The sequence below is a fragment of the Triticum urartu genome, chromosome 2A (genome assembly GCF_056163025.1).
Source record: "Triticum urartu cultivar PI428250 chromosome 2A, HENAU_Tu73, whole genome shotgun sequence".
Lineage (NCBI taxonomy): Eukaryota > Viridiplantae > Streptophyta > Magnoliopsida > Poales > Poaceae > Triticum > Triticum urartu.
This window is the reverse complement of record NC_141874.1, coordinates 96,934,820-97,006,908: the sequence shown is the minus strand read 5'-3', so window position 1 is coordinate 97,006,908 and position 72,089 is coordinate 96,934,820. Positions and strand designations below refer to the sequence as shown.

Below are 72,089 nucleotides of genomic sequence, written 5' to 3'. Positions count from 1 at the left end.
GATTTGCATGACTAAATCTTGGTAAAGCCATTTCTGCTGATTTCTAGGGTTTACAAAAGTTGCATTGGCAACTTTCTTAAAATGGACTCAAACTTGGTGGTCAACCTCAATTATGTGTGACACTTGATCCTGTTAATTCTCATGTCAAGTGGAGTTAATTTACTTGCCCAAACCTACAACAAACACCTTCTGCAAAATTTCCAAAACCACCTTTTTGACCACTTCCACTAATCTCCATGACCCTATCTTTTTACCACAACCCCTCCTAGTCTTCTCCTACCTCCAGTAACTCTCCCCTGGCCATTGCTCAATGGTTGAGGGGTAAAATACCCCCATTTACCTCCCTGGACAGCCCCTCTCTCCCTCTTCTTCTACCTCTCTCCTCTCCTAGTGGTTCACCAGGGCATCCAAGGCCACCTCCCCTTTGTTTACTCACCCCACAAAGCCCCAGACACTAGTGGACACGCCCCTAGCACATAAACAATGCCATGGCGTGCAGAGCTCGCGCTCTAGAGCATGCTACAGTGCTCTCCGGCACTGTAGCACGCCCATTCCAAGGCCTCCCGTCGACCTTGGGCGCCGGAATCGTGTCCCCCGAGGCCGCCTCGGCATCCACGACACGCAACACTGTCGGGCCCCTCCTCCCTCGCCCTCCTTATCCCTCCACGAGCTCACCCGAGCACGTCCATGGACGCTGCCCATGGTGCACCGCCTCGGTTGGGTCCCCCTCTCTCCCGTGCACCTCCCAGACATCCTCCTTCTCCCCCCTCCTGCCCTCCAGCACCTTCCATGGCCGGAGTGCCTCCGCCGGCCTCCACTCCGATTCGGGCAAGGGCGGGCTTCTCCCCTGCTCCTCTCCTCACCAGGAAAGCATCCAGGGTCCGGCGACCCTTTTCCCCCCATCTCCCTGACCGCTGGGGCACTGTGCCCCTGCCCATCATCGCCTGGGTGTCCGCCCGCCTTGGCCAGTGCCCGCCGCGCCTCGGCCACCCTCCCTGCCATCCCCAGGGAGCCCTTGATGCGCCGCTCCCTGGCGACCCCTCCGGTGGCCGCGGCTTGGCCAGGGGTGGCCTGTGTCACCGGGGGAAGGCGCCGGCTGGCGCGCAGACAGGGCTCGATCCCCTCCTGTCGCGAGCGCGGGAGGAGGAAGAAGACCCTGCGGGTGGGCCCCGCAGGTTAGTGACCCCGCCGGCCGGCCACGTCATTTAAGTTGAGACGGGCCAGGCGTTCTACGCTTCCCTTCAGCGAAAGCGTCACCGGGGAATACGCCTTAGGCATGGCCTCCCATCGGGTGTCCGCGAGGAGCTGGGCCAGGCCTAGTGCACTGCCCGGCTAAATTACGCTCAGCGCGTGAGATTAGGTATAAAACCCTTTTTCTCATTTTCTTTATCTAGTGAACTTCAAAAATCTCTAAACAAGTCAAACCGTGTCCAAATTTGATGATTCAAATTTCTAGTAGTTTCTAAATTCATTCCCTATCTCATGGTGCTACTTGCGCATTTTTATAGAAATATTTCTTTCACAAATAATTAGCAAATCCTATTTTTCCATTTCTGTGATAAACTTTAGAAAATCACAGAGAGCCCTTTTTTGATCCAAATTCCACGATTCAAAATCCTAGATGTCTATAAGTTCAAAACTTAGTTTTTGAACATTTTTACTAATACTTTGTGTATCACCTCAAATAGTGGTCTATTCCTTCATATATAGCCAACTCTGCAATTCATAGAGAAATCATTTGAACTCCAAATCCAGTGAAACCAACTCCTGGATGCTTCTAAAATAATGCCTTGTTAAATGGGTATCCTTGCTCATTTTTCAAAATAATATTTCTATACACCTCTTGCAAATCCATAAACCCCTTGATTCCATCATATCCAAATGTTTAGAAATATCCACTGACCCAATTCCAATGAAACCACTCTGGTTAATTTTCATATAACCAGAGATGTCCTAGAAAAGTCAAATCAATATTTTTTAGAGCACTTTCATTTCTTGCCTTGTTGTGTTGCTTATTATGGTTGCTTTCGACGATAGTTGACGAAGTAGACGAAATGCTTGGAGTTGGACCAGAGATATTTGAAGACCTCGAAGACTTTGTTAAAACAGGCAAGCAGCCCTTTGACCATATTTATGAAACCCTTTTTATGCATGTCATATAGCACTTTATTAGTGTTGCATCGGAATCATGATGAGATGGTAATCACTTTGATGGGTTGCCTCTGTTACTTCCTCGTTGATACTTGCATTGTGCATGACCCTACGTCCTTATGAGGGTTATGCCGGTGGGAGTAGATAGGATGCTAAGTAGTGCTACGCAAAAGGGATGGGAATATGCATGGTGATGGAGACAAAGTAATTTCAAAAGACTTTTCGAAAACCCCCATCGGGTGCCACTTATGCCCAGGGGAGATAATGAGTTGGGTAACCACTTGATGATGAAGTGGTGTACCGAGGCAAATGTGTGTGTTGTTTTTTTTAAACGGATTGGTTTAAGTTGCGACCGTTATTCCAACCTTACATGCGCAACCACTCTACCCTTGTATGGGAAAGGGCATTATTGATTACCTAGGGCGATACTAGCTTGGAGCCCGCATTACTAGTGACGGGAGAGTTGTTGGTGCGCTCTCTCGGGACGGGGTCGTGCCAGGTAGGGAGGCCATGACTGTTTTCATCGGGCACCGGATACACCGTTGTGTCCCCTCTCGGATGTTACGATCTCGAGTGAGTCTCGTATGATGTACATCGGGAGGATACGGAACAACGAGTGGACTCCTTGTTAGTGTCGTCTAGGGAAAGATAGTGATCGGGTGCTTACCCCGGGTACTTGAGGTACCGCGGGTCGTGGATGAGACGGAAGTTCCCCGGATCTTGTGGGTAAAGTGTGCAACCTCTGCAGAGTGTAAAACTATTTGAATAGCCATGTCCACGGTCAAGGACAGTTGGGTAACCGCTCTTGGGCTACGTCCACTTGTTTACAAACCAGTGTGTGTGGGAAGAACTACTTGGGTCAAGTCAAAGGACTTGACATGGATGAGTTGGGTTGGAGCCCACTCCCTTTGTGTTGATATCTGTAACATGTCCTCTTGGTTACTTGAATTCTCCTGATGCATGTCTTACGAGTTGTTGAACATGTCATTGCACTCAAAAACTAGCTTTCTGCAAAAAAAATTACCTATATCATGCATTGTTGTATCTTGAACCAGAACATGGGTTGCTTGCGAGTACATTCAAAGTACTCATTGGCTTGCCACTGGTTATTTTATTGGCCAGGCATGAAAGAACATGATATGAAGAAGAGTACCTCGGTGACGAACATGCGAGCTAGGACGCTTCCCAGTCAGAATGCCTGTAGGGTTAAGGCAGATGGCATGGGTCCAAGTTATCGATGAAGATTTCCGCTGCGTTGTTATACTCAAGACTTGACCATAATGGTCCTACTTGTGTAATACGGTATGTATGGATGTAAGACTCTTGTTATTCAGCTTCTGTGTGTTCAGTGAGCATTGATCTCTGGAATCACTGTACACGTGCATTCGGTGATCACGACTTATGAGTCGGGGTCCCCACAGCCACCTCCTGAGCTAGCTCCTGCATCAATTACTGAGCCTATTCTTAAACCAACTCCAAAGAAGAGAGGTGTTTTATTCCTCAGTCCCGAGGATATGTAAGAGGCAAAGAAATATATGAAAGAAAAAGGTATTAAAGCTGAAGGTGTTAAGAATTTACCTCCTGTTGAAGAAATACATGGTCTTGATATACCGCCTGTTGAAGAAACATATGATCTCAATATCCCGACACAGGTAGTAAAGGTAAATTCTCTCTATAGATATGATAAAGCTGAAGTTCCTCCTACTAAAATTGCTAGTCAGTGCTTGGATGAGTTTGATAACTTTATGTTTAAGCAAGACGACTTCAATGCTTATTTTGGTAGACAATTAAAAGAAAATGCTTATATGATTAGATGCTTGGGTGATTATATGGCTAATATTAAAGGTGAACTTAAACTTGTTAGCAAACATGCTTCTATGGTTACCACTCAAGTAGAACAAGTACTTAAGGCTCAAAAAGAAGTGCTTGATGAAATGAATAGTAAGAAAAAATGATTATGCTGTTAGAGTGGCTACTAGAACTGGTAGAATGACTCAGGAACCTTTGTATCATGAAGGCCACCCTAAGAGAATCGAGCAAGATTCTCAAAGAAATAATATTGATGTTCCTAGTTCTTTTAAAAAGAAGAAAAAGAAAAATGATAGAACTATGCAAACTTATAGTGAACCTATTGCTGAACCCCCTGATAATCCAAATGATATCTCTATGTCTGATGCTGAAACACAATCTGGTAATGAACATGAACCTAATGAAAATATTAATGATGATGTTCATGATGATGCTCAACCTAGTAATGATAATGATGTAGAAATTGAACCTGATGTTGATCTTGATAACCCACAATCAAAGAATCAACGTTATGATAAAAGAGACTTTGTTGCTAGGAAACATGGTAAAGAAAGGGAACCTTGGGTTCAGAAACCCATGCCCTTTCCTCCAAAACCATCCAAGAAAAAGGATGATGAGGATTTTGAGCGCTTTGCTGAAATGATTAGGCCTATCTTTTTGCGTATGCGATTAACTGATGTGCTCAAAACAAATCCTTATGCTAAATATATGAAGGATATCATTACTAATAAAAGAAAGATACGGGAAGCTGAGATTTCCACCATGCTTGCTAATTATACTTTTAAGGGTTGAATACCAAAGAAACTTGGAGATCCCGGAGTACCTACTATACCTTGCTCCATTAAAAGAAATTATATTAAAACTGCTTTATGTGATCTTGGAGCCGGTGTTAGTGTTATGCCTCTCTCTTTATATCGTAGACTTGACTTGAATAAGCTGACACCTACTGAAATATCTTTGCAAATGGCTGATAAATCAACTGCTATACCTATCGGTATCTGTGAGGATGTGCCTGTTGTGGTTGCAAACGTTACTATTTTAACGGACTTTGCTATTCTTGATATTCCCGAGGATGATAGTATGTCTATTATTCTTGGAAGTCCTTTTCTTAATACTGCAGGGGCTGTTATTGATTGCAACAAAGGCAATGTCACTTTTCATGTTAATGGTAATGAGCATATGGTACACTTCCCAAGGAAACAACCTCAAGTTCATAGTATCAACTCCATTAGAAAAATTCCATAGATTATAATTGGAGGTTTTGAATTTCCTCTTCCTACTGTCAAAAAGAAATATGATATACTTATTATTGGGGATGTGCATATCCCCGTTGAGGTAACTTAGTGTTATTCGAAATTTCTCTGGTTTCATGATTATCGGAATGAGTTTGTTAACAAGACTTGATCAACCTTGTTAGTGGATTCTTTTTGATGAGCATGAGATGGATGAAACTAGAAGCACAACCTTCTGTACCCTATCTATATTTTCTGTTAATTAGTAGAAATAAAGTAAAAATAGTATTTTTCTGTCTGTTTCCTAACTTATCCGTGCAATATAAAATATTTCGGAAAATAAAAGTCCTCATAATGCCATGCCAATTTAATATGATTTTTTCGGGAATATTTGAGGATTTACTGTGCAAAAATTATCGCGGGAGGAGCTGCCACCTGGCCACGAGGGTGGTGGGTGCCCCCCCTCTAGGGCGCGCCCCTTGCCTCGTGGGCCCATGGTGGCCCTCCTCCACTTATCCCAGCACCCATCTTCTTCCTCTGTCTCACACAAACCCGAAAAACCAACTCAAGCACGAGTTCCAGCCACTTTTTGCTGTGATTTTCGATCTCCTTGCTCAAAGCACCTCTCGCAAAACTGCTTGGGGAGATTTTTCCTTGGTATGTGACTCCTCCATTGGTCCAATTAGTTTTTGTTCTAGTGCTTTATTCTTTGCAAATTTGTGCTGCATAAGTGACCATGTTCTTGAGCTTGCATGTCAAATTTATATGGTTCCAAGAAGTTCTAATGCTTGATATAGGTTCTAGGCACTTGTAGGAGTAGTTGTTATCAGTTTTATTAAAGTTGGTTCACTTTTGTTTGAAGTTACTAAGAATTTTAGATTATTTCAGAAAAATAATGAGGAGATTTTTGAGGGGCTCATCGAGCCAAAGCTCGAAGGAAAAGGCACCGAAGCCTAAGTATAATTTGCCGTGCACCGCGGAGATTCGGGCGTGTGAATGGCCTTCTGATGATTTCTTGAGAGCAGCCGGTATCTATGAAGATTTTCATGAATTGGCTCACAATGCAGGCCTCACCGCTTTCCTCCACGACCTATGCGATCAGTATCTCTTACTCACAAATACTTTTGTGCAAAACTTTCATTTTCATTCTAGGAACTCACCACCTATGGTGGAGTTTCATTTATATGATGAGCATAAGGAGATGTCACTTTATAATTTTTGTCGGATTTGTTTAGTCCCTTTTGAGGGCAAGACAGAAGAACCACATCATGATGATGTGGTTGGGTTTATTGATATTATCACTGTAGGAGAAACTAGGAAGGTTTCCGATGCACGAATCACTAGCATACATTTTCCTGTTTTACGTTACTTTGCATTATTTGCTAGTCGTTGTTTAATTGGACGCAGAAACTATGGAAACCTTAGTATCCCTGATATAATTATTCTGCTCCACGGTTTATACAGTGATAACACTTTTAGTATGGGCTTTATTATTGCTAGATGGTTAAGTATGAACCGTACCAAAGGCCCCATCTTTGGAGGCATCTATGCTACACGCCTAGCCATACATTTTAACATACCTATTAGGCATGCTGAGAAGGAAGAAAAGGTGCTACCACGTGTTTATCTAGATCATAAAAGTATGGTGGCACATGATTTTATTGTTAAGAATAGGGCAGGAGAGCTTAAATATCAATTGTTCTTTAACAAACATCATCCTGAGACTATTATCCTGCCTACTCCTTCTTTGTTTGATTTGACTGTAGGCACGTACCTTGTTCCATTAACGGCTATTCACGCCTACCGGAACCCTGCACCAGCCGAGGAGCCAGAACCGGAACCATAATTTGATCCTTCACAGCAGTCTAACTATCAGTGGGATCCGGAGATGATTGCCAGCCAGTGGCAATCGGAGTCTTCTTCTTCCTTATCACAGTACGACCCCAACAACTATTATGATGGATATCAGCCAGGCCAGCCGTGGCAATAGACCAACTTAGGCCAAAAGCCTAAGCTTGGGGGAGTACGTATTTCTCACCGACATTACATTTATGTTCACACACACTCATTACTAGATGTCGATGCTCATACTCTTTCACTGTAATATCCATGCTAGTTTATTTTCTTTTTCCTGCTTTCTTCTTGTGTGTTTGTTAAACCTTAAGAAAAACCAAAAAAATTAGTGGTAGTTTATTTTTTCTGCTGTAGTAGTAATAATTAAAAAGAAAACCCAAAAATATTTCCCATTCTTCTTTTTGCTTGTTGGGAGCTTTCTCGTGTAAATAGTTTTATTTCTTTTCTTTGGGGTCAGTAGGAGAAGACCTTAATTAAATTGTTGAAGTGGCTCTTATATGCATTATTGTTGATTTAACCAAGAGCCCATATTGCCTTGTCTTCTCCTGTTTATTGAATGCTCGCAGATTCCAGCTTAGTCCAATGCACGTACACTCTTATTATTATTCACACCGCTCGGTCGTGCAAGTGAAAGGCAATTATGATGATATATGATGGACTGACTGAGATGAGAAAAGCTGGTATGGACTCGACCTCTTTTGTTTTTGTAAATATGATGAGTCCCGCGTTCTTGATTCAGCTTATTATGAATAAACATGTTTGCAATGACAATTAGAGATCATAGTTACTTGTGCCATGCTTGATTAGCTATGAGTTATAATGATTTACCTTGTGTGCCAACATGCTATTGAGATGGTTATGATGTGGTATGATGGGGTGGTATCCTCCTTTGAATGATTTAAGTGACTTTGGCACATGTTCACGCATGTAGTTGAAACAAATCAACATAGCCTTCACGATATTTATGTTCATGGTGGATTATATCCTACTCATGCTTGCATCCAATGTTTATTAATTTTAATGCATGTACATGGCTATTGTCGCTCTCTAGTTGGTCTCTTCCCAGTATTTTGCTAGCCTTCACCTATACTAAGCGGGAATACTGCTTGTGCATCCAATCCCTTAAACCCCAAAGTTATTCCAGATGAGTCCACTATACCTTCCTATATGCGGTATCTACCTGCCGTTCCAAGTAAATTTGTATGTGCCAAACTCTAAACCTTCAAATAAACATTATGTTTTGTATGCTCGAATAGCTCATGTATCAACCAAGGTTGTCCTTATCTTCCGTGTTAGGCGGGTTATTCTCAAGAGGAGTGGACTCCGCTCCTCACTCACGAGAAAATGGCTGGTCACCGGAATGCCCAGTCCCATGCTTTATGCAAACTAAATCAAAATTAATTGCAAACAAAACTCCCCCTGGGACCTGATGTATGTTGGAGGCACTCGTTGTTTCGAGCAAGCCATGGATTGATTCTTGTTGGTGGAGGGGGAGTATAAACTTTACCATTCTGTTTGGGAACCGCCTATAATGTGTTTAGCATGGAAGATACCGCCATCTCTTAGTTGTTACGTTGACAATGAAAGTATACCACTCAAAATACAATTTATCTCTATTGCAAAATCGAGCTCTGGCACCTCTACAAATCCCTGCTTCCCTCTGCGAAGGGCCTATCCATTTACTTTTATGTTGAGTCATCACCCTCTTATTAAAAAGCACTAGCTGGAGAGCACAGCTGTCATTTGCATTCATCACTGTTAATTTATATTGGGTATGACTATGATTGGATCTCTTTTACCATGAATTACAATGTCTAGTCAGTCCTTGATCTTTAAGGGTGCTCTGCATTTATGTTTTGCGGTCTCAGAAAGGGCTAGCGAGATACCTTCTAGTTATATCATATTATGATTGTTTTGAGAAAGTGTTGTCATCCGAGATTTATTATTATGACTTGCTAGTTGATTATGCTATTGATATGAGTAATTATGAGATCTGAGAATTATTGCAAATGTGGTTAGTTATGATCTATGCTGAAAACTTGAATACTGGCTTGACATAGTTACAACAATAAGAGCAAACAGAGTTTGTAAAAGTTTTTCCTTCTTTCTTTCAGTTTGTCAACTGAATTGCTTGAGGACAAGCAAGGGTTTAAGCTTGGGGGAGTTGATACGTCTCGGTCGTATCTACTTTTCCAAACACTTTTACCCTTGTTTTGGACTCTAACTTGTATGATTTGAATGGAACTAACCCGGACTGACGTTGTTTTCAGCAGAATTGCCATGATGTTGTTTTATGTGCAGAAAAAAATATTCTCGGAATGACCTGAAACTCCACGGAACATCTTAGAAAAAATAATAAAAAATCCTCGCCAAAGATGAAGACCAGGGGGCCCACACCCTGTTCACGAGGGTGGGGGGCGCCCCCCCTAGGGCACGCCCCCTACCTCGTGGGCCCCCCCGGATGCCCTCTGACGCCAACTCCAACTCTATATATTTGCTTTCGGAGAGAGAAAAATAGAGGAGAAGAAATCATCGCGTTTTACGATACGGAGCCGCCGCCAAGCCCTAAAACCTCTCGGGAGGGCTGATCTGGAGTCCGTTCGGGGCTCCGGAGAGGGGGATTCGTCGCCGTCGTCATCATCAATCATCCTCCATCACCAATTTCATGATGCTCACCACCGTGCGTGAGTAATTCCATCGTAGGCTTGCTGGACGGTGATGGGTTGGATGAGATTTATCATGTAATCGAGTTAGTTTTGTTAGGGTTTGATCCCTAGTATCCATTATGTTCTGATATTGCTGTTGCTATGACTTTGCTATGCTTAATGCTTGTCACTAGGGCCCGAGTGCCATGATTTCAGATCTGAACCTATTATGTTTTCATGAATATATGTGAGTTCTTGATCCTATCTTGCAAGCCGGCAACCCCAAAGTGACAATAATCGGGACCACTCCCGGTGATGACCATAATTTGAGTTCATGTATTCACTATGTGCTAATGCTTTGTTCCGGTTCTCTATTAAAAGGAGGCCTTAATATCCCTTAGTTTCCAATAGGACCCCGTTGCCACGGGAGGGTAGGACAAAAGATGTCATGCAAGTTCTTTTCCATAAGCACGTATGACTATATACGGAATACATGCCTACATTACATTGATGAATTGGAGCTAGTTCTGTGTCACCCTATGTTATGACTGTTACATGATGAACCGCATCCGGCATAATTATCCATCACTGATCCAGTGCCTACGAGTTTTCCATATACTGGTTTACGCTTATTTACTTTCCCGCTGCTACTGTTACAATCACTACAAAATACCAAAAACATTACTTTTGCTGTCTTTACTTTTGTTGCCGCTACCACCACTATCATATTACTTTGCTACTAAACACTTTGCTGCAGATACTAAGTTTCCAGGTGTGGTTGAATTGATAACTCAGCTGCTAATACTTGAGAATATTCTTTGGCTTCCCTTGTGTCGAATCAATAAATTTGGGTTGAATACTCTACCCTCGAAAGCTGTTGCGATCCCCTATACTTGTGGGTTATCAGCAACCAGATATGTGGATTCCTTTCTTTGTAACCGACCTTGTGTAACCCTAGATCCTCCCGGTGTCTATATAAACCGGAGGACTTAGTCCGGAGGGAGATCCATTATCATAGCCATACCAGCTAGACCTCTAGGGTTTAGCCATTAAAATCTCGAGGTAGATCAACTCTTGTAATACTCGTATTCATCAATATCAATCAAGCAGGACGTAGCATATTACCTCCATGGAGAGGGCCCGAACCTGGGTAAACATCGTGTCCCCTTTCTCTTGTTACCATCGACCTTAGACGCACAGTTCGGGACCCCCTACCCAAGATCCGCCAGTTTTGACACCGACACTATGGTTGCTAAACGGTTGAGTTTAAATTGTATGAAGGATCCTATCTTTGGAGGTATTGATAACCCACAAGTATAGGGGATCACAACAGTTTTCGAGGGTAGAGTATTCAACCCAAATTGATAGATTCGACACAAGGGAAGCCAAAGAATATTTGAAAGTATTAGCAGCTGAGTTGTCAATTCAACCACACCTGGAGATTCTGCAGCAAGTAATTAGTAGCAAAGTAGTTTGATAGTTTTGATAATAGTAACGGGGGCAATGGTAACGGTAATAGTAATTTGTAGCAAGTGCAACAATGATGATAGCAGTAGTAACTTAGCAGAAACAATATAAGATAAATTCGTAGGCATTAGATCGGTGACTTGTTGGATGATATTAATCATGAGACAGTGAGGGAGCCCACGTGGGGACCACAACCCACCAAGGCACGCCTGGGGGTCCTGGCGCGCCCAGGTGGGTTGTGCCCACCTGGTGCACCTCCCTCTCATATTATTTGCACCAGAAATTCAGAAAAAAAATCGTATTAAATTTTCAGAGCATTCTAAGAACTTTTATTTTTGGGTCATTTTTTATTGCACGAGAAATTCAGAAAACTGACAAAACATGGCATTTTATTTTATTTTTAACTAATAAAAATAGAAAATAAAAAGTAAGGACAGAAGGCAGTGCTTACTAAATTCATCAGCTTCATACCGCTGAAAAATCGTTAGTAAGGTTGATCAAGTCTTATTAACAACCACTTTCAATTAGCATGAAACCGAAGAACTTCCGTAAATCACTAAGTTACCCCAATGGGGATATGAATGTCCCCAACAATAAGCATTTCATATTTCTTTTTGACAGTAGGTAGAGGTATTTGAAAACTTCCAATAGTGATTGTCGAAGATTTTTCAATAACATTAATACCATTCACTTGGAATTGTTTGTTCAGAAAGTGCACTGTATGCTCATTACCATTGAAATGAAAAGTGACCTTGCTTTTATTGCAATCAATAACAGCTCCTGAAGTATTCAAGAAGGGTCTACCAAGGATAATCGACATGTTGTCGTCCTCATGCATCTCAAGTATAACAAAGTCAGTCAAAATAGTAACATTAGCAACAACAACAGGCACATCCTCACAGATACCGATAGGTATGGCAGTTGATTTATCAGCCATTTGCAAAGATATTTCAGTAGGTGTGAGTTTATTCAAATCAAGTCTTTATATAAAGATAAAGTCATAACACTAACACTAGCTCCTAAATCACACAAAGCAGTTTTCACATAATTCTTTTTGATAGATCAAGGTATAGTTGGTATTCCCGGATCTCCAAGTTTTTTAGGTACTCCAACTTTAAAAGTATAATTAGCAAGCATAGTGGAGATTTCAGCTTCCGGTATTTTCCTCTTATTTGTGATGATATCTTTCATATACTTTGCATAAGGAGGCATTTTCAAGATATCAGTCAAGCGAGTACAAAAAAGACTGGCCTCAGCATTTCAGTAAAGTGTTCAAATTCTTCATCATCTCTCTTTTTAGTTGGCTTGGGTGGAAAAGGCATAGGTTTTTGAACCCACTGTTCTCTTTCTTTACCGTGTTTTCTAGAAATGAAGTCTCTTTTATCATACCTTTTATTCTTAGGTTGTGGGTTATCAAGATCAATAGGTGGTTCTATCTCAACATCATTATCTGGTTCTTTATTATTTATTTGAGCATATTCATGAACTTCATCATTTTCTTTTTCATTATCACTAGGTGAGTGTTCATTGCCAGATTGAGTTTCAGCATCTGAGATAGAAGTTTCATTTTCATTATCAGGAGGTTTCTCTATTTCAGGTTCACTAGAAGTGTGCAAAGTCCTATATTTTTTCTTTTTCTTTCTAGAAGGACTAGGTGCATCAGTGTTAACTCTTTGTGAATCTTGTACAATTCTTTTAGGGTGTCCCTCAGGATAAAGTGGTTCTGAGTCATTTTACCTCCTCTAGTTGCAACTCTAATAGCAAAGTCATGCATATTATTATTATTCATTTGATCAAGCAATTCTCTTTGAGATTTAGCAACTTGTTCTAACCGAGTTTGTACCATAGAAGCATGTTTTCCAACACCTCTAACATCATTTGATATTCTAAATAACAAGTCACTCAAGCAAGCAATCATAACAGAATTATATTTCAATTGTTCCATAACATTTGCATTTCAAACTCATAAAGGCATTGACTAGGATGCATATTGTGAGGATTGTCATTATCTTTGAACTTCATTAGAGAATTTACCTCTACCACCTTAGGCATTGGTGGTGTGTTAAGCCTGTGTATTTCTTCAATAGGAGGTAAATTTTTAACATCCTCAGCTTTAATACCTTTTTCCTTCATAGATTTCTTTGCCTCTTGCATATCTTCAGGACTGAGATATAATATACCCCTCTTCTTCGGAATGAGTTTAGCCGGTGGTTCAGGAAGATTCCAATCATAATAATTTTTCAATATGCTATTCAATAATTCTTCAGCTTGTCCAACAGTTCGCTCCCTGAAAACACAACCAGCACAACTATCTAGGAAGTCCCTAGATGCATCGGCTAGTCCATTATAGAATATATCAAGTATTTCATTTTTCTTAAGATGATGATCAGGCAAAGCATTAAGTAACTGGCAAAGCCTCCCCCAAGCTTGTGGGAGACTCTCTTCTTTAGTTTGCACAAAGTTAAATATTTCTTGTAAGGCAGCTTGTTTCTTATGAGCGGGGAAATATTTTTCAGAGAAGTAATTAATCATATCCTGGGGACTACGCACACAACCAGGAGCAAAATTACTGTACCAAGCTTTAGCATCACCCTTTAATGAGAACGGAAATAATTTGAGAATAAAGTAATAGCGAGTCTTCTCATCATGAGTAAAAACGGTGGCTATGTCATTCAACTTAGTAAGATGTGCCACAACAGTTTCAGTTTCATAACCATGGAAAGGATTAGATTCAACCAAAGTAATTAACTCTGGGATGATAGAGAATTCATAATCCTTATCATCAATAAAGATAGGTGAAGTAGCAAACTTAGGATCACATTTCATTCTAGCATTCAGAGATTTTTCTTTATACTTGCATAGTAATTTCTCTAGATCATCGCTATCCTTACAAGCAATAATATCTCTAGTTGTCTCTTCATTCATAACATAACCTTCCGGTACCTTAGGCAATTCATATCTAGGAAGGCTAGTTCTAGCAGGTGTTTCAGGAGTTTCAGTTTCAAGCTCATCATCAGATTCAACAACACCATGTTGTATTACTCTAGCAATTTGTGCATCAAGAAAATCACCAAGTGGCACATCATCATTATCAAGAAAGGTACTAGCATCATCATAAGCATCATTCAGAGTAGAAGTAGCATCATCAATAACTTGAGACATATTAGAAATGATAGCATGTGGTGGTGTTGCAAGTTTACTTATAACAGAAGGTGAATTGATGACCCACAAGTATAGGGGATATATCGTAGTCCTTTTGATAAGTAAGAGTGTCGAACCCAACGAGGAGCAGAAGGAAATGATAAGCGGTTTTCAGCAAGGTATTCTCTGCAAGTACTGAAATAAGTGGTAGCAGATAGTTTTGTGATATGATATATTGTAACGAGCAACAAGTAAAAAAAGTAAATAAAGTGCAGCAAGGTGTCCCAATCCTTTTGTAGCAAAGGACAAGCCGGAACAAACTCTTATAATAGTAAAAGCGCTCCCGAGGACACATGGGAATATCGTCAAGCTAGTTTTCATCACGTTCATATGATTCACATTCAATACTTTGATAATTTGATATGTGGGTGGACCGGTGCTTGGGTGCTGTTCTTACTTGAACAAGCATCCCACTTATGATTAACCTCTATTGCAAGCATCTGCAACTACAACAAAAGTATTAAGGTAAACCTAACCATAGCATGAAACATATGGATCCAAATCAGCCCCTTACGAAGCAATGCATAAACTAGGGTTTAAGCTTCTGTCAATCTAGCAACCCATCATCTACTTATTACTTCCCAATGCCTTCCTGTAGGCCCAAATAATGGTGAAGTGTTATGTAGTCGACGTTCACATAACACCACTAGAGGCTAGACAACATACATCTTATCAAAATATCAAACGAATACCAAATTCACATGACTACTCATAGCAAGACTTCTCCCTTGTCCTCAGGAATGAACGTAATTACTCACAAAGAATATTCATGTTCATAATCAGAGGGGTAATAATATGCATATAGGATCTGAACATATGATCTTCCACCAAATAAACCAACTAGCATCAACTACAAGGAGTAATCAACACTACTAGCAACCTACTAGCACCAATCCTGGACTTTGAGACAAGAATTGGATACAAGAGATGAACTAGGGTTTGGAGATGAGATGGTGCTAGTGAAGATGTTGATGGAGATTGCCCTCTCCCGATGAGAGGAGCGTTGGTGATGACGATGGTGATGATTTCCCCTCCGGGAGGGAAGTATCCCCGGCAGAACAGCTCTGCCGGAGCTCTAGATTGGATCCGCCAAGGTTCCGCCTCGTGGCGGCGGAGTCTCGTCTCGAAAAGTTCCTTCTTACATTTTTCTCATCGAAAGACCTCATATAGGAGAAGATGGGCGTCGGAGAGCCACCAAGGGGCCCATGAGGTAGGGGGCGCGCCCCCCACCCTCGTGAGCAGGGTGTGGGCCCCCTGGCCTTCATCTTTGGCGTGGATTTTTCTTTATTTCTTCTAAGACGTTCCGTGGAGTTTCAGGACTTTTGGAGTTGCGCAGAATAGGTCTCTAATATTTGCTCCTTATCCAGACCAGAATTCCAGCTGCCGGCATTCTCCCTCTTTATGTAAACCTTGTAAAATAAGAGAGAATAGCCATAAGTATTGTGACATAAAGTGAAATAACAGTCCATAATGCAATAAATATCGATATAAAAGCATGATGCAAAATGGACGTATCATGAATCTAAAGCAGAACTGGATGGCAGTTCCTTACCTCCCCTCATCTTTGAGGGGAAATATCTTAGTCTTAGCATCCTTCTTATTCTTCATAGTGATAAATTGATAATAATCCCAAGTGACTCAAAAAATATAACTATGCTCCCCGACAACGGCGCCAGAAAAAGGTCTTGATAACACACAAGTATAGGGGATCGCAACAGTTTTCGAGGGTAGAGTATTCAACCAAAATTTATAGATTCAACACAAGGGGAGCCAAAGAATATTTGAAGGTATTACCAGCTGAGTTATCAATTCAACCACACCTGGAGATTAATTATCTGCAGCAAGTAATCAGTAGCAAACTAGTTTGATAGTTTTGATAATAGTAACAGTGGCAATGGTAACGGAAACAGTGATAGCAGTAATTTGTAGCAAGTGCAACAGTGATGATAGCAGTAGTAACTTAGCAGAAACAATATAAGATAAATTCGTAGGTATTGGATCGGTGACTTGTTGGATGATATTCATCATGAGACAGTTATAACCTAGGGCGATGCGGCACTAGCTCCAGTTCATCGATATCATGTAGGCATGTATTCCGTAAATAGTCATACGTGCTTATGGAAAGAACTTGCATGCCATCTTTTGTCCTACCCTCCCGTGGCAGCGGGGTCCATATTGGAAACTAATGGATATTAAGGCATCCTTTTAATAGAGAACCGGAACAAAGCATTAACACATAGTGAATACATGAATTCCTCAAACTACGGTCATCACCGAGAGTGGTCCCGACTATTGTCACTCCGGGGTTGCCGGATCAAAACACGTAGTAGGTGACTATAACTTGCAAGATTGGATCTAGAACATGGATATAATGATAATAACATAAACGGTTCATATCTGAGTTCATGGCACCTGGGCCCAAAGTGACAAGCATTAAGCATAACAAAGTCATAGCAACATCAATCTAAGAACATAGTGGATACTAGGGATCAAGCCCTAACAAAACTAACTCGATTACATGATGAATGTCATCCAACTCCTCACCGACCAGCGAGCCTATGAAGGAATTACTCACTCCCGGTGGGGAGCATCATGGAACTGGCGGTGGAGAAGGGTTGGTGATGATGAAGAACGAAGACCCCCCCCCCTCTCCGGAGCACCAAACAAACTCCAGATCTAGCCTCGCGATGAAGAACTGGAGGTGACGGCGGCTCCGTCTCGTGGATCACAATAATTATTTCTCCCTAATTTTTTTCTGGAAAAATAGGATTTTATAGCGTTGGTTTCCGGGTCTGCGGGGCTACCAGGTGGGAACAACCCACCTGGGCACGCCAGGAGAGGGGGTGTGCCCTGGTGGGTTGTGCCCACCCAGGTGCCCCTCTCCAGCAGGTCTTGGCTCCAGAAATTCTTATTTATTATATAAAAATTCCTCACGAAGTTTCGTTCCATTCCGAGAACTTTTATTTCTGCACAAAAACAACACCATGGTAGTTCTGCTGAAAACAGCGTTAGTCCGGGGTTAGTTTCATTCAAATCATGTAAATTAGAGTCCAAAACAAGATGAAAAGCGTTAGGAAAAGTAGATACGTTGGAGACGTATCAGGCATCTATGCTTCCTGCCTTGCTAAACACTTTGAGATACCTATTAGGCACGATGAGAAGTAGGAGATGATACTACCCACTATTTACCTAGACTATAACCGTGTGGTAGCACATGATTTTAGTCGCTATGATAAGGAAAAAAAGACTCATCTATCACCTGGTATTTAGCGAAAAGACTTGTCAGATTATTACCTTGCCTGCACCTTCCTTGTTCAATATTCATTCAGGCACATACCTCATCATGCCCGAGGACATTTATGCATACTGGGAGTGGACGTGATCCCCAGTTCATGAGCCAGAGCCATCACCTGACCCATATCAGGAGCCAATTTATCAGTGGGTGCCGCAGGAGCTCGCTAACCAGTGGAACCCCTAGGATCCTCCTCAGTACACTAGAGAGGGCTACTTTGATCCATGGGCATAGACCAACTTAGGCCAAAAGCCTAAGCTTGGGGGAGTACGTATTTCTCACCGACATTACATTCATGTTCACACACTAATTCCAGTTGTCAGTGTTCATACGTTTTCATTGTATTATCCATGATAGTTTATTTTCTTTTTCCCGCTTTCTTCTTGTGTGTTTAAAAAACCTTAAGAAAAACCAAAAAAAATAGTTGTAGCTTAGTGTACTTTCCATGCTTAGTAGTAATATTAAAAGAAAACCCAAAAAGATTTCTCGTTCTTCTTTTGCTTGTTGAGAGCTTTCCCATGTAAATAGTTTTTCTCGTTCTTGTTTTACTTCCTTCAGAAAAACAAAAACTCAAAAATATATTTCAGTGTGTTTCTTTGAAATTCTTTTCTTTTCTTTGGGGGTCGAGAGGAGAAGACCACGATGAAAATGTTGAGTGGCTCTCATATGCATAATTTTTGATCTAACAAAGAGCCCACGTTACCTTGTCTTCTCCTTTGAATAAATGTTTGCAGATTCCAGCTTAGTCCAATGCACGTGCACGATGCAGCTTCAAGCGACGTCGGTATTTCCCCAAAGAGGAAGGGATGATGCAGCACAGCAACGGTAGGTATTTCCCTAGTGATGAGACCAAGGTTAACGAACTAGTAGGAGAACCAAGCAACACTACGTAAACATCACATGCACACAAATAACAAATACTCGCAACCCGAAGTGTTAAAGGGGTTGTCAATCCCTTTCGGGCAACAGCGCCAGAAATTGGCAAACAGACATGAGAGAATTGTAAATATTGATAGATCAAACGCCAAATAAAATAAATTGCAGCAAAGTATTTTTGTATTTTTGGTTTAATAAATCTGAAAATGAAAGCAAAGGAAAATAGATCGCAAAGGCAAATATAATAAAGAAGAGACCCGGGGGCCATAGGATTCACTAATGGCTTCTCTCGAGAAAAATAGCAAATGGTGGGTGAACAAATTACTGTTGGGGAATTGATAGAACTTCAAATAATCATGACGATATCCATGCAATGATCATTATATAGGCATCACGTCCAATATTAGTAGACCAACTCCTGCCCGCATCTACTACTATTACTCCACACATCGACCGCTATCCAGCATGCCTATAGTGTATTAAGTTCATGGAGAAACAGAGTAATGCAATAAGAATGATGACATGATGTAGACAAAATATATTTATGTAGAAATAGACCCCATTGTTTTATCCTTAGTAGCAATGATACATACGTGTCGGTTCCCCTTCTGTCACTGGGATCAAGCACCGTAAGATCGAACCCACTACAGAGCACCTCTTCCCATTGCAAGATAAATAGACCAAGTTGGCCAAACAAAACCCAAATGTCGAAGAAGAAATACGAGGCTATAAGTAATCATGTATATAAGAGATCAAAGAAGACTCAAATAACTTTCGTGGATAAAAAGATAGATCTGATCATAAACTCAAAGTTCATCGGATCCCAACAAACACACCACAAAAAGAGTTACATCGTATGGATCTCCAAGAGACCATTGTATTGAGAATCAAACGAGAGAGAGGAAGCCATCTAGCTACTAACTACGGACCCATAGGTCTACAAAGAACTACTCATGCATCATCGGAGAGGCACCAATGGGCATGATGAACCCCTCCGTGATGGTGTCTAGATTGGATCTGGTGGTTCTGGAACTTGCGGCAGCTGGAATTGATTTTCGTCGACTCCCCTAGGGTTTCTGGAATGTTGGGGTATTTATAGAGCAAAGAGGCGGTTCAGGGGGTACCGGAGGTGGGCACAACCCACGCGGGCGCGCCTGGGCCTCCAGGCGCGCCCTGGTGGGTTGTGCTCCCCTCAAAGCACCCCCAGGTGCTTCTCCGGCCCACTGGATATCTTCTGGTCCAAAAAAATCCACAAAAAGTTTTGCTGCGTTTGGACTCCGTTTGGTATTGATTTCCTGCGATGTATAAAACATGCAGAAAACAGCAACTGGCACTTGGCACTATGTCAATAGGTTAGTACCAAAAATGATATAAAATTATTATAAAACATCCAAGAATAATAATATAACAGCATGAAACAATCTAAAATTATAGACACATTGGAGACATATCAGTGCACTATTATTATTATCCACACCGTTCGGTTGTGCAAGAGAAAGGCAATAATAACAATATTTGATGAAATGATTGAGATGAGGAAAAGCTGGTATGAACTCGACCTATCTTGTTTTTGTAAATATGATTAGTTCATCGTTCTTGATTCAGCCCATCATGAATGAAACATGTTTGCAAAGACAATTAGAGATTATCGTTACTCATGCCATGCTTAATTAGCTAAGAGTTTATAATGGTTTACCTGGCGTGCCAACATGCAAATTAAATGGCTGTGATGTAGTATGATAGGATGGTATCCTCCTTTGAACGATTCGAGTGGCTTGACTTGGCACATGTTCGCACATGTAGTTGAAACAAAATCAACATAGCCTCCACGATATTTATATTCATGGTGATTTATATCCTACTCATTCTTGCACTCAATGTTGGTTAATCCTAATGCATGTTTATGACCGTTGTCGCTCTCTAGTTGGTCGCTCCCTAGTCTTTTCTAGCCTTCACTTGTACTAAGCAGGAATACTGCTTGTGCACCCCCTTCCATAAACCAAAGTTGTTCCATATGAGTCCACCATACCTACCTATATGCGGTATTTACCTGCTGTGCCAAGTAAATTTGCATGTGCCAAACTCTAAACCTTCAAATGATAATCTATTTTGTATGCCTGAATCGCTCATGTGGCGACTGGGGGCTGTCAGTATCTTCCATGCTAGGTGGGTTATTCTCACGATGAGTGGACTCCGCTCATCATTCACGAGAAAATGGCTGGTAACCGGGATGCCCAGTCCCATGCTCAAATCAAATCAAAATTTAATTGCAAGCAAAACTCCCCCAGGACTGTTGTTAGTTGGATGGTACCCGTTGTTTCGGACCAGCCGTGGAGTGTGCTTGTTGGTGGTGGGGGAGTATAAACTTTACCATTCTGTTTGGGAACCGCCTATATTATATGTAGCATGGAAGATACTGAGATCTCTTGGTTGTTATATTGACAATGAAAGCATACTGCTAAAATTATTATTTATCTCTGTTTCAAAAACTCAAACTCTGGCACCTCTGCAAATCCCTACTTCCGTCTGCGAAGGGCCTATCTATTTACTTTTATTGCCGAGTCATCATCCTCTTATAAAAAGCACCAGTTAGAGAGCACCATTGTCATTTGTATGCATTGTTATTAATTGATATTGAGTATGACTGGATCTCTTTTACCATGAATTACAATGTCTAATCAGTCCTTGATCTTCAGGGGTGCTCTACATTTATGTTTTGCGATCTCAGAAAGGGCTAGCGAGATATCTTTTGTTATATCATATCATGATTGTTTTGCACAAGTGTTGTCATCCGAGATTTATTAGTATTTCTCGTTAGTTCATTATGTCATTTATTTGAGTAAATGTGAGACCTAAATGTTACTGTGAATATGGTTAGTTCATAATCTTTGCTGAAAACCTGAATGCTGGCTATACATATTTACAACCACAAGATCAAACGGAGTTTGTAAAAGTTTTTCTTTTATCACTTTAAGTTTGTCAACTGAATTGCTTGAGGACAAGCAATGGGTTAAGCTTGGGGGAGTTGATACGTCTCCATTGTATCTACTTTTCCAAACTCTTTTGCCCTTGTTTTGGACTCTAATTTGCATAATTTGGATGGAACTAACCCAGACTGACGCTGTTTTCAGCAGAATTTCCATGCTGTTATTTTTGTGCCGAAATAAAAGTTCTCGGAATGACCTGAAACTTCACGGAGATTATTTATAGAATTAATAAAAAATTGGCGAAAGAATCAACAGAGGGGGACCCACCAGCTGTCCATAAGGGTAGAGGGCGCGCCCCATATCTTGTGGGTCCCACGAAGCTTGACCGACCTCAACTCCAACTCCATATATTCACGTTCGGGGAGAATAAAATCAGAGAGAAGGATTCATCGTATTTTATAATACGGAGCCGCCACCACCTCGTGCTCTTCCTCGGGAGGGCAGATCTGGAGTCCATTTTAGGCTCCGGAGAGGGAAAACCGTTGCCATCGTCATCATCAACCATCCTCCATCACCAATTTCATGATGCTCACCACCGTGCGTGAGTAATCCCATCATAGGTGTTGGATTTCGGGTTCCGGCAGACCCTTGAGGTTCGAACACTGCGGTGCGCGCGGAGATTTCGCCTCCTACCTACCTGCACCCCTCCGCCACGCTAGGATCAAAGCTATGGGAAGAACAGCACAAGAGACACAGGGTTTATACTGGTCCGGGCCACCGTTGTGGTGTAATACCCTACTCCAGTGTGTGGTGTGTGGATTGCCTCTTAGGCTGATGATGATGAACAGTACAGGGAAGAACAGCCTCACGAGGGTCTGTTCTTGGCTGGGGCGGTGAACTGCTGGGAGGAGTTCGGCCACCTTTCTCTCTCTCTCTCTCTCTCTCTCTCTCTCTCTGCTTCTAACCTCTCTAACGAGCCTCTTTCTTCCTACCACCCAACCCCCTTGCTCTGTGGGTGGCTGGTCCTATTTATAGAGGCCCTGGTCCTCTTCCCAAATATTGAGCAGGAAGGGAGCCAACAATGGCGGGCTAATTTGAAGGGGAACAGCAAGTATCAGCTATCCTGACAAAAGTAGTCTTTGCCTGCGCAAAGCTCTGGTAATGACGCTGTCTTGGGCTCCACGGTGACCTCCGTCTCGTAGTCCTCCTGGTCTTGGTCTCGTTGCACCGAAATGGAAACCTTTACCTGACGCCTCGGTACTCCGCGGTTGCGCTTGCCTCCTTTGTACCAAAGAGGAAAGGAGAATGTTGCGCGGGCTGGCACCCGCCTGGCGCCCTGGGTCGTCATGGCTTGCGTCACGGGCACCTCACGAGGTACCCCGCCTTGATCTCTCCGCCTCCTCGCGAGCCAGCCTGACGAGGTCGTGCCTGAGGAAGCTCTGTGTCGTCCGCCCCGCGAGGCTTGGCCCCTCACGAGGGTCTTGAGTTTGTATTGGTGAAGATGGGCCGTGCTGGGCCCCCCTTTGAGCCACGCCGTAGGCCGCAGGTAGGCAAGTCTGGGGACCCCCGTTCCCAGAACGCCGACAGTAGCCCTCGGGCCCAAGGCGCGCCCGGACTTGGCCGTGCAGGGAGGCGGAAGGGCAAGAGCGAAGCACCGCGGGCCCTAACAGCCTGCGGCCTTGGGTGCCGCGTGGCGGTTGACTGGACGTGGGCGCCTCCACTTCCCCACGGCGCCTCGGCAACTGCACGGATTGGACAAGTCCCTGCATGCAAAACAGGTCATGATTACCTGCGATCGTGGAGGTCGGCGATTGGCCTCCGCCAGTTATAAGTACGGAATGTCGTGCGCCCTTCCAGTCCATCCCTCCTTGCTTCTCCTTCTTCCCGATTCTTGCTCCGTCTTGCCATGATGGCTCCGATCCGCCGGTTCTCGACGGCAGAGAAGGGAAAGGCTCCCCGAGAGGGACCAGACCCACTTCCGCCGAAGAAACGGCATGTCCACCGTGGCCCGGACGAGGGGGGCCTTCAGGCGGTGTCGGGGCCTTGGGGCGAGCGGGCGCCGCCGGGGTTCCTGCTTCCATTGTACGCCCACGTCGAGGGCCCCGAAGGAGCTGATGCCGACCGCCACGGGTGGCGCCGACGGGTCACGAAGGTGTGGGTCGTCCCCCTTGGGGCCCACACCGAGGGCTCCTCCCAAGAGTTCGTGCTCCACGTCACCATTCCTCTTCAGTCTTGGATCCGCCTTCCTCCCTTCTTCGCCTCCGTCATCCCGCAGGGGGAGCCCCTGGAGCTCTGGCTACAGCACGCCGGCTGTAGCACCCTCGCGACCGAGGCAGAGGTCGCGGTCGTCGCCCCGGGCGAGGTCTACATGACCCAGGGCTGGAGAGAGATTGCCCGGGTTTGCAGGACAAGGGGCGTCTTCGCAATCCATTTGGACTACGACGGTGCTTCGGTGATGCTCCTCAAGGTCTTTGACGCGAACGGGCGCCGGGTGGAGTGCTGCCCCGGTGAAGGCGGCCAGGGCCCTACTGCGACGAGGACTGGGCTCGTCAATCGCTCCCTTGGCGGCTCCTCGGGCGGTGGAGACGTCGGAGGCTCCAGCGACTCCGGCGAGCCCTTCGCGACTCCGGAGACGAGCGACGACAGCTACGAGCCCCCGAGCCGGCGCCGCTCCCGGAGCAGGGCAGGCTCGTCAGGCCGCCGCCGACTCTGATCTGGATGGGGTTGGCGTCGGTGCTTGACGACCCACTGTTGATGATGGCGTCTTTTGTAGCGATGCGCGTATTTTGCGTCTCTTTAGGAGCTGTTCCCTGCGAGGAACCAAAAACACGCCCCGTGGGGGCTTGTAAGGTGCCTGCGATCCTGTTTTGTTAATATAACCCTTGTCGTAGATTTGCGCGAGTTGCTCATCCCGTCTTAGCTCGGTCCTCCCTTTCGAACCTCACGAGGGCTTGGTGCTCTGCGCCGACAGGTCCCAGTCCCAAGGCGGCTTCAGTCGTCGCTGGTATGCCAGGTCGCGATGTCGTGGTCAAGGCCAGGAGGTGAGCGACCCAGAGTTCGGTAAGAGCCCCTGAGTCGTGATGCTCAGGAGGTCCCCTTTGGCGCCCAAGCAGCCGTCGTTCGCTAACATGGGATAGCATTAGGTGCAGGGATGGTGCCACGGTAGCTGGCGCTTCCGGGCGATAACTTATCTCAAGGATCAGGGGCCGCTCTCTGGTGTGTGGCCGGGTCCGTGCATCGACAGGCGCGAGGTTGCTCGGCGAGGTCCTCGTGTGTCTCTCCCCTCTCGCTTTTGCTCCCCTTTCTGCTCTACGTCCTCGGGTCCTGGCCCTCGAGCGAGTCTCAGCCGTCGCTGGTATGCCAGGTCGCGATGCCATGGTCAAGGCTAGAGGGTGAGGGCTGGAGAGCCAGTAGGAGCCCTGAGTCGCGATGCTCAGGCACCTCCCCCCTTTAACGTGCAAGCGGTTCGCGCGGACGAGAGCGAAGGAGACACAGCAAGAGCCTCGCCTGACGCAGCTCCTTCAGGAGGTCCTGCAGGTCCATCATAAGAGCAAGGAGTTGCCATAACAATTGACGGTCAGCCGTTGGTTGCTTCCGAAGGGTAGTGAGGCACTGAAGGCTTGACGAGGTGATGCTATGCAGGGCTGCCACGGCCAGAGCTCAGCCATCCAGGTTTGTCGGTGTTGCAGGGACGGACCCATGCGCAAGCATCGTGCCGTTTGGGAGCAGCTCCGTTAGTTGGCGTCAGCTGAGCAGGCAACTAGGTAAAGCACATTAGCCGCGAAGGAGTGGATTCGTTCAAATAGATGCGGATATCATTGGGTCAGGCCCGAGCGACTTGGGGGTCATGCTGCCCGAGGGGCGCCCCCAACAAGGTAAGCCAACAACATGGAATGAAAAGGGATACACGCCGTAGGGACGGACCCACGCGGCCTGGGAATAATGCCGCCCTGGGGGCGCTCCCAGCCGGAAGTGAAACTTGAAAGATGTCACCTGATGACGCTGAAGATGAAGGGGTGTTGGTGTAGCCGGCTCGGTGGGCTACGGAAGCCGATCCTCATGAGCCCCCAGGCCCAGGGGCCTCGGGAGGCTCCGGAGGCGCTGGCGGTTCCTCGCGGGCCATCTCCATCTCCGCCAGGGCTGCGGAGCGCCTGGCCTCTTGAGCCTCCGTGGTGCCCCTCATGAGGCGCTGGTGTGTGTCAGCCGCGCTCGGCAAGCCGTAAGGCATGCGAACGTAGCTGTGGGGTGGACCTCCGCAGCGCCCCACTCGCGAGGGCCAGAGGCGCTCCAGGGAGGCGACTTGGTTGAGCCCTGGTACGTCGACGCAGACGCGCAGCTCGCCATCCTCGCCTGGATGGGGAGCCACTGCTGGTAGGCGGCGGGCGCCTCTCATGACTCTTGACTCCTGTAACTCCTGAATGGCCTTGCTGACGAACTCCTGTGGGTCTTGATCTCCTTGCCTTGCTCCTTCTTGAGGGAAACGTGCTTCGAAACATGCCTCCATGTGGTGTCCAAGCGCCTCCCTCATGACCCTAGCTAGGTCGGTGGCCCTCCAGGGGGGAGCCCCCGAGCCCTGCCTGAGGAGGGCGTCGGGCACGCTTTCCTATGCGATGGAAGGAGGTTCCCCCTGGGCAGGCATGGGCCCAGAGGGGCCTGCCTCCTGAGGGGCCAGGCCGGACAATGTCTTCTTCTTCTTGGGGGCGGCCTCGGGAAGCCTCCTGCTTCCGCGATCCGGGTCTTCCAGTGATGCGGCCTGAAAGGCTCGCTCCAGGGAACACACCGCGTCCTTCTCTTCACAGGGCACCGTGATGACTCCGCCGCTTCCTGGCATCTTGAGGACGTTGTAGCTGTGGTGAGTCACGGCCATGAACTTGGCCAGCGCCGGGTACCCGAGGATGGCGTTGTACGGCAGGCGGATGTGAGCGACGTCGAAGTCGATGAGCTCGGTGCGGTAGTTGTCGCATGCCCCGAAGGTGACAGGGAGGCGGACCTGCCCGATCGGGACCATGGAGCCGTCGGTGATGCCAGAGAAAGGCTTGGTTGGCTGGAGTTGGTTGTAGGGCACTTGGAGGTTGTTGAATGTCTCTACGGACAGGACGTTGAGCCCTGCCCCACCATCAATGAGGGTCTTGGTGACCACCACGTTGCTGATGATTGGGGAGCAAAGTATCGGGAGGACTCCGGCTGTAGCTGCGCACTTGAGTTGGTCCGCTGAGCTAAACGTGATGGCGCATGCCGACCACCTGAGAGGGCGCGTGGCTTCGAGCCTGGGGAGGGCTGCATTCACTTTACGGGCGAACTGCTTGAAGATGCGTTGAGAGGCTGGGGCTTGAGCTCCGCCCAGGATGCAGGCGATCGCGCGCGGCTCCTGGAAGCCCCTAGCCTCCTCGTCCTGGTGGCGGTCCTCGTTTCTCCTTGGCTGTGGCGGCAGCGGCGGGAGGCCTGTGTTGCCCTGCGGGCGATCCTCGCGAGGCTGATCCCTCCAGCCTCCCTCGCGAGGTGGGTCTTGCCAGCGATCCTCGCGAGGTTGGTCGCGCCACCCCTGGCGCGGGCCACGGTCTTCCCAGCGCCCTGCGTTCCTTCCTCCTCCTCGGCCGTAGCCCCGGTCACCGCGGTCAGGGCGACGGCCGATCCTTCCTTCTCGCACGGCTCGGAGTTCTTGGCATTCGTTGGTGTTGTGGGTGTGGAGGTCGTGGTACACGCAGTACCGGCTGCCCTTGGAAGGTTTGGGCTGATCTCTGCCCCGCTTGGTGTCCGGTTCTGCCGCGAGCATGGCAGCCCCTTGCGCTTCACTTCCTTGGCCTTGAGCTTCTTCTCTTCTGGGTCTGCGGCAGGCAGATCGAGGAGGGAGAGACGCCCTTCCTCAGCCCTGGCGCACTTGTTCGCCAAGTTGAACAGCTCCAAGGAAGTGCACGGGTCTTCATGCATCGCCAGCTCCTCCTTCATCTTGACGTCGCGCACGCCGTCGGAGAAGGCTGAGATGATGGCCTCTTCAGTCACCTTGGGAATCTTGAGGCGTGCATTGTTGAAGCGCTGGATATACTTCTGCAGGGTCTCCCCGGGTTGTTGCTTGATGCGGCGCAAGTCGCTCACGGCGGGTGGCCGGTCGCGAGTACCTTGGAAGTTGGTGATGAAGCGGGTGCGCATCTCTTCCCAGGAGGAGATTGTGCCTGGAGCCAAGTTCAGGAGCCAGGTGCGGGCCCCATCCTTGAGCGCCATGGGAAACCAGTTCGCCATGACCTTCTCGTCTCCGTTGGCAGCTTCAATGCCCAGCTCGTAGAGCTGGAGGAACTCCGCAGGGTCGGCCGTGCCGTCGTAGCGAGGAGGCAGGTCTGGCTTGAACTTGCCTGGCCATGCGACGCTGCGCAGTTCGGTGATGTAGGCGCGGCAGCCTGCTGTGGCCACGGGAGGCCTTGGGTGATGGAGAGCCTGGTCTTGCATGTCCCCACGCGCCGGAGCAGGAGGATGGTCGCGACGTGCTGGAGCAGGGAGCGCCCGGGCAGCTTCTGGCGGGCGAGGGACTTCTTGGCAGCTCTACTCTTGCTGCGCGGGCACCTGACGGAGCGGGTTCCGCCCAGGGGCCACGCGCCTTGGTGCCATGGCGTCTTCTTGGGGAGGAGGCGGCCGGGGCGCCGCCGGAGCCTCGTCGCCCGCACGGGGCGGGGTGCGGTGCAGCGGAACGAACGGCGCGGAGGAACCCCCTGCAGCACGGACGAGCTCGGCGACGCGGCCGAGCCATTCTTCATAGACGTCATCGACGGGACGGTAGTGCAGGAGCTTGTTCGCCGCGATGAGTGCAGCCCGAGCCTCCATGGGCGCGCGGAGCGCGCGGGACGAAGATCCAGCTGGGGCGAGCGAGGGAGTTGCGGTGCGGCCGTCTTGGCGCACGGATGGATGCTGAGACGATGTCTGCTGCTCGTCCCCCGCCGGGCCGGTGGCGGCGTTGACGGCAGGTGACGGGGAACGGCGAGGACGCCCGCCGACAGGGGCTGTCTGGGCGACGCGGGAAGCGAGGGCGGCCTGGCGCTCCGTGCGGGCCCGACGTGCGTCAGACATGAACGCGATGGTCGGAGGAGAACGGGGCGGTGGAAGACGAATTCCGGCGCACCCCTACCTGGCGCGCCAAATGTCGGATTTCGGGTTCCGGAAGACCCTTGAGGTTCGAACACTGGGGTGCGCGTGGAGATTTCGCCTCCTACCTACCTGCACCCCTCCGCCACGCTAGGATCAAAGCTATGGGAAGAACAGCACAAGAGACACAGGGTTTATACTGGTTCGGGCCACCGTTGTGGTGTAATACCCTACTCCAGTGTGTGGTGTGTGGATTGCCTCTTGGGATGATGATGATGATGAACAGTACAGGGAAGAACAGCCTCGTGAGGGTCTGTTCTTGGCTGGGGCGGTGAACTGCTGGGAGGAGTTCAGCCACCTTTCTCTCTCTCTCTCTCTCTGCTTCTAACCTCTCTAACGAGCCTCTTTCTTCCTACCACCCAACCCCCTTGCTCTGTGGGTGGCTGGTCCTATTTATAGAGGTTCTGGTCCTCTTCCCAAATATTGAGCGGGAAGGGAGCCAACAATGGCGGGCTAATTTGAAGGGGGACAGCAAGTATCAGCTATCCTGACAAAAGTAGTCTTCGCCTGCGCAAAGCTCTGGTGATGACGCCGTCTTGGGCTCCACGGTGACCTCCGTCTCGTAGTCCTCCTGGTCTTGGTCTCGTTGCACCGAAATGGCAACCTTTGCCTGACGCCTCGGTACTCCGCGGCTACGCTTGCCTCCTTTGCACAAAGAGGAAAGGAGGACGCTGCGCGGGCTGGCCCCGCCTAGCGCCCTGGGTCGTCATGGCTTGCGTCACGGGCACCTCGCGAGGTACCCCGCCTTGATCTATCCGCCTCCTCGCGACCCAGCCTGACGAGGCCATGCCTGAGGAAGCTCCGTGTCGTCCGCCCCGCGAGGCTTGGCCCCTTGCGAGGGTCTTGAGTTTGTATTGGTGAAGATGGGCCGTGCTGGGCCCCCCTTTGAGCCACGCCGCAGGCCGCAGGCAGGCAAGTCTGGGGACCCCCGTTCCCAGAACACCGACAATAGGCTTGCTGGACAGTGATGGGTTGGATGAGATTTACGATGTAATTGTTAGTTTTGTCAGTGTTTAATCCCTAGTATCCACTATGTTCTAAGATTGATGTTGCTATGACTTTGCTATGTTTAATGCTTGTCACTAGGGCCCGAGTGTCATGATTTCAGATCTGAACCTATTATGTTTTCATGAATATATTTGTGTTCTTGATCCTATCTTGCAAGTTATAGTCACCTACTACGTGTTATGATCCGACAACCCCGAAGTGACAATAGTCGGGACACTTCCCGGTGATGACCGTAGTTTGAAGAGTTCATGTATTCATTAAGTGCTAATGCTTTGGTCCACTTCTCTATTAAAAGGAGACCTTAATATCCCTTAGTTTCCATTAGGACCCCGCTGCCACGGGAGGGTAGGACAAAAGATGTCATGCAAGTTCTTTTCCACAAACACGTATGACTATTCGGAATACATGCCTACATTATATTGATGAATTAGAACTAGTTCTGTGTCACCCTATGTTATAACTGTTGCATGATGAATGACATCCGACATAATTATCCATCATTGATCTATTGCCTACGAGTTCGTTTCATATTGATCTTTACTAAGTTACTTTTCCGTTGCCACTGTTACGATTGCTACAAAACTGCTACTGTTACTTTTGCCACCGTTACCGTTACTTCCATACTACTTTGCTACTAAATACTTTGCTACTAAATACTTTGCTGCAGATATTAAGTCTTTCAGGTGTGGTTGAATTGGCAACTCAGCTGCTAATACTTGAGAATATTCTTTGGCTCTCCTTGTGTCGAATCAATAAATTTGGGTTGAATACTCTACCCTCAAAAACTGTTGTGATCCCCTATACTTGTGGGTTATCACGGGTAGCTCGTGGTACTGCTCCTGGAGGCCCTCTTCGACGGTTGGTTGTAGTCGGTTTGGAGCCCCACGTTGATGGGCAGTAAGCTGGGTTTGGCCTCACACGGATCTAGGCTGGGAGCATCGTGGTGGGGCGTCACATCGGGTGGCATGTGGGGAGGTATGCAAGAGGGATGGGTGGTGCTGACTTGGTCGGACCACCCGTCGCCGGCGCACAAATGCGTTGGTGCGCCGGTTGTCGACGTGGTCCACTCCTTCTCCTCCCCCTTCCCCAGGCTGGTGGCTCTTGGCGCTATGTTGACTTTGGTCTTGGCAAACAATTCCGGCTCCGTCGATGGTTGGGGATTGCCGATTGGTGCAAGGCCCGTGCCCTTGGATGGGATCTAGGGTGCCTGGTGGCAGGGTGGTCGCCTTGATGGCGGGAGCTGATGTGCTCGCGGCTCGGGTGCTGGTCCCGACCAGGGGGGCCGGGCCGAGGACCCCCATGGCGGTTCATTAACTGGCTACTTGGAGTGGCCCATGACGCATACAAGGAAGATTGCAAAAGCCTCGACGTACAAGACAAGGACTCCTTGTCCGTGGAGGACTCCTCTCCACCGACGTGGCCGACTAGGACTAATGTTATCCTAGGCCTCCAGTACATTATATAAGGCAAGGCTAGACTAGTCGATAGATGATTACAATCTCATACACACACGATCTCATGATAGATCATCGTGTAACTTGTACTCCCTCTAAATCAATACAATCAAGCAGGACGTAGGGTATTATCTCTTCGAGAGAGCCCGAATCTGGGTAAACCCATATGTCTCCTGTTACTATCGCACCAAGGCTACCAGCTCAGGACCCCTATCCGAGATCTGCTGGATTTAATTGCATCATTGGTAGCCATATGGTGAATCTCGTTAACAAATCTCGGTGTCGTATTCATGTGATTGTTTGGTCCTCGTTAAATCAACTACGTGCCTCGGATTAATTCTAACAAGATATTTTCTAGTTTTGCGGTATACCAGTTAATTGAGCTAATCAGTAGTTGGATGTTGTTGTAAGAAAATTCCTTCTATCAGATTGGAACCGTTGGAAAGTTAGCAATTCACCGAACACCTTTTGAGAAGTGTGATCAAGAGGAAAATTGCAGAAACACCACCACAACTTGAAGAGGAACAGAAGTACTAACATTTCGCTACAGATGCAAGTTTTATTCAGCTGGCTGAAAAGTTTAGCCTGTCCATTACCATTGCACGGTCACATCTCGCAGGACACCCATAGGAACGTCGCCAACATCGACGCTCGACGCAAAGACTGCGGATGCTTGCTGTTTCCTACGACTTCGTAGGCCGATGCTCGTCGACGAACAGCTTGATGTCCTCCACGAGCTTGCCGGAGTCGGCGATCTCCGGGAACGCGTGGAAGCCGTGGATGGCATCGGGGTACTCGACCACCCTAACCGGCTTCCCCTTGCCGCGCAACGCCTCCACGTACCGCGTCTGCCAGCCCTTGAGCAGGTCCAACCCACCGACCACCACCATGGCCGGCGGGAACGCCTCGGCGAGCTCGACGCGCTCGCCGCAGACGCGAGCGGCGGGGTGGTCCCGGGTGGCGCCCTCCGGCAGGAACTCCCTCCAGTAGGCGTCCGTCACCACCATCGACAGCGCGGGCCCCACCTTGTCGAGCGTCACCTCCGCCTCCGTCCGCTCCTCGCCACCGAAGAACGGCTGGATCAGGACGACGCCGGCGAGGCGTAGGGATGATGGTGACGCCGTGGTCGTCATGGCCGACCAGCGCTGCGCCACGTGGTGCGTGATGTTGCCGCCGGCGCTGTCGCCTGCGAGGAAGCATCTGGAGAGATCCACGGGGACGGCAAGGTCGGCGGGGAGGCCGTTCGTGTCGAGGTAGCGGAGCACGTCCACGGCATCGTCGTACGCTGCCGGGAACCGGTGCTTGGGGGCGAGGCGGTAGTTCACCGAGACGACGACGGCGCCTAGCCCGTGGCAGAGGCGGCGGCAGAACGCGTCGTAGGGGCGGGACGCCGCGGAGAAGAGCACGAAGCCGCCGCCGTGGAAGTAGACGACGACGGGGACCGGCGCATCGGCTGCCGACGAGGGGGAGAAGACGCGCGCCCAGAGGCCGCGGGAGGCGTCGACGGTGACGTCGGCGGAGCGGACCCCCGACGCGTCCGGGCGTGGCCTTGCCGCCGCGTGGAGGTCACCCAGGGAGAAGAGGAGGCGCCGGACGCTGCCGTCCGGCCGGTGCGCGAGCGACAGTGCAGCAAACTGGAGGCGTACCGTCCACGGAAGGGCCGGCGGCCGGCGCGCGTCCTCAGTGCCGGCCATTGCTTGCGCCGCAGAGCAAGCAGATCCGCGAGAGAGTGGTTTGAACTGAGTGGTTTGAACTTTGAAGTAGCTAAGCGTGGAGGGGACAACGGGGTGTAAAATACTTGGTCTTCGATGCGATCGATGGACGATGTTCGAGGACAAATATGACAACCTGGTTCAGGTTGATTCTTAATGTGACATTTTAGCGTGATGCATGACGAGAATGAACAGTAAAAAATCATCCTAAACAGAGACACTTTCAACAAGAGCGGTGTTAGACTAGTCACAATGAAGAGTAACATACAATAGTAACATACATATATCTCTAGATTATGCTAGTACCTTCATATTAAGTATTAACATAAGTGTGATAACATGCAAAGCTTTATTTATTAGGTTATAGACTCATATTGCATTGGGACATGTGATGTTACAGTAACTAGCTAAGTTACTTAAACTATCTCTCTACACGCGGCACCTCGGTCGCGTTGGGCTAACTGGATTTGGAGCGGTGCTGATGGTCGCTCCTTCCTTGCGCGTGGCGAGCTGGCTCTCGGGGAACACAGATGCTTGGTTGCAAAACTGCTCCCGCTCTACCGTGTGATCACCAAGGTGGAGGTCGAGGACGAGCAAGCCTGCTTGTTCTGGTGGGATTGCTGGCTCCCATGCGGTCCGGTGGCGGTGTCCTTCCCCGCCCTCTTCTCGCACGCCACGGACGTCGAGGTGACCATTTGGCAGGTGCGTGGATGTGGCCTGGCCAACTGCTCGAGGTGACCGTTTGGCAGGTGAGCGGATGTCTCAGCTCTCCTGGAGGCGTCGCCCTTAGGTGCTGGGGCGGACGAGAGGCGGCTCGGCCATGCAGCCACCCCACGTGGTGCCCTGTTGTCCAGTGCTGCCTATAAACTATTGTGGTTTGGCGGGGCGCGGGCTGGCTTTGCGGACATGATCTGAGGGCGCGGGTCCCCTCGCGTGTGCAGTTTTTCTGCTGGCTGCTGGTTCAGAGACGTATCCACACCAGAGATGTCTTGCTTCGCAAGTGCATTGTCGCCGTGGAGGAGGCCGGCCGTCCACTGTGCTCGGCGTCCCTGGAAACAGCTGACTATATGCTCTTCGTCTGCCCGTTCGCGAGTGCTTTCTGGAACAAGATGGGTGTCGACGCCAGCGATGTCACGGTGTGCAGGCTGTCTGGCCTTGTAACCGCGGTGGCTGAGTCAGCGGTGGAGTTTGCCTTAATGTGCTGCTGGCAAATCTGAAAACACCGGAACACTCTGGTCTTTCAGCGACAACAGGTGTCTCTTGCTCGTGTGCTTAGGTGCCGCCGAGAGGACGCAGCCCTATGGCGTGGACGGCTCCCTGAGAACCGTAGGGGACATGTTGAATCCTGGTTGTATGCCCTCTCCCTCTAGTGTGTGCGATTTTTGTGGTCTTGCTACACCCTCCTTGCTCTGTAAACTGAACCATCAGTAATCTTCTGGGGTTTTAGCCCCGCTGATCAATATATTCAGGTGGGGGAAACTCCTCCCCCTCCCCCCCCCCCCCCACCTCGAATATTCAAAAATAAATTATCATATAAGCAAATTTGTTGAGTTGAACTCGATGTTACCGATGAAGTTACTTCCATTGTGGCTAGTCTTACGCTAGCCATAGTAGGAGTAACTTAGCTAGTAACATAACGCATCCCAAGACAAATGTGTTTATGTGGCAAAGAGTTAATGAGGAGAGAGGTGCTTGTGGTAACATAATATGTTACTGTAACATAACGCACCCCAATGCAAAATGTGTTTACAACCTAATAAATGAAGTCTTACATGGCACTAAACTTATGTTACTACCTACTATGAAGGTAATAATATAGACTAGTAACATATGTATGTTACTACTCTAAGTTACTTCCCACTATGACTAGCCTTATGCCGGACGAGCTCGCCTGCTCCTGGTATGAGAGCGAATGGAACAAGGTCACGTGGCAGGTGGCAGTTATGACTTATGGAAATACAGATTCGTATTAGGGCAATAAATGGCGGATATACCGTAGTGGCACCGTATACTCGGGCTTGACGGAACGATGCATTGCCGTGAAGGAATTCCACCATAATGCACGGGTGGACTGGTGGTATAGATCCTACAGAACGAGGTGTCCAAACAAGTGGTGGGGCTATTTCAAAAAAAAAAAGTGGTGGGGCCATTTAATACGATACTTACCTCAGGTTGACTGCACTTTTTTCTGTATACCCTTCCTCTGATGCTTATTGAAGAATCAACTATTCCCTCCGTTCCTAAATACTAGTCTTTCTAGGCATTTCAACAAGTGACTACATACGGAGCAAAATGAGTGAATCTACACTCTAAAATATGTCTACATACATCCGTATATAGTAGTCATTTGAAATGTCTAAAAAGACAAATATTTAGGAACGGAGGTAGTACATTTTTTATGGCTTGCCTCCTGGTAGTTAATTACATTCGGTGTACTTCATACATAAATTTTGAGAAAATGATACGAGCCGGTCTTACAGTTTCTATTCTGGGTACGTTTGATTACATTTTCAGTGTTTTCGTTAACTCTATGTTAATTCAGCTGGCACATGCTCAATACCTACGTGTGAGTCTCACCTGTCAGTAGCAAGGAAAGAAAGGAAAACCATTATACAAAAATAAAGTGATAGCCGAAAGACGGTACTTATACTCTTTAGAAGAATAATTGATTTGGAACCAAAATACACGTTGCATCAAGGTTTGAACAAGGGTTTTTTCTTCTTGATTTTGGTATTTTTCATTAGATTGAAAAAATTTAAGTGATATTTTATTTTGGATTCGAACTCAAGAGTGTCGCACCTCGCACGTGTCCGGCAGTAGCCACTGCAACACACACACACACACACACACACACACACACACACACACACACACATATATATAGGACTCCTCTTCTGTACTCCTGTGAGTATGTACCTCCATTCTCAATATACCTCATATACGCATTAATTATACCTCTTTATTATTCTTAATATACTTCATTAAATATTCTAAGATACTTCAATACGAGTTTTGTTGAAAAAATATCATCTGCGATGTACTTTTTGTAATATACCTTTTTCACGTACAAACACATCAGTATATACGTAAACATTTAAAAATATGTAGACTCACATGAATTTTTTCATGGAACTCATTTTGGGGTATCTAATAATTACTAATGAAGTATATTAAAAATAATAAAGTGGTATAAAAGATTCATCTATGTGATATATGAGAAGCGGGAGTACGTACTTCCAGGAGTACACAATCATTTTTCTATATATATAATCCGGAATGCGTTGTACAGGTTTACTGTGTGAATGCGTCTCTAATCACCATTTTTCCTGCTCGATCGGTTAATGAAAAATTCTATGAGTCCATTTTTGATACAAAAATAAATTATTTCTTAGAAGATGCTCATATGCAGATGTTTTCACATAACAACTTTTGTCCAAGTGATAGGGTGTGAACCATAACGGCTCATATGCAAAAAGTATTGACGGAGAGTTAACGACAACGACATAAATGTACTCAAAAGTATCTGAAACACAAGTTGTAGGATCGATTTATGTCAGTTTCAAGTTTATGTATATATGTGTACATCCAGTGCAAGTTTATGTGTTAAAAGTGTCTTAGGTAGAAATTCACTTTGGCACATGGGAGTATATGCTCCTGCCATCAAAAAAAATATTTCAAAATTTCAAAAAATTCCGAACACAAATTTGAAACACACATCTCAACATTGTATGTGTGCACGCCAAGTTTCATGAAAAACTGACATTTTATACGCCTTGTATAAAAAAGACAAAAAAAAGTCTCATGAAAAGCCTTTTTTAACACTAAATTTTGTCTTTTTTACATGTGACACAAAAATTGTCTGTTTTCTACGAAACAAGTTTGTATGCGTGTAGAATGTCAAGATGTACGCGAGGATCATTTTGTCCGAATTTTATGACATTTCAAAATATGTTTAAACACATTTTAAAATCCAGGAGCATATGCTCCCATGTGCCAAAACGCCACTCTCGCGTTACTAACTCCTTATTGAACAAAAGGTGAAAACAACAATGTAAAAAGGTGTAAGGGTTGTTTGGTTCCTTGTCACACTTTGCACACCTCACCTTAGACAAGTTTGACTAAATTAGATGGGTGTTTGGTTCTAGCCACACCTAAGGCAAAAAAAATTATGAGTAGTAAGCCCTCCATGTCGTAGACATAAAGATGTCGCAACATTCGCTAAGGCAAGCCAAAATGTGGCTATGAATTTGAGCAACTTAAGTAAGACAAGTGTGCCAAAAATAATATGGCAATATGTGACAAAGATAGTCACAATCAAAACAGGCCAGTAATGTTTCTAGTTATTCTGCGCGGATATGTTTTTCTTGAAAATATGTTGGCGAAGACTGATATACATGCAACAGTGGGGGAGTATGCATTCTTATGCGACGCATGGTCAGCCACAAGTGCGGGGTTTGTAACCATGAAAAATATGGCATGATATTTTGGCAACATGTGCATTTTTGGTTTCATGAGTACAAGCATTACACGTCCGATAATTTGGATGTGGTCCATGATCGCAATGAGAAGTCGCTGCTACATCGATGGTACACTATTTTGAAATTCCCCATGAAGTTTTCCAACACGATTTCACAAGTGGAAGAAGGTGGCTACTGGTCGCGATGTATTATGGGATAGAGAGCAAACCCTTCACATTTATTCACTGTTGGACAAAACTCAAAACCAGCCCATCTAAGAGAGCATGTGGTGATGAAGAAGGTCATACTCAAGAAGGTAAAGTTTGAGATAAAGGTCACTTACGAGGACCAAGGAGTATGTTTGAATTTGAGATTGATGAATATAAAAAACTTGTAGAACATCTAATGTTTTTATTTGTGATTTAAATGTATGATTAAACTGCTATTGCTCAATGACCACATGCCGGACATTTGAATAGTTGTATTCTTCTTATTTTTTAAAAAGAGGCGGACATTTGGAAGCGGTATATTGGCTCTCGGGTGTATCTGCACACATGGGTGAACAGTAGAATAGTTAAAATAGTTTTTAAAATCCAATTTTTTTTGTGATGCAATATGCTCATATGAAGTCCGTGCCAAATTTTGTAGAGTTTAGACATTTCAGTAGCTCTCAGTAAAAAAGACAAATTTCAGGCCTATGAAAAACTTTGGAAAACAACACTTTTCGGATCTCATTTTTTTCATGAGCTCCCCAAATGTCATTTAGCCACAAAAATTTTCATGCACCCGACCCACTGAATCATCCTGGATCCAAATTTTGCTCAGTTTTTTTTGAATTATTTTTCTTTTTTTCCATTTTATTATTCACTAGGTGCAGATGAGCCAGCGTAGGGAGCTCCAGTTATCTGCAGAAAGTTCATAAGCCGGTTTGCATCTAGATTTTCGGGATTTGAACTTGTTCTCCAAGCGCTTTGAAATCATTGGTTTGGGCATCCGGATCATCTCACCAACAACATCTGCGGCAGTACCAAGTGCAAGCATCCTCAGAGCAGTCGTGCATTTCTGCTTAGCAGAGAAAGTTGGCCGCAACAATCCCTTGTGAGCAGGGCCGGCCCTGACATTCGAGAGGCCCTTGTGCGAACTGAGAAAATGGGCCCTTAACACTACTATCTAATAGACAAAAAAAACTTCCAAACCTATCTATCATGTACAACGAAAATTCATATAAAAGTAAAATTCACTAGCACATATGGTCTTAATACACCACGGTCCACGGATATATCAGATGATTATAGGATTATTAGGATACACGCTCCAACAACCTAGAAGTCTTGTCTTAATTCTTAACTAAATATATATGTGACATTGTTCTCAAATTCTTGATCCAATTCGATAGAAGCTACAATTCCAACTCTACCAGTCCAACCACAAACGTGCATCAGCAAATATCAGGACCACCTGACAAATACACAAAAAAGAAGTGAATGGCATACTCAAGAAAAACGACACCTTCGAGTATTTCTGGATGGAAAATCACTAATAATAGTGTCAAGATCAATGTTATCCGACATATCTTTCTCAATAAAGCACCATGGCCAAGCCATTCAATCTCTCTAGTGACATGGTTGATCTCAAATAGTTCTTTAGTGATTTAAGTTTTGAAAAAGGAACAGTTAAAAGGAGAGAGAACACCTGAATTCTTGTCTTCACGAATCCTGTTCTTGGTCTCTTGGAGCAAATAGAAGAAATCCAACGCTGCTCCACACTGCTCGCATCAATTCATCATAAGCAGAAAATAGACAAGGGAAAAAATTGAGATGCAAAAAATTACAAGGAGTTGCCTGGACTCCACGTCTCCGCTCTCCACTGCCGGACAGGCGGACCACAGCCCCAACTATCGATGGCCGTCTGCCGGCTGCTACTCTCCATGTTCCTGCCAGGGCACAGGGTGTGTCGTCGCTGGCCGGCTCGCCTCTCTGGATCCGTTCGCCGGGGCCCTTGGGGTATTTGTAGGATGCAAAGAAATACATTGAAGTGTGATACTAATGGACAATTCATTGATTAGCTTGGGGAGTTGGGGTTCTGGCCTCATAGGAACTCGGGGCAATCAATTGGATTTGGGGAAGAGGATGAGAACGAGAGGGAGACGATGAGTTGGCGGCTGGCGGCGTGTTTCTAGGACTGGGAGCGAACGGGATTGTTGGCTTCGTTCGTGCGTTGCTGCTCGCTTCTTCATGGGCTGGGCTGTTTGTCCTGCGTATAATTTTTCTTTCTATGAATATATTGTGTATTGTATGCACGCATAGGGTATGGGCCCCTGCTCGTGCTGGGCCCTAGGCCGTCGCACTCGCCGCCATGGCCCAATGCCGGCCCTGCTTGTGAGCTTGAAGTAGTCATCATGTACCTTCACAATGCGCAAAAACAATGATCAAAGATATGGGACTCGAGATATTTGAAAGTGTTTCGGGAGTTAAGGTCGACATCATTAAAACCATCCGAAAAGTTGTACATGATCTCACTCCATGGGCACCTCGACTAAAGGATGCCACTCTCATTAGTCACGCCGGATTATGGCGTCATAACCTATTCTCCAAGTTTTTTAAACATATATACCAAAAAAAATAAAGTATATTTAAGCCGGGAGCCCCCCCCCCCCCCCCACACACACACACATAGGTGTGCTGTCAACTAAACAATTAATTTTACAAAGTGAAATTAAAAAAAATCAGGCTGAAACAGCAAATCGGAACTTCTCGAAGCATTTCATTGCTTGCTACGCCCTTCCTCCTCTCTAGGTGCCATCCTTTCTTGTGCATTTTTGTGCACGTAGGCATGACTCTAATCGTTTTCCATGCTTAGCAAATGTTGCAATGAGAGTGTTGAATGTATACGGACTTGGGAGTATGTGTATGTGTGACTCGGCTAGCAGAACGCCCTGCTTGTGCAGAAAAAGAAATCCACGCGCCACTTCAATTTTCATGGAAGTTCTTTCTCAACCGCTGAAGAAATGACCCATCATTAGTTTTTAAGAGCAACTCTAGTAGACCCTGCATCCGTCCCTAACCCGTAAAATAATCGTCAAAATACGGGTAGGGACGAAAAAACCTACCCGGTCAGACCCCGCATCCTGTCCCGGTCCACAAAAAATTTTGAGGGGCGCGGTAAAATCCCGACCCCAACTCGGGAATACGCGGGTTTTCCCCTCGCGGCTGCGGTGTCCTGCGTCACAGAGAAGCAGTTGGCAAGGAGGGACATTTCAGCCCGCACGCTTTCCCCCTCCTTCCGCCGCCGACCGTCCTTACTTCCGCCCACCCGCCGTCGCCGGTTTTCGACCAAATCTACGGGCGGAATCGGTTCGCGGGGCCGCCCACGCCCTCCCGCCCCGAGACGCTGCACCCCCCCCCCCCCGATCCGGCGAGAAGAGCCGCCCTCGTCGCTGCCGCCGCCGGGGATCGACCACCGTCGGGCCCGCCTCCTCGTCGCCGCCCGGGATCACCCGCCGCGTCCACCACCGGTTAGTGCGTTTTGTTGTGATTTTTGTAATCTAGGTTTAGTTAATTTGACACGCCGGTGCGCATGTAGATGGAGTTGAGCCCGTGCGAGAAGTTCTTGCTCTTCGATTCATTCGATTCGGACGACTCGGATGTTGAGACCATGCTTGCGAATTTTCGGCAGCAAACGTTCATGGCACTTGCTGTGAAGGAGCACGAAGACGAGAACCGGAAGAGGAGGCGAGGATCGACCGTCGGGCGTCTTTGCATTCCTCGGAATCGTCATCTTGGGAACGAGATGTTGATGCAAGATTACTTCACGGAGAATCCAACGTATCCACCGCACCTCTTCCGGAGAAGGTACCGAATGCGTCGATCCCTCTTTGTCAAAATTGTTCAAGCTTGTGAGGCAAATTGTCGGTATTTTACTCAAAGAAGAAATGTTGCGGGCTTAAAGGAATTTAGCGCATATCAAAAAATCTCCGCGGCAATGCGGGTGATTGCATATAGTGTTCCGACTGACTATGCCGATGAGTACCTTCGCATGGGTGAAGATACTACAATTGAGTCTGTGCATAGATTTGCAAAGGTGATCATCCATGTCTTTGGTCCTGAGTATCTTCGGGCACCCAACGAAGATGACACAAAGAAATTGATGGCAAATAATGAGAGGAGAGGTTGGCCTGGCATGCTTGCTAGCACTGATTGTATGTATTGGACTTGGGAAAAATTGCCCCAAGGCATGGCAAGGAATGTATTGTGGCAAGTCTCGTGACGTAACAATTGTGCTAGAGGTCGTAGCATCCGAGGATTTATAGATTTGGCATTGCTTTTTTGGTATGCCGAGCACTCTCAATGATATCAATGTGTTGCAACGGTCTCATTTATTTGCTAGGTTTGCTAGTGGTGATGATCCTGCTTGCAACTACACTATCAATGGGCATGAATACACAAAGGGGTACTATCTTGCAGATGGTATATACCCTCCTTGGTGCACATTTGTCAAAAGCATCAAAGAACCCAAAACTAAAAAGCAATGTGAATTTGCAAGGGTGCAAGAGGCAGCCCGAAAAGACATTGAAAGAGCATTCGGTGTTTTGCAATCTAGGTTTGCCATTGTCCGTGGTTGATGTAGACCGAACCTCGTTACGAGATCTGATCTGTTGTTGCAGCCCGATCTTTCACGACACATCACCACCAGCAGTAGTAACCTCTCGCCCGCGCACGCGATGTACACGAAGTAGAGGGTTTGAACCTTGCGGCTCAGCACGAGAGAAACAATCTGAACGACGGCACCTCACACGCAAAATAATTTCCTTGCAAAAATCGCAACAAAGAGGTCTTCTAAAGTTACCTTAAAAACTTGATACGGGTTTCTACCCTCGAAAACACATCTCTATCTCATATAAAAATACGAAATATGTATTTGGCAACCCTGTGCCCAATTGCAAAATCGCCACACCACCTGGATGCCGCTCGATCTACATCTCGTCCGTTCATGAGCGTTCAAACTCCTACGCCGGAGCGCCGAGCCATGGCCCCGTGAGCACGCCATCACCAGCTTCAATCGGCCCTGTCATTCCCTTTCACCCCCTCAAGCACTAGCGCCTCCTCAAGTCGCCACCATAGCCCGCTGCTCCGACGAGCAGCTCCTCCACGGCCAACACCCGCCGCAGTAGGAGCTTCATCACCATCTACATGTGATTCCTATCTCCCCTGCAGCGCATACAAAGCCACGTCCTCCACACACCTCGGCCATATCAGCCGCTGATGCCTCTTCCCGAGCTTCGGCCCCGCAGCCATAGGCTCCGGCTGGCGCTGACGTCAAGATAGGACACTTGCATCGATCTCCTTCATCTTTGAACAATAAGTTGTGTGCTCAACTGAAATGGATTCGTAATGAAGAGATCTACAAAATTCATGTTGAAGTCAATGTGATTCGTAGCCTAAATCACCAAGTATAATGGGTAACAATTGAGAGTTCTTTTGTGTTTTCAGTTTTCAGTTTTCAGAACATGTTCGCTGGTTGGAGGTTGAAGACAGCATCTTCGGTGGGCTTTAGAGTGAGAAAGGAGAGTTGGGCTGGGCCCATTGGTAGGTAGATGCCTAGTTAGGAAGAGTTAATATTTGGCTCAAAAACAAAGGAAAAGTCAATGTTTTTCTTGTTTTTTGCTTCTCTGGTGCATCATTTGTACTACTGCCTTCATCTCAAAATAAGTGTCTCAACTTTTTACTAGCTCTAGTACAAAGTTATACTAAGTTTGAGACAGTTTTTTTTGATAGAAAAGTTTGAGACAGTTATTTTAAGACGGAAGGGTACATTTTAATATCTAATGACTTGCGCATAAAACACCATTCTATCTTTTACCTAACAAAATTGATGTAGAAATATACCCTCGGTAATTTCTATGTAAATATCAATATAATTTATACACCACAGATCTGATAACTTTTATTCAAACACCATGGTAAATTTGACCCATGATACTATTGCTGAAAAATAATCCCGTTAATTTCTATGTAAATAACACGGTAATAAACGCACTATAGACATGATAACTTATGCAAAAACACCGCGTGAACTTTGACCTAGGAGAAACATACACTCGGTAAATTCTGTGTAAATATCATGGTAATATATGGACCGCAGATCTGATAAATTACACGCAAACACCATGGTAATTTTTATTGGATTTTTTTTGTTAAGATGCATAACCCCGTTAACTTATGTGTAAATAGGATAATAATTTACGCTCCGCGGGCTTGATAACGTATGTACAAACATCACGATAACTTTGATCCCGAGGGGTTGGCTATAAAAAACGTGTCCTAGTAATTTTTGTATAAATAACGTGGTAATATAAGCACCACATAACCGACAATTTACATACAAAACATCATGCTAACTTTTTAACCCGGAAAAAAAGTTGTTGAAAAACATACTCTCACTAACTTATGTGTAAATGGTATGGCAATATTGTTGGGGAACGTAGTAATTTCAAAAAAATTCCTACGCACACGCAAGATCATGGTGATGCATAACAACGAGAGGGGAGAGTGTGATCTACGTACCGTTGTAGATCGACAACGGAAGCGTTTGGTTGATGTAGCCGTACGTCTCCACGGTCCGACCGATCAAGCACCGAAACTACGGCACCTCCGAGTTCTAGCACACATTCAGCTTGATGACGATCCCCGGACTCCGATCCAGCAAAGTGTCGGGGAAGAGTTCCATCAGCACGACGGCGTGGTGACGATCTTGATGCACTACTGTCACAGGGCTTCGCCTAAGCACCGCTACAATATTATCGAGGACTATGGTGGCAGGGGGCGCCGCACACGGCTAAGAATATGATCACGTGGATCAACTTGTGTGTCTCTGGGGTGCCCCTGCCTCCGTATATAAAGGCTCAAGGAGGGAGGCCGGCCGGCCATCATAGGCGTGCCAGGAGGAGTCCTACTCCCTCCAGGAGTAGGATTCCCCCCCCAATCCTAGTTGGAATAGGATTCGCGGAGGGGGGAAAAGAGGAAGGGGGGACGGCCCCCTCTCCTTGTCCTATTCGGACCAAGGGAGGGGAGGGGCGCGCGGCCCATCTCCGGCTGCCTCTTCTCTTTTCCACTAAGGCCCATATACCTCCCGGGGGGTTCCGGTAACCTCCCGGTACTCCGGTAAAATCCCGATTTCACTCGGAACACTTCCGATATCCAAACATAGGCTTCCAATATATCAATCTTTATGTCTCGACCATTTCGAGACTCCTCGTCATGTCCGTGATCACATCCGGGACTCCGAACAACCTTCGATACATCAAAACGTATAAACTCATAATATAACTGTCATCGAAACCTTAAGCGTGCGGACCCTACGGGTTCGAGAACAATGTAGACATGACCGAGACATGTCTCTGGTCAATAACCAATAGCGGGACCTGGATGCCCATATTGGCTCCTACATATTCTACGAAGATCTTTATCGGTCAGACCGCATAACAACATACGTTGTTCCCTTTGTCATCGTTATGTTACTTGCCCGAGATTTGATCGTCGGTATCCAATACCTAGTTCAATCTCGTTGCTGGCAAGTCTCTTTACTCGTTCCGTAATACATCATCTCGCAACTAACTCATTAGCTGCAATGCTTGCAAGGCTTAAGTGATGTGCATTACCGAGAGGGCCCAGAGATACCTCTCCGACGATCGGAGTGACAAATCCTAATCTCGAAATACGGCAACCCAACATGTACCTTTGGAGACACCTGTAGAGCACCTTTATAATCACCCAGTTACGTTGTGACGTTTGGTAGCACACAAAGTGTTCCTCCGGCACACGGGAGTTACATAATCTCATAGTCATAGGAACATGTATAAGTCATGAAGAAAGCAATAGCAACATACTAAACGATCGGGTGCTAAGCTAATGGAATGGGTCATGTCAATCAGATCATTCAACTAATGATGTGATCCAGTTAATCAAATGACAACTCTTTGTCCATGGTTAGGAAACATAACCATCTTTGATTAACGAGCTAGTCAAGTAGAGGCATACTAGTGACACTTTGTTTGTCTATATATTCACACATGTATTATGTTTCCGGTTAATACAATTCTAGCATGAATAATAAACCTTTATCATGATATAAGGAAATAAATAATAACTTTATTATTGCCTCTAGGGCATATTTCCTTCAAATATACGTCCCGCATACCCGATAACTGACGTACAAAACACCGTAGTAACATTGATCAAGGGAGGAAATTTGTTCAAAAACATACCCCGATAATTTATGTGAAAATAGCACGGTAATATACAAACCGCATACACGATAACTTACGTACAAACACCGCGGTAACATTTTTTATGAAAGGGAGAAGTTATTGAAAAACATACACACGGTAACGTGTGTGAATATCATGATAATATACAAAGTGCAGATCTGATAACATGTGTATAAACACCTCAGTAACATTGACCAAAGATGAAAAAGTGGTTGAAAAACATACCCTCGGTAACTGCAAATAGCATGGTAATATATGAACCGAAGACCTAATAACTTATGTAAAAACACCGGGTAACTTTTGACCTTGGGAGAAAAATTTGGAGGAAAAAATTATGCCGGTAACTTATGTGTAAATGGAATGGTAATACACAAACATAAGACTTTGGTAATTTTGCACAAACACCGCGGTAACTTTTGATCTAGGGAGGAGAAAAGTTGTTGAAAAAATTACCCCGGCAACTTTATTATGTGTAAATAGTATGGTAATATGCGAACCGAAAACTTGATAAGTATATGTAAACACCATGGTAATTTTTGAAATATGGGATCTAGTATGTCGAAACTTCATGTTTTTGTCACCCGCTTTTTGTATGCCACCAACCTTCCTCTCAAAAGCATACTCCTAATAACCTACGCTCGAAACATCATGATAACTTTCATCCGGGAAGGGGAGTTGTTCAAACATACCCCCCTCCCCCGGGTTAAACTTTGTGCAAAGTTACCATGCTACACATGCTATACTTATCGTGCTTCTGACGCTATAGTTACCGACCTTCTCATGATATATTTACCAGCTTTATCATGTCAATTTTTTGGTTACCAGGGTGTTAATATTAAAGTAACCATGATGCACATGTCATAGTTATCATGCCGCCCATGCCAAAGTTATCAAGGCTAGAATTAACCTTTTTGTGTACATGGTAGAAAGAAGAAGGATTCAAGTTCCATTTTTTACGTATTGTAGATAATTAGTAGACCTGAGTTCAAGTCTCCTTGTCAGCGCTTTATTTCTTTTTCGTTTCCACCTACACTAACTGGCATAAAACCGGGAAAGATAAGAAAACCGATCTGAAAATAAAAATCAGAAGAAAAAAATCGATGACAGCATTCACAACTCAATCAAAGGGGAGCGGTCGAGCCAACTGGCCTCAACCCTCGAGCGGGCTACCGACCAAAGGAGAGCGATCGAACAAGCGGGTTGCCTTCTAATAGTGGTGCGGTAATTTTCCTAAGAGGCACACATGTGCCAGTTATCAATGTCCATAAAAATAACCTGATTTTTACATCGGCCCCACGCATGACTTTTATACCCGAATAAACTATCTAGCTTGACTTGGCCCTCAAGTTGGTCGTACCCTTATCTGTTCTGTTAAACAAACGAGAACTCTCCTTTCAAAACAAAAAAATAAACGAGAACTCTAATTTGGACTCTAATCTAATCTTACCTTTTACATCTCGGCAAGATCTCAACTTAATAATTGAACTAAACAAAACCGACTCTACGTACTCTAATTTTTCCTTTTAATTTGGAGCGCCGCTGGATATGTGTAGACAACAGGAGGCCCCCAACCACTAGCGCACAAACACAACAACTCTCATGGTAGCAACTTCATGACCTTTGATCTGTTTCCTGGTGGACGTGCAAACATAAAAAAAATGGACTTTAATTCCTTGTGAACTAGCACATGTACGGACTTGTAGCATATCAACTCTTCCCTTGTGTACATGTATATGTGCTCTTTGAAGTGCTTGCATGTTTACTAGGCCCAAGGAAAACAAATCTGTTTCAAAATTATCATAATCTGGTACTCCAACTGCTCTCAATTCTACTCCCTCCGTTTCCTAAATATAAATCTTTTTAAAGATTCCAATATGGACTACATACGAAGAAAAATAAGTGAATCTACACTCTAAAATATATCTATATACATCCATATGTAGTTTATAGTGAAATCTTTAAAAAGACTTACATTTAGGAACGGATGGAGTAGCACATTAGCATGCATGCATGTCACGCTAGTTAGCTTCTCCTCAAACTCATGTTTCTCATCAAAGCTACGTACACACCTCTGGCCTTCAAACCATCAACTTGCGGAAAAGTTTGGCTAACATTGGAAACACTGACATTAGCCCTGGCTGTATCAGTGGTCTGCTCGTTTTTGGGATAAGAAAACCTTGAAAAATATTATGACATGTTGTATTATCCTGCACAATATGATTTTTGAAAATGAGAGAGGAATGAACTTGGAATTTTTCTATGACAATGTGGGTAGTCGTGTCAAAACAGCTAGAGACTCTAACCGCATTAGAGCTTTTCTTCAAACATACAAGGAGATTGAAAATGCAAACACCCACTTTCAACTTCAGTAGGATCTCATTGAGCATCATTGGCAAAGGGCTGGACAGTGATTTATTTTTGTATTCATTTGTATTTGTATTCATGACAAGTTTTGTATTGCATTATTTAAGTTTGCTATGGTGATTTAAATAATTATTTGTAACTAGTAGAATGCCCGTGCGTTGCTACGGGCTACAATGCATATAAATAAATCAAAGAAATAATTAAGGCCGTCTTCACGGTTGAAGCTCATTTTTCCCTCGTACGTCCGGGCTTGTTCGGACATCAAATGGGCACCGAGTAGGCTCCCCAAAATTCAACTGTTTGGACAGTCCGAGGTCCCCAAATTAAGCCCATATGTGAGGGAGAAATGTGGTTGTCTGAACTATCCGTCGTGTTATCACCCACACACAGTCCCAATACAAAAACCCCACCCCATGACGCACCCTTCCGTTTTCCTGCGGAACCCTTCCCTTCCCGCTCGATTTCATGCCATAGTGGGACATTTCTCACTGAAGTCTTCTCCTTTAAAACCGGATGACGCCCACCTCACCTTGACCACAATGCCTTGTCTCCTTGCACCATACTTCCTCACTGATCTAAAAGAGTGATAAGTATGTACGTAAAACTCAAAGGAGTTGATAGAAAAACTTAAATAAATGATGCTATCGGGCCGAAGCTCCGCGTCGGTCCCAGGTTGGTCGTTGGGTCTGACTTGATCCAATAGACCACGCGTCCTCTGCTGGTCCATGGGACATGGTGAAGGAAATATGCCCTAGAGGCAATAATAAAGTTATTATTTATTTCCTTATAATCATGATAAATGTTTATTATTCATGCTAGAATTGTAGTAACCGGAAACATAATACATGTGTGAATACATAGACAAACAAAGTGTCACTAGTATGCCTCTACTTGACTAGCTCGTTAATCAAAGATGGTTATGTTTCCTAACCATGAACAATGAGTTGTTATTTGATTAACGGGATCACATCATTAAGAGAATGATCTGATTGACATGACCCATTCCATTAGCTTAGCACCCGATCGTTTAGTATGTTGCTATTGCTTTCTTCATGACTTATACATGTTCCTATAACTATGAGATTATGCAACTCCCGTTTACCAGAGGAACACTTTGGGTACTACCAAACGTCACAACGTAACTGGGTGATTATAAAGGAGTACTACAGGTGTCTCCAAAGGTACATGTTGGGTTGGCGTATTTCGAGATTAGGTTTTGTCACTCCGATTGTCGGAGAGGTATCTCTGGGCCCTCTCGGTAATACACATCACATAAGCCTTGCAAGCATTGCAACTAATGAGTTAGTTGCGAGATGATGTATTACAGAACGAGTAAAGAGACTTGCCGGTAACGAGATTGAACTAGGTATTGGATACCGACGATCGAATCTCGGGCAAGTAACATACCGATGACAAAGGGAACAACGTATGTTGTTATGTGGTCTGACCGATAAAGATCTTCGTAGAAAATGTAGGAGCCAATATGGGCATCCAGGTCCCGCTATTGGTTATTGACCGGAGACGTGTCTCGGTCATGTCTACATTGTTCTCGAACCCGTAGGGTCCGCACGCTTAAGGTTACGATGACAGTTATATTATGAGTTTATGCATTTTGATGTACCGAAGGTTGTTCAGAGTCCTGGATGTGATCACGGACATGACGAGGAGTCTCGAAATGGTCGAGACGTAAAGATTGATATATTGGAAGCCTATGTTTGGATATCGAAAGTGTTCCGGGTGAAATCGGGATTTTACCGGAGTACCGGGAAGGTTACCGGAACCCCCCGAGAGCTAAATGGGCCATGATGGGCCTTAGTGGAAAAGAGAAGAGGCAGCCCTACATGGGCTGCGCGCCTCCCCCTTCCCCTAGTCCTATTAGGACTAGGAGAGGTGGCCGGCCCCCTCTCTCTCTTTTTCCCCTCCGCGAATCCTATTCCAACTAGGATTGGGGGGGGGGGGGAATCCTACTCCCAGAGGGAGTAGGACTCTCCTGGCGCGCCACACCTTGGCCGGCCAGCCTCCCCCCTCTAGTCCTTTATATACTGAGGCAGAGGCACCCTAGAACACACAAGTTGATCCACGTGATCTATTCCTTAGCCGTGTGCGGTGCCCCCAGCCACCATATTCCTCGATAATACTGTAGCGGAGTTTAGGCGAAGCCCTGCTGCTATAGTACATCAAGATCGTCACCACACCATCGTGCTGACGGAACTCTTCCCCGACACTTTGCTGGATCGGAGTCCGGGGATCGTCATCGAGCTGAACGTGTGCTCGAACTCGGAGGTGCCGTAGTTTCGATGCTTGATCGGTTGGATCGTGAAGACGTACGACTACTTCCTCTACGTTGTGTCAACGCTTCCGCAGTCGGTCTGCGTGGGTACGTAGACAACACTCTCCCCTCTCGTTGCTATGCATCACCATGATCTTGTGTGTGCGTAGGAAATTTTTTGAAATTACTACGAAACCCAACACATGGGACCCGCACACCGGTTATCCCCGTTCCTCCTTATCTTCTTCCTCGATGCGGATCCTCTTGTATCCATTGTTTTTCTCATTATCATGGTTGAGGTCATCCCTTCAGCATCGATATCCTTAAATCCCCCATGACTTCCTCTCATGAATAGGCCGACGACCTCCCTCATCCTTTCTCTATCACTCGCTAATCCCATGGCAACATCTCCTTTACCACGCCAGGGACCTCCCGCATGCATCTCTCGCAAATCCCCATGGCCCCCTCAGGTGGAGGACCTGTGCTGCAAAAAGCCGTGGAAAAGTTGCGTCCGGCACCTTCGGAACCTACACCAACACCTGTAGAAGCTGCAATGCGTGGAGGTGAGGTCCTGGCGAAACCGGTGAGATGTTGAAACCGACCGTCGACAAGATTCAACAGCTGTTAAGTTTGGCTGGAACATGTGCTCATGTTTGTTGTGTAGGTAGACCACGTGACGTAGATGCTACAGCCGATGACGTTATTTGTTGGAACCATTGGCAAGTTTTGCTGGACCTGATGCTTGGCAGACCCCGCAACGTGAATGCTATAACCGGCAAAGCAATTTGCTAGAATCAGCGGCAAAAATTGGTAGACGGGTAATTTGGGCAACTGCGACGACATGAGGGTCCCCGGCGAGCCGTCAGAGTCAAATGCCCCTCAGTGTGCCATGGTCAACATTTTTCTTCCTCGAACCAGCTCTGCGGCAGGAGCTGCACCCGGGGGTGATGGCAAGCTGCAACATGGTGACACCGTGCTACAAGCCAGGAGAGATCGACGGCGACCACCAGGGGTGGTTCAATGATGTCGACATGATGCTCCAAGGTAGCCGATGGTGTTGCAAGGGGAAAGAGCTATGGTGCGATGTGTCGATTCCCGTCCCTCCACGAATCGCCCATGGTGAGCTGCAATGAGCGGACCAGTGCTTCATGTAGGGGCAGAAGAAAAACTTAAATCGAATGGCTATTAGCATCCAGATCAAACGGTAGTGCGTAAATCGGATGACCCGGCAACTGCAGCGCCGCGAATTTGGGCTAGTCGACCGACGCCTAGCTGCCACCAAACCTGAAGTTCGTAAATGTGCTATCACATCTTGATTAAACATTAACTGAGTTTTTGGTATAAAAAGGTGAAAGTTTGTTCATCATTTTAGCCAAATATAGTAGTATTTATATAGTATGGTAACCCATTTCTTGGGATCGATTGTAGTCAATGGCCCATCCTGTTGATCTACGCCTCTACTGATGAAGCTTCGATAATACACTTTTTTCTCAAAGTTCTAGGGAGCAGAAGCATTTCCATGTTTGCTTCCCTTTAGTGAAGCTGAAGGTAATGGCCTGTCGTTCAATATTCAAACACCTGAAGTTTTTCATGCCCACAAATACCCGATGATATTCTTATTTTCATACAAAAGGATTTAAAATTTAGACCAAATTTACACCATTTTCTAATTGTTGTCACATTTGAGACAAACCAAACTAATACTGAAAACACATATGATATTATTATTTTAAACAACACATATGAAATTATGAACTGATTTAGACCATTTTTTATAAGCAAATGTAAAATAGAGCCATATGCTATCATATTGTTGAAAGAACACTTTCTGGAAATCAAAATGAAATGAAATAATCATACATTAGTCTCCACGAGTCTCACATATATAGACCATCTCATATATCCCAATATCGGTCAAATAATGAGATCATCGTCAAGATACATCTTCCTGATTACAGTGCAAAGTAATGCTATACCACAAATGGTTGTAAATCAACAGTAATTATGTATAAGCATGCATGAGATCAATACTCAGGTTGTAGTAGAAATTAGTGATAAACCAATAAATAAAATATGTATACGCATGTAAGAAATTTAGAAGTGCATCTAAGCATAACATGTGCAGGTCACATACCAATAATATAGACATAGTTAGCGTCGGAGGAACCCACGAGATCTTTAACCAACAGAAAGAAGCTACCCTCATCCTCTAGCCGGCTGTCATCCTATAACCAGCACTCCATCATGAATATCAATGCTTCCTTTCATATCCTTCCCAAACCTTACTCTTTCACATTTTCTTGTAATGATTCCTTCGAACAAATATCTAACCACACATGCTTTTGCCAGTACTGCTCGCATCATGTTCTCCTGGAATCCATTTATGTAGGTCAAAATGTTCCATTACCAAAAAAACTGGACACTGAAGATTTGCAATACCAGTGTCATACTAATTACTGACATTCATGTGGGATTGGAAGAAAATTCAAATTGCCTTTATTTTTTAGACAAGGGTAATTCAAATTACCTAAATAGTCCCAGTAGACGCAGTGACCACAGTTCACGATGTAGCGTATATGTGTATTGGGCCTTTGGTGCACGAGTGCGTCGGTTGGGGCCTCACATGCTGCCCAGCACAGTCCTGCACTAACGAACTTTTGATGTTTCCCTCCTCCAAGGTTGTGAACATGAGTCCAAGTTTTTTGTTCTTCGACCACCAATCAAGTTTAGAGCTGGTCCAACAATTTCATGTTGAGATCTGAATAGAAAAAGACATGATGCCATATGAGAAATATCATGGCCACCAAAGTGTAGCGCTTATGAGTTCATGAAACCACTTTGGTGAAGGAAAAGAAGAAGAAGAATACTGCGTATACATAAGAATAATGCTTATGAGTACATGAAGTAGCAAACATAATTCAAACAACTACAGTCATGCTTAGAATTAGGGAGCCAAGATGACTTCAAGAATAAAAGCAACAATTAACTGAACAGTGCTCACATTAGTGGTGTTGTCCTGTGTTATGGATGAGCTGTGGAAAGGGATAGGTGTTGCAAGCGTCAGCTAGAGGCGGACGTAAGTGAAGGGCACCATGGCAGCAAAACATGGGCTGAGAGGACGAGCGCATGCCACTGCCTCATCGCTGATCTCAGGCATCCCTAATTTCTCCATTACACAACCAGGGATAAGTTATGTCAAATTACATATCACTTTGGCTGGGAGTTGGTGTCACCATGGCTTGTCCAAATCAAGCGCTTACTTCTTTTGGATTGGAAAGACAACAAACTGAAGAATTAGTGCAGCATCACCCTACAAATCAAACATGTTTCTTGTTTCTTCGTGCAACATCAGCTCTGCAAATCAAACATGTCAGCAGTAGATAATCTATCAGGATGGAGGCCCCTCGTCATTGGTGACATTGTCCCAGCCACAAAACTTCTCCAACAAAACAGCTCCATCTGACAGCAGCAATTGGGTTCACAAAACCAACATAAAAAATCAGTTCTGAATTGATAAAGTAAATGATAGCTAAAATTTATACCGGGTCATAGGAGAATTCACACAGTTTGGCAAATATACAGGCTATAGTACATACACAAAATAACAGCTCTAGGCATAATAAACTTGCAACTTCTGTTGAACACCAAGAACAAGAAAGAAGCATACAACTTCATCCATTCACCATTGCATCCAGTTGTTCCCTTCAAACCTCCAAGAGTGATGGCGGCACCGGCATGAACACACCTGCACCAGTTCACCGAACCAATGAACCAAATCAATTGTTCACACTGTGTTATGATGAACAAATTCTAAGACATCACATCACTGTAGCAGTCCAAATAAATCGATACATTAGCTTTGAACAAATATTGACATAGATCGAGTTTCTAGTTCAGGGTTGTACGTGCACAAGTCTTACTTATTGCCTCACGCAGCGGTCTGCATTGATCCCATTGACGGATTGACTGCTGCCATGAACTGCTGCTGATGAGTTTGATTTGGGCGACGGCTGGCCAGGAAGTCCCATGGAAGAGAGATATAAGGGAGAGACAAAGCGTATATGCATGAAATAGATTACTTTACATCGCGACAGTGGCGGACACCCAGCTGACGGCAAGTTGGTAAGGCAAATAAAAATTAAGGCGCTCTAACCGGAACAGAGGAGAGTGGAGCGACCATTACCAGATGGAAGAAGATGCACACACAAGGGGAGAGGAAGAGCGGCATGGCAGAGTAACCCACCGACGGCCGTGCCTCCAGTCTGCCTCCCCCGCGCCCCTCAGTTCGTCTCCACCGCACTCGCTCGAGGGCGCGATCACGCAGCCGTGCCACTGTCTTGCTTCGACGCCGCCGCACGTCATTCCTAGAGAGACCAAGATGGGAGAGATGAGCAGGCTCGGGTAGAGGGAAAAATCTGTACCTCACGCCCGTCTTCCACCATCATCCTAAGCCCGCCGCCGATGCTGCCCTGAGCGCCACTGTTTCATCTATCTAGACGCCACAGGAGAAAAACGTGATGGGAAGGGCTCATAGGGTTTGGCTGTCGTGGGTGAGAAGGATATGATCTGGGATTGATCGTCCGTGGCTATACAAGGAAGATTAAAGTGTCTAAAAAAGGAAGATTACAAAAGCAGGAAGGTAGGGAATCGGTCTGCCAACAAAATTGATCGACCAGGTGGACTTCAAAAGGGGAGAAAAAAACATGTGGGGTCGATGGGAGGGGAGGTCGAACGAACAAACCAACGACGTACGGACTGCTCCTTTAGGAGTAGACATATGGATGATTATTGTATTATGTTTGATTTGAATAATTAAGTTTTGCTTTCGATTGTTGTATTATGTTGGATTTGATATTTACGGACCGATGAGATGCGGGATGCAGCGGTGCAAAGAGCAGACCCCGCAAAGCCGACACGTAAAAAAGTATATTCTGCGAATATTTTTTTTTATGAACCGTTTAAGGGGTCTGCATCTGTGACCATCTAAGCCGGCCCACAAAAACGATTTTGCGCGAACTGCAAACGTGTTTTACGGATCGACGGGATGCGGGGTCTGTTAGAGTTGCTCTAAGCTGATCTTTTCCCTGGAGCGGGATAAGTGACGCTACATCTTCGTGGCCTCTCGTTTTCGAGCATTTCCCTTCCATGCCAGGCTTCTGTACATTGTTGACACGCGTGTTCGATAGTGAAATGAAAAAAAATGGTTGCAGTTCAGGCGCCCTCGCACTGCGTGTGAACACCGTTTCTTAAAAAAAAAAAATCTCCTGTTGAGAGGGATTGCATTGCACCATCGTGTGGTCCGCGCTCGATACCGGCAGAACACGGGTGGCCTGTTCTCCCCCCGTCCCACGTGCACCGACGACCTCGTGCTCCATGCGGCGCACACGCACGGACACCTCACGGCTCACACGGCAGTTCGTCTCAATCGACTTCAGATCCAAAGCTTCCAATTCAATTATCCAAAACGCAATTGATCGCTATAGGCATCACACAGGGATTAAGTTCAAATTATACCCCTCGCATCACGCAGATCTTCTCAAGCATCGGGGCGATGAGTGGGCGCGTTGGTCCCGATGAACGCCCTGATCTCCTCCACGAGCCTGCCGGAGTCGGGGAGCTCCGGGAAGCAGTAGAAGGCGTGGATGGCGTCCGGGAACTCGAGCACCTTGACCGCCTTCCCCTTCCGCCGCAGCATGGCGCCGTACCGCCGCTGCCAGTCCTGCAGCGGGTCCAGCCCGCCGACGGCCACCATCGCCGGCGGGAACGCCTCCGCCAGCTCGGGCTCCGGGCCCGCCTCGCCCGTCACGTGCGCCGCCGGGTGGTTCCGGTCCGCCCCCTCCGGCAGGAACGCCCTCCACGCCCAGTCGGAGCGCCGCATGTTCACCACCGGCGCCACGCCCTCCAGCCTCAGCTCCGCCTCCGTGCGCTCCTCGCCGCCGAAGTACGGCTGCAGGAGGATGATGCCGGCGAGGCGGACGGGGCTGCCGGGGGGAGGCGCGTCCGTCCACCGCTGGGCGACGTGGTGGACGATGTTGCCCCCCGCGCTGTCCCCGCCGAGGAAGCAGCGGGAGAGGTCGACCGGGACGGAGGCGTCCGCGGGGAGGCCGCCGGTGGCGCCGAGGTAGCGGAGCACGTCCACGCAGTCGTCGTAGGCGGCCGGGTGGCGGTGCTCGGGCGCGAGGCGGTAGTTCACGGACACGACGACGGCGCCCAGCTCGCGGCAGAAGCGGCGGCACATGCCGTCGATGGGCGTGGAGGCCGCGGAGAGCAGCGTGAAGCCGCCGCCGTGGAAGTAGACGAGGACGGGGAGCGGGGTCCGCCCGGCCGCCTCCGCCGCGGGGGAGTAGACGCGCGCCCAGAGGTTCCGGGAGGCGTCGACGGTGACGTCGGCGGAGCGGACGCCGTGCGCGTCCGGGCGCGGCCTCGCGGGCGATTGCCGGTCGCCGAAGGAGAAGAGGAAGCGGTTGACGGTCCCGTCGCGGCGCTGCGCGATGTCGTTGGCGGTGACGAGCGCGAACAGCTGGAGCCTCACCGACCACGGCAGCGCCGGCGGCGACGGCCGCGCGCTCTTGTCGCCGGCGCCTGTTTCTTGGTTCTTCGTCGTGGCCTCCATGTCTCAGTCTCACTCCTCCCGTGTTGAATTGTGTGGCAGACTGAACTGAAGGAGCCCAGCGCTGCGAGTAGCCGAGTACTCCCGTTTATATGGACTTGAATGCATTGCAAGCAATAATAAAGCTTTTTCCAAAGTGGCTGTTGAGACTGTGACAGAAGCAGTGCATGGCACACGAGAGAATGGAGAAATTATTTGTTTGAAAGTGACACGCAGTCTGAGCTTGCACTTGTATACGGCGGATCAAAAGATATTCAAGAATAAAGCTTTTTCAACGGAAAATATTTGTGTACAGTACTCAAGATCATGTGTCCCACCTTCCTCCTGGACCCAAGCTCGCTAGATCCAGCTACCCACGCCTATTATCAGCATGGGATGGCTCGCTCTATAGGGGAGATCCCCGACTGATGGTCTCAGATGGTGGGTGCATATGGTCAGTGGCGGAGCTAGACGGGCATGTCGACGATGAGGGGCACAACAACATGTGGCGAGGCTACTTTTGGGCGGTCGCGCTTGAACCTTCATCTAGATGTGTCATTGTTAGCCTTGCGTGATGGGCTTGATGGCTAGGCTCTGTGACAAGGTGTGTTGGAGGTTCCAAGTGACAGCTTAGTGCTTCGGCGTCGGGGTCGGCGGCGGCTTGTAGTGCCTCAAGATCGGTACTATCCAGATCACAACAGTTCCCTATGATTCCATAGTGGGTCAGCCCTTAGAAAGCTTCTTTTTCCATCGATTTTTGGAACCTTCTAAATCGTGTCCCTAGTTTGGACGCACGACGCTACAAAATTGATACAAGCTGGACGTGCGACGGTGCAATGCCGAAATTACAATGTTGCGAGGCATGCCAATAAATATTGCAACAAGGACGCGCAATGCTACAAGGCTAGTCGTAGCAGGTTCAAGGCTGATAGCAATGCTGCAACGAGCATCTTCGTCGGCGAGTGCAACTTACAACAGAGAGATATGGATACCATTTTGTTCAAACAATAAGAAAAATGTTTGATTACATGCATATTTAAATGTTATAAGGACAAAGTAGTAGGAGAGAAAAATTGTTGAGATTTTTTTTTGAGAAAAATTGTTGAGATGGTGTTGAAAAATGTTGCCGCAGCGAGGTAGAAACGCCATAATGTGCCATTTTAGAGGGTCGCTTCTATGGTTCTAGTGGGCTGGGCTGTCTCATCAGAACGACTAGAAAGCCCTACAAACCGGCCCGGCCCACACTCATATAACAGGGTCGAGCCCGCCACGTGACGCCGCGTCCGCCATCAAATAACCACCATAGTCCAAGACAACTACGAACCGCGTACCGAAATTACCTCATTGGACGGCAGAGTGTCGTCATCGTGAGTAATTTCCCCGATAATAAACGCCCAAGTAAATCAGGAAAACAATCTGCTTCCCTAATTAGCACATCATCCAACGGTCAAATCGAGCTCGCCTATATCGCGGGCGGCGTATATTCACATGCATGTCGTCACCTTGTGCCAGAGACAGCCGTTTTCACCTCAACCGATCGCCTATGTAATTGACTACTATAAACCCTAATCAATGGCGATTCCTGGCTACAGCAGAGCTGTTCCTCACTTCCTCCCTCTATATAAACCCCCTGCAACCACCGTAGTCCGTAGCTAGCTCCGAAGCTCTTCCGTCCGTTTCTTGGTCTCTTCTCCCTCGCGCCATCGCCCACCCGACAGCCTAAGCCATGAAGCGGGGCGCCGCTGTCCTGCTCGCCGCCGTCGTGGCGCTGCTCCTGATCTCGGCCGTGCGGGGCGAGGACGAGTGCGGGTCGCCGGAGTCGGCGGCGCGCGACCGCGCGCGGGCGAGGCCTCTCAAGATCGCGGCCTTCTTCTCCATCCTCATCTGCGGGGCTATGGGTTGCTCCCTGCCCGTGCTGGGGCGACACGTGCCCGCGCTCCGGCCCGACGGCGACGTCTTCTTCCTGGTCAAGGCGTTCGCGGCGGGGGTAATCCTCGCCACGGGGTTCATCCACATCCTCCCCGACGCGTTCGAGAACCTCACGTCGGACTGCCTGCCCGCCGCCGGGCCGTGGAAGGACTTCCCGTTCGCCGGGTTGGGAGCCATGGTCGGCGCCATCGGCACGCTCGTGGTCGACACCCTCGCCACGGGGTACTTCACGCGCGCCCACTTGAACAAGGACCGAGCCCACGGCAGCAGCGCCGCCGTGGTGGACGAGGAGAAACAGGCTGCTGCCGCCGCCGCCGCCAGCGAGTTAGCGCGCCACTACCACGACGACGGGGAGCACGAGGGACATGTTCACTTGCACACGCACGCGACCCATGGCCACACCCACGGGTCGGCGGCGCTCGTCGCGGCCGTTGGCGGCGCCGAGGACGAAAAGGACACGATCCGGCATCGCGTAATCTCTCAGGTTGGTTAGAGAAATTAACAGATTCTTGTATCCTGTTTTTAGTAATCTATTTTTGACAATAATTAACGATGTTGTATTGTAGGTTCTTGAGCTGGGTATTGTGGTGCACTCGGTGATCATCGGCATCTCCCTCGGCGCGTCTCAGGACCCGGAAACAATCAAACCTCTCGTCGTCGCCTTGAGCTTCCACCAGATGTTCGAAGGAATGGGCCTTGGTGGCTGCATAGTTCAGGTATACACACCCGCACTCCCTTCATTTATACTCCCTTCGTCTCATAATATAAAACGTTTTTCGATACTAGTGTAGTGTCAAAAAAACATCTTACATTATGGGACGGAGGGATTAATTATTGCCGTGCACATGCGTGTTGGTTTTTATAGTTGCGAGCTTTGTCACAATTTCTTAAAAAAAACTCGCCGATTACAATGTAAACACACTATCACACACACACACACGCACACAACACCTAGGGAAGATCAGGTCGAAGCTGCGGAGTACAACTAATAATCAGAGTTCTTCCAAAATAGTGAAGTTATAATTAATACCAAAAGAGAGCAATACATATAGACAAAATATCTGCCGGTAATCCCAAATTATACATCTTGATCAAAACCAAGCATATTTGACCAGTCACTCGTGGAGCAAAGGTACTCTACTCTCTCTTTTTTTGAACACAAAGGTGCTACTCTACTTGACTTGCTTGCCTATTTCTAAAAGAATAGAACAATAGGCCGAGTCTTTCCATGTATGAACTTTTTAACGGATGGCTGTATATGCATAACTGAAACTTTGCATGTATGGTCTCCATCAAAAGTGGAAACGCCCATGTAAACAAACACTGGCTAGAACTTGTGCTTCACAAAGGGTGGAATTCTACGATGCTCTTCCGTGTAAAGTTCTAGCTAGAGAACCATATATACACGCATATCTAGATAATATATGTCTGGTAGTCATGAGAGAGGAGAAAGTAGAGCAGAGCACTTCGGGTGGCCTGCAGAACAAAGCAAATGAATCAGTAACTGCATATGTCATCAGATGTTTGAGAACAAAAAATTGACCCACTTTAACAACTCCAAGGAATCCCCTGCTAGTTTTCACCCACTCATTTTAACCAGAAAATAATATCCTCTCAAGACCACGATTAATCATTAGCACCATTCCATCGATAACCTGGTATGTCCGAATTTTGTCCTCATTATTTTCTGACGATGATGCAGGCAAAGTTCAAGGCTAGGTCCATTGTGACCATGATCCTCTTCTTCTGCCTGACAACGCCGGTGGGCATCGCCATCGGCTTCGGCATATCGCGAGTGTACAACGAGAACAGCCCGACGGCGCTGGTGGTGGAGGGCAGCCTCAACTCCGTGGCAGCGGGGATCCTCGTCTACATGGCCCTCGTCGACCTCCTCGCCGAGGACTTCATGAACCCAAAGGTGCAGAGCAGGGGGAAGCTGCAACTCGGTATCAATGTCTCCATGTTGGTCGGTGCAGGCCTCATGTCCATGCTCGCCAAATGGGCCTAGCCGGAAGCCAGAAACATGAAACAGTTTTGCTCCATGACATGAGTCCAGGATATATATATAGATTTACGTATATTGGATCATCGAGGCTGAAACGATGTAAGCTTGGCACATATTCTTCATCTACCCAAACTGGTAATGCCAACCCAGTAGTGTAGGCATCTAAGCAAACCAGTAATGTTGGTTTTGGACCAAGAGTTTGGGAGGTACGAAAAGTGTGTGTGCTTATCACAAGGGAAATCTACATTATGTCGTCACCTTTGACAAGCCTTTCAAATAAAACCGTTGCAAATAATTTCTTCAAATAAATGATAATTAACAGCAATTACGCCATCCACAAGCCTAGCAAATAAACAGCTAGAGGGATCATCGTCCCAAATACAAGAAATATGATTGATAAAGTAAGAGTTAGGCCATTAGCCTCACATGGACAATGCTTGAATTCCACCTTCCCTAATTGATGTAACCGAATCCACGATTTCTGCAGACACGGCAGCTACAGGATCCCACCACTGAGATTGTCCCATACAGAAATTAACGATCTCCAGACAATCAAACTCCACTACGACTTCATGAATACGAAGAGAGGAAACCATGGCAAGGCCATCTTTTGTCACAAGTGTCCATGGTTGTTACATTAGCCATGGACTACATATGGAGTAAAATGAGTGAATCCGCACTTCAAATTATGTCTATATATATCTGAATGTAGTCTGTATTGAAATCTCTAAAAATATTTATATTTAGGAACAGAGGGATATAGTACTATGATTCCATGACTCTAGCACAAAGAGAATTGGGTCGATTAACAAGTATACATTTCCTGCAAAAAAAAAAGATTAACAAGTATACATGCTTATTTGGCAAGCATTGCAAGGTCAAAAGAGTGTAAGTCACGAAATCCCATGCTCCCATTTTTTCAGCACACTTTCACCAGGCGTACCAATGCATTTCCTTCTCATCTCTATCATCACCCCACTAGAAACCTGCAATAGTATTCATTATGTCCTTGCAGAGGCCCTTAGTAATTTTAAACACTAACATTGCATAGACCATAATGCATTGGCCACAGTCTTAATTAGGATTTCCTTTCCACCTAGCGATAGGTGTTTTTCCTTCCAACCCCTAATTCTTTTCAAAAAGTGTTTATAAAAGTCACACCTATCCGCCCCCACAATGCAGGCAAACAAGTACTTATCTGATAAAGCCTCATTATCAATATGCAGTTCATTGCAGATCTCCGTCTTTAGCATGACATTTGTGTTTGGGATAAAGAAGATATTTGATTTACCTCTACTCACCAATTGTCCTGATTTTGCACAATAAGAAACAAGAACATGTTGCAAGGAAGTTGAATTTAACATAACCAATGTCATAGGAAACAAGGTCATCGGTCAATAAAAGGTGTCAAACTGATGGTCCATTTCTGCACACCTTAATCTCATCAACGCCACCAACTTGTTTTGCATGTGACATCATACTTGATAAGGCATCAACACATAACGGGAGTAAATATGTGATAGATGACCCCCTTGATGAATGCCCCTCGTCACCTCGTGGGTGTAAAACTATCCGTCTCCAAAGAGTTATATCATACTGTATATCTAACCAAACTAACATAATTCATAACCAAGTTAATCCCAACTTGGCCATCATAATCTTCAAGAACATCACTCAGTTCTGCCGTACGCCTTATACATATCCAACTTAACCGCACAAAGACCATATAATCCATCCTTTCTACCTTTCTATTTTCGATTCGCTAGACGAACCCATGTGCCACCAGTACGTTATCAATGATCAATCTGCCAGGTACAAAGACACTTTGAGTTGGAGAAATGATTTATGAAGAATTGACTTCCATTGGGACACCAATATCTTGGATATAATCTTATAAATAACATTGTAAAAACTTATTGACCTAAATTATGTAACCACCTCATGATTATCAGTTTTCAAGATTGCAACAACCGCAGTATTATTCCGCTCCTCCTAAATCACCCTCATGTTAAGAGCGTACAATAGTTCCTGTGTAATTTCTTCTCCAAAAAATATGCCAATAGTTCTTTTATAAAAAATAGCATGTAGTCCATCTCGCCCCGGTGCTTTGAGATCCTTAATACTATCAACAACTATTTTTCACATCCTTCGTTGTGCAAGGAGATAACAGCATATCATTCATCTCAGGGCGCGGTGACATGCGTGTGCAGCTTAACTAGCAGGTCCGGGTCTGTTACATGAACTTCCGACGAAAACGGGTTAATGAAACAATCAAGAATCATAGGGTTAGCGCATCAGTACCTTCAAGCCAAGTGCCATGATTATTCTTGAGAAGAGTAATTATATTTCTTTTTCTACTCGCCAACGCAAACTCGTGAAAGAATTCCGTATTTATGTCTCTGTTTTCAACCAATTTATCCGCGATCAATAGGGCCAGTGAATTTCTTCTAATTCCAAAAATTATTCAACAAGCCCAGCCACTTCTTTTTTCATAATTTCTGTCTCACCACGCATAGGTGCTTGCATAACTTCCCCAAGGTCCTTTTAGGCGTTTCCTTTACCTCCCAGACTGAGCCGATCAACCAAATGCTTTTTTTAGGGATTCAACCAAATGCTACTCGGCTCTGGCTTTAGTTCATTTCGCAAACCAGCATACACTAGTCGTACGTAATGAGCCAGCCCATGTAGAGGGTCGCTCCTTTGTTTTTCTTTTCTGGTTTTCTGTTAGTTTTTTCTTTTTCCTTTTTCTTTTTCTTTTCTTGCTGCGCAATTTTTTTCCAAATGTATGAAAATTTTCAAATACGTGAACTTTGTTCGAATTTACATTTTCCCCTGAATGCATAGACTATTTTCAAATTCACAAATGATTTCAAATTCTTGAACTTTTCTCAAAGCCATGAGATTTTTCAAATTTATGAACTTTTTTCAAACCCACAAACTTTTAATGAATTCGTGAACGTTCAGTAAATTTGTGAACATTTTTTTAGTTGGCAAACATTTTTCACACTCATGAACATTTTACAAAACTCTTGAACATTTTTCAAATCCATGAACCTTTTCTGATCCGTGAACTTTTTCAAATGCATGAATATATTCAAATCCACACATGTTTGTCATATTTATGAATGTTTTTAAATTCCTACCTTTTCACAATCATAGAACTCCTTTGCAGAACTGCTATTTTTTGAAATTATGATTTTTTTTCTTATTGTGTATTTTTTTGCAAATCTATTTTTTTCAAATCCAAGTCTTGAATAAAATGTTTTTAATAATTATTCAGATCCTTTTTTTTTACAAAAGTGCATCACTGACCGGTCAAACGGTTGACAGTTCAGCCATCGACGGAGCGAACCAACCCCAATCCGTATCTGGCGTCCTTTGCGGCACTTATAGGCTTAACTGCAAATGGCGGACACCCCTCCGAATGCAATGGGTCGGCAAATGTAACATTGTTTGTCTTTCTTTTCACGAACGGCTTTTTACATCAACTGGTTTTGGGGAAGCTTCTAGAAGCTTCCAGCCAGTTTTGTGTAGCTTCTAGAATCTTCCAACCAGTTTTCCTTTTTCTTTTTTTGGACCGGTTTTGTTTGCTTTATTCTCTTTTCTTTATTACTTTTTTCTATTTTTAATGAAATTTTCTAAAATTCATAAACATTTCTTGAATTAGTGAACCTTTTTCAAAACCCGTGATTTATTTTCAAAACCTGAACTTTTTTAGAATCCGTGAACTTTTTCGGACACATGAATGTTTTCAAAATTATAAACTTTTTTAAAATATTGAACTTTGTAAAAATCCATGAACATTTTTTAAACTCATGTTTTCTTAAAAAAAATACAAACTTTGTTTTGAAGATTGTAACCTTTCTTTCAAACTCACAAAGTTTTTTTCAAAGCCAACATTTATTTCTTGAATATTTTTGAATCCATCAACTATTTTCAAACCCATGAACATTTTTTAAATTCGCAAAAAAATCAAAATTCGTGAACTTTTGCAAATTCGCCAACAAATATTCAAAGTCGTTAAAAAAATCGGTGAACTTTCCCAATTTTGGGTTTTCTCAGATTGTTTATTCGAGAAGAATCAATGGATGTATAAAGTTCAAGAAGCGAATACGTGAATTACTTTTTCTGATTTTTTTCAGACTTTTCCAGTCAGTGAACGTTTTTTTAAACACTGGAAAGCCACAAGATAGATTTGTGCAACGTGCATTGCATGTCCGGTTCAGGACTAGTGGTCGTTAATCATCGTCCCTGGTTCTCCACGCGGTCGACTTCGACCGGCGGCGTGTCAGCGGCGACGCCGGCTGTACGCGCCCGTTTCGATCATTCATATTGGGGAGCCGAAATGAGGCGGGTGGAGAGCGACACGTCACTGCAGACGCTCTGCTTCACACGATGATCATCCTCAAACCATCGTCGGCGACATACATTGTCCGCGATCCGGATTGCAGTCACCCTCATGGATGTATACTTGTCGGAGTAGGTAGGTGCCAAAATCTTCTTTCATTGCTTCAGCATTTGCGTTATTCTCTCGTGCGCACAACGGAGAAAGAGCAGCTAGACGGAGGCGGCCAAGTAGAAGAGCCAAGAAACTGATGGCGGGAGCCGAGAGCGCGCGGCCGGCGCCTCCGGTGCTGCCGTGGACGGTGCGGCTCCAGGTGCTCGCGCTCGGGGCCTTCTGCGACCTCTCGCAGCGCCGCGACGGCACCGTGAACCGCTTCCTCTTCTCCCTCGCCGACCGCCTGACCCCGGCGAGGCCGCGCCCGAACGCGCTCGGCGTCCGCTCTGCCGACGTCGTCGTCGACGCCCACAGAAACCTCTGGGCGCGCGTCTTCTCCACGTCCGCGGGTAAACCCGAGGCGGCGCCGCTCCCGGTCGTCGTGTACTGTCACGGTGGCGGCTTCGCGCTGCTCTCCGCTGCGTCCGCGCCCCTGGACGCGATGTGCCGCCGCTTCTGCCGCGAGCTGGGCGCCGTGGTCGTCTCCGTCAACTACCGCCTGGCGCCCGAGCACCGCTACCCCGCTGCCTACGATGACTGCGCGGACGTGCTCAGCTACCTTGGCACCGCTGGCCTCCCTGCCGACATCGGAACATTTTCTCCTTTTCTCCTTTTCTCCTTTTATTCTCTTTTCGCCTTTTATTCTCTTTAGTTCGCGGAACATTTTATTTTCTTGTTCTTTTTCGTAAATGATCAATTTTTTTAAAAAAATGATGAACTTTTAAAATTCAATGAACTTGATTTCAAAAACGATGAACTTTTTTCAAATTTGATTAGATCGATGAACTTTTTTCCAAATTCGGTGAAATTTTTCCAAAAATGTTCATCAATTTTTTAAAAAGTTCATCAATTTTAAAAATGGTCACCGGATTTGAAAAAATAGTTCATTCATTTGAAAAAAAAGTTCATCGATTTCATAAAAAAATTCATCAACTTTTGAAAAACAGTTCCTTGAACTTGAAAAAAAGTTCATGAATTCAGAAAAACAAAAAAAGTGCATGAACTCAAGAAAAATTCACGAAATGGAAAAAAAAGAAAAAGAACAAAATCGTTCCGAATAAAAAAGAAGAAAAATAAATTAGAAAAAAGAAAAAAAGCGAAAAGACATAAGAAGGAAAAGAGTGAAGAAATGTAACTAAGCACATAAGGTGAAAATCAGTCGACTAATGATTAGACAACCCCTCATGAAAGGAAAATTATTTCCTTCAACTAAACAATCCCAGTTGAGCATCTGCCCCCTTCGTGTCCGTCGGATGGACTATTCATCGGACAGTCAGGAGCTAACCCCTCTAACTAGTCCCTTATCGATCAGGGGCTAGATCCTGCAGCAACTAGGCCTAGGGAGGGCGGCGGTGCGCGCCTACAGGGGCAGACCCCCGCGGTGATGACGACAACCAAATCTCCGCCAGTGATGGACGACCTCGACTCATTCAGGTACGGATGGTAGTGGTAGGACAAGGGTGGTGGTACGCGGCGGTGAGGGTGGTTGTTGGCGGTGGTGGTTGTGCTCCCCCGACGTGCTTCTGCAATGGCGGTAGCAGCAGCGTGCTTCTGTGATAGTGGGAATGGGTGTGATGTTGCTATGTTGAGGTCGGCGGCGGCGCGCTTGATGTAGGCAAAAGACGGCGACATTTTTGCACATTATTTTCAGTTTTAAAATTTTCTGCAACATTACCTATGCTGCAAGAGTTCTTTCACAACATCACCATTGTTGAAAAACAAATGAAGACCGGAAACAAAATTCTAAAACACGACCTATGTAAAAAAATCCAACAACAAACCTATGTTGCAAAGAGAGAAAAAAAAGTGCAACACAATATCTGCTGCGAATATTTCTGCAAGAAGACTTGCAAAGTAGACGAAGACGTTCAACAGCTCGATTGCGTCAGATCCAGTGGCCGCTCAACAGTCTGCAGCCACAAGATAGATTAGTGCAACGTGCGACGCATGTCCGGTTCAGCACCAGTGGTCGTTAATCATCGTCCCTGGTTCTCCACCGGTGGCGTGTCAGCGGCGACGCCGGCTGGACGCGCCCGTTTCGATCATTCATATTGGGGAGCCGAAACGAGGCGGGTGGAGTGAAGTACATATGCAGTAGCCCGCAGCTACACGTCACTGCAGACGCTCTGCTTCACACGATGATCATCTTCAAACCATCGTCGGCGACATACATTGTCCGCGTCGCGATCGGATCGGACACGGATTGCCGTCACCCTCATGGATGTATACTTCCTCCGTCCGGAAATACGAGTAGGTGCCAAAATCTTCTTCCATTGCTTCAGCATTTGCGTCGTTCTCCCGTGTGCACAACGGAGAAAGGGCAGCGAAACGAAGAAATTGATGGCGGGAGCCGAGAGCGCGCGGCCGGCGCCTCCGGTGCGGCCGTGGACGGTGCGGCTCCAGGTGCTCGCGCTCGGGGCCTTCTGCGACCTCTCGCAGCGCCGCGACGGCACAGTGAACCGCTCCCTCTTCTCGCTCGCCGACCGGCAGACCTCGGCGAGGCCGCGCCCGGACGCGCTCGGCGTCCGCTCCGTCGACGTCGTCGTCGACCCCGCAAGGAACCTCTGGGCGCGCGTCTTCTCCCCGTCCGCGGATAACGCTGAGGCCACTCCGCTCCCTGTCCTCGTGTACTTCCACGGCGGCGGCTTCGCGCTGCTCTCCGCGGCGTCCGCGCCCCTGGACGCCATGTGCCGCCGCTTCTGCCGCGAGCTGGGCGCCGTGGTCGTCTCCGTCAACTACCGCCGCGCGCCCGAGCACCGTTACCCCGCCGCCTACGATGACTGCGCGGACGTGCTCAGCTACCTTGCCACCACCGGCCTACCTGCCGACATCGGCGTCCCGGTCGACCTCTCCCGGTGCTTCCTCTTCGGGGACAGCGCCGGCGGCAACATCGCCCACCACGTGGCCCACCGGTGGACCTCGTCCGCCGCTGCTTCCTCCAATAACCCCGTCCGCCTCGCCGGCATCATCCTGCTGCAGATGTACTTCGGCGGCGAGGAGCGCACCGAAGCAGAGCTGAGGCTGGAGGGCGTGGGGCCGGTGGTGAACATGCGCCGCTCGGATTGGTCCTGGAAGGCGTTCCTGCCGGAGGGGGCCGACCGGAACCACCCGGCAGCGCACGTGACTGGCGAGGCGGGCCCGGAGCCCGAGCTGCCGGAGGCGTTCCCGCCGGCGATGGTGGTGATCGGCGGGTTCGACCCGCTGCAAGACTGGCAGCGGCGGTACCCCGCCATGCTGCGGCGGAAGGGGAAGGCGGTGCGGGTGCTGGAGTTTCCGGACGCCATCCATGGCTTCTACATGTTCCCGAAGCTCCCCGACGCCGGGAAGCTCGTCAAGGACGTTAAGAACTTCATGGAAACCACCACGTGCGACCATTAATCCGCTGTGTAGTCGACTCAGCTCGTATGCAGCCTCGCCGGCGAGAGCTCCATCGCGTCGGATGCGAGGGAAATCTCACTTTCGGTATTGCTTGCACGTAGCGTTGCGTGGATGTGCCATTCCTCTTGTTTGCAGGTGCTTCTCCACCGATAATACTACATTTACGTCAAGCTACGAGCAGTTTACGTAAACTGCCTATAAATTATCCCCCCCCCCCCCCCCCCCCTTCTCCAATCCAAACTAGGCACGTTGCTACACCTACGTAATACATCTACTTAATCCTACATAACCCGCCTAACAAATTTGACCTTGCTATACGTACGACAGAATGCCTGTCCAACACTATACAATTAGAGACAATTATAGATAATTAAGTTTGTGGGCCATAGCATTTAGAGATGATATGCTCTTTGGTCGTACTGGTCGGACTAGAAAACCATCGTACGCAGAGCAGTTTCGTAACAAATCCCCCCCCGCCCCCCCAAAAAAAATACTCCCCCTGATTTTTATGGGTGTCGGGCCCCTCCCATCCCTTTTAATTCAATCCTAACTATTCATGTTTTCTGTTACCTAGAAACCATACGTTAGAGCATCTTCAACAACCGCGCTAAGCGCCGCGCGCAAAAAATCTGTTTGCCCCGCGCGCTTCGGCTGGTTTAGCGCGTCCGCCTGCGCTGGCTCCAGCAGCCGCGCTATAATGCAGCACGCGCGCGCCGCTCCAGTAGAGCGCAAAAATACAGCGCGCGCGCCGCACAAACCACATATACATGAGCAAAAATGATCAAACAAACAAAATAAATCAACAATAAATAGTTCAATTTCGTTATCATTACAACTCAAACAAATAGTTTATCGTTCAGTACAACAAATGCAATAAACATAACAAATAGTTCATGAACAATACAATGTCGAATGCAGATATCATCATGCTCTTTGTCGTCCATGCCATGCCCACCACTCTTCAATCAAATCATTCTGAAGTTCATTGTGCGTTGCGGGACGCCGAATGGCATGATAGGAGGCAATAAAACGGGCTACCCTTTCAGCCCTCCGTCCCATTCGCACGGGATATCCCAAGAGCTCATACTGTGAGTAGTCTAAATCTTGGCCACGCTCATTCTCGATGATCATGTTGTGCATGATCACACAAGCGTGCATGATGTACCAAAGCATTTTTTGATCCCAAAATCTAGCCGGTCCTCTCACAATAGCAAATTGGGCTTGCAAAATCCCAAATGCTCTCTCCACATCTTTTCTAGCCGCCGCATGAGCATTGTGGAAGTCAAGATTTTTCTTACCTTCCGGCTTTTTCAACGGCTTCACGAAGGTTTGCCACTTTAGATAGATGCCATCCGCTAGATAATAGCCATAGTTGTACGTACGGCCATTTGCTACAAACTGCACCGGTGGCAACTCGCCGTTTGCAATCTTATTCATCAGTGGTGACCGGTTGACAACATTGATGTCATTCAAAGATCCAGGCATTCCAAAGAATGCATGCCAAATCCAAGTCTCCTGATCGGCCACCTCTTCAAGGATTATAGTGGAACCCTTTTTTGGCCGTGGAATTGCCCATGCCATGCCTTTGGACAATTCTTCCAACTCCAATGCATGCAATCTATTGAGCCAAGCATGCCAGGAAAACCGCGAGCTTTGTTCATCGCCAATAGCCTTGCGACGTCTTCAGCATTGGGAGATCTCAAATACTCCTCGCCAAACACTTGCACAATTCCCACTGCAAAGCGCTTGACACACATGATGGCTTGGCTCTCACCCATAGCCAAGTGATCATCAACAAGACCAGCCGGTATACCGTATGCCAACATACGCAAAGCGGCTGTCACCTTCTGAAAGGTGCTATGCCCGAGCGCTCCGGCGGCATTCCTCCTTTGCTGAAAAAAAACGGTCATGGCTGGCTAGTTTCTCTGCAATGCGCCTGAACAACTCGGTGCTCATTCTAAACCGGCGACGAAAATACGACTCGGGGTATATGGGATTCTCCGCAAAATAATGCCTGATCAATCTGTTGTGGGCATCGATCCTATCCCACCAAATTTTCCGCCGACCCATAACCGAACCACCGTTCGGTTTTTTTTATATGCATAGCTAGGATCATTGCAAGATCTTCCTCCTCTTCCATATCAAATTCTTCTTCGAAAGAATCATACGACAAACTCATCTACAATGTTCAATACTATACTATAAAAACTACAATTCAAACATGCATCAAATTCATGAAGTTTGAGCAATACATACCTTGTAGGCGTTTTGTCAAACACCTTGCGGGCGCGGCGCGGCAGCGAGCGCTCGGGCGCTGTTCCTCGGACGACGGAGGCGCGCGAGCGCCGGCGGGACTAGGAAGGGATGGGGCGGAAGCGCGGGCGCGCGGGGATAGGCCGGGGAAGCCTGAACGGTCGCCGGGGGGCGCGGGCGGCGGCGGCGCGGCCGGACGGGGGGTGGAAGTGGGAGAGGAAGTGCGGGCGCGAGCGCTGGAGTGTGCCGCGCGCTGTAGCGGGCACCCGAAATATGCCGCGCGGGTAAGTGTTTTCAACCGCGCGTCCAACCCGTTATAGCGCGCGCGCCGTTTTTGCGCGCCCGCTGGAGCGATCCGCCGCGTTGCGCGCGCGTTAAAACTGCCTAATTTGCGGCGCGGCGCTAATTTAGTGTGGCTGTCGGAGATGCTCTTACTTTAAGTAGGTCTAGTATTACTCAGAGTTTGAGTTGATCGTGGTGCATGCAACAAAGCTTTTTCTTAGGAATACGTTTGTACCTGACGCACCGGCTGAACTTTGGGTCGACGCACGTGAGACGTTGGAGGGAATCGTATGGCATGAGCACGTGCTGGCCCCACCTTATCTCTTTGTTGTTCCCTCCCCACTTTGTCTCTTTCTCCTCCACTCGCATTCCTCCCCCACCGGCTCGCTCCTCCCTGGCCTCTGCGGGAACTGCTCGCTAGCGAGCTGCTACAACACGCGACCGGGTACAAGTCATGGCCATGACAGGCCGGCCACTTCCTCCGGCGCCAAGTCATGGCCACGCACACACCCCCTGGCGACGCCGCCGCTTGCACAAAGACGCGACCATAGGCTCACTCTTCCCTGAATCGCTCCGCCATGGGGCAATGGACGGCGATGGAGGCATCGCAGACAGCCATGCGCCTTCATGCTGCAACTGCTTACAAAAAAGCTTCAAACCCTAGATAAAAAGCTTCAACGAGATGTAGAGAAAGCTACAAGCGATCAGTGCCAACGCAGAAAGCTATAACCGTCAACATAAAATGCTACAAGACTTCGACCAAAAACCTTCAATTGAAACATCAGAGAAAGCCTTAACCAAGCGTTGCTTAAAAAGAGAAATAGGTGCAACCATTGATAGAAAAACTTTGACCGTAGTTGAGAAAAGCTCCAACTATTAAGAGAGAAAGCTACAACCAGACACCGGGCAATCAGAAAAGTTGCAACCATGATAGAGAATGCTTCAATCGTATGTGTGAAAAGCTTCAGTCGACGAGGGGAAAAGCTACGACCAGCGAGGAGGCAAAAGTTTTTGCTGCAACCGTATCGTTGTTTTGCTAC

At 46.8% G+C, this 72,089-nt stretch overlaps 2 protein-coding genes and 3 pseudogenes across 4 annotated transcripts; 3 read left to right on the top strand and 2 right to left on the bottom strand.

The window, feature by feature from the left end:
- Positions 1-31,566: 31,566 nt before the first annotated feature.
- LOC125541127 (putative carboxylesterase 18 pseudogene) lies at positions 31,567-32,786 on the bottom strand (annotated as a pseudogene).
- Positions 32,787-40,798: 8,012 nt separating this feature from the next.
- On the top strand, positions 40,799-47,893 carry LOC147984053 (uncharacterized; annotated as a pseudogene).
- A 7,474-nt stretch (positions 47,894-55,367) lies between these two features.
- Positions 55,368-56,889, bottom strand: LOC125536003 (putative carboxylesterase 18 pseudogene; annotated as a pseudogene).
- A 1,361-nt stretch (positions 56,890-58,250) lies between these two features.
- Positions 58,251-60,895, top strand: LOC125536002 (zinc transporter 8). The gene is made up of 3 exons (XM_048699085.2): positions 58,251-59,117; positions 59,200-59,349; positions 60,336-60,895. The coding sequence occupies exons 1-3, from the start codon at positions 58,431-58,433 to the stop codon at positions 60,639-60,641; spliced, it is 1,143 nt and encodes a 380-aa protein (XP_048555042.2). The 5' UTR covers positions 58,251-58,430; the 3' UTR covers positions 60,642-60,895.
- Positions 60,896-65,151: 4,256 nt separating this feature from the next.
- LOC125536000 (putative carboxylesterase 18) lies at positions 65,152-68,684 on the top strand. Of its 3 annotated transcripts, none has more exons than XM_087543352.1 (2): positions 65,152-65,722; positions 67,966-68,684. In XM_087543352.1, the coding sequence occupies exons 1-2, from the start codon at positions 65,234-65,236 to the stop codon at positions 68,512-68,514; spliced, it is 1,038 nt and encodes a 345-aa protein (XP_087399478.1). In that variant the 5' UTR covers positions 65,152-65,233; the 3' UTR covers positions 68,515-68,684. The 3 variants fall into 3 exon arrangements, with proteins under 3 accessions (XP_087399478.1, XP_087399477.1, XP_048555040.2); XM_087543351.1 differs by having other exon boundaries at positions 65,172-65,497; positions 67,741-68,684; XM_048699083.2 differs by lacking the exon at positions 65,152-65,722 and having other exon boundaries at positions 66,979-68,684.
- The last annotated feature ends 3,405 nt before the right edge of the window (positions 68,685-72,089 follow it).

Bases quoted from the DNA above. Each gene is read 5' to 3' on its own strand.
- LOC125536000 (XM_048699083.2), top strand. From the start codon at position 67,354: ATGGATGTATACTTCCTCCGTCCGGAAATACGAGTAGGTGCCAAAATC.
- LOC125536002 (XM_048699085.2), top strand. From the start codon at position 58,431: ATGAAGCGGGGCGCCGCTGTCCTGCTCGCCGCCGTCGTGGCGCTGCTC. The intron at 59,118-59,199 runs GTTGGTTAGAGA...GTTGTATTGTAG, and splicing joins GGCATCGCGTAATCTCTCAG to GTTCTTGAGCTGGGTATTGT. The intron at 59,350-60,335 runs GTATACACACCC...ACGATGATGCAG, and splicing joins TTGGTGGCTGCATAGTTCAG to GCAAAGTTCAAGGCTAGGTC.